The sequence below is a fragment of the Ursus maritimus genome, unplaced genomic scaffold, assembly GCF_017311325.1.
Source record: "Ursus maritimus isolate PB19 unplaced genomic scaffold, ASM1731132v1 scaffold_11, whole genome shotgun sequence".
Classification (NCBI taxonomy): domain Eukaryota; kingdom Metazoa; phylum Chordata; class Mammalia; order Carnivora; family Ursidae; genus Ursus; species Ursus maritimus.
Window position 1 is genome coordinate 34,896,068 of NW_024423453.1, and position 72,089 is coordinate 34,968,156.

The window sequence follows — 72,089 nt, forward strand, 5'->3', positions numbered from 1 at the left end:
GCTGGAAATGGGGATGAAGACCACATATGTGTTTCTTATTATAAATCACAATACCACAATTCTGTAGGGCTAGCCTTTCCCAAAGTGTGCTTCCCAGACCACAGGTCCCACAAAATGCAATGTGAAAAATTTAAAAAGCAGATCCATACCCAATACTTGGAATGTTTTGTTTCAACCTCAGAGATGATGGTAAATGGAATCCTACTCCACTGTGATTTCATTTGGCTCTACAAAGTGTTTTTCTAGCTTGGGGAAAGCATTTGGATTTCTTTTATTTTATTTTTGGAGAATATGAAATATAAGGATGTCCCATACTGTCTTGGATTTCCCCCATGAACGAAAAAATCAAGTGTTAAAATCAAACTTGTTGATTAAAAGATTTATACCATAGTTTGGTCTTCTTAAGGAATCCTGATAGTGACAACATTTAAAATGAGAAAATTTACACTCCGACGTGATAGCCTGAGGCTATTAGAAAATCGAATATATCACTGAAATGTGCCACTTGAAAAAACTACTTTTTTAAAAAAAGTTGCCATTACTAGTGTCATGAAGAAATGCTTTTATCTCATCTCCGATTTCAAAAGCTTGTCTAAACACTTTCACCTTGATAAACAGTTTACTTCTGTGTGGAAAAGAAGCCTTGTACTGACTGCCAGTTTCTTCACAAAGCAGGCTTAAAAGGTAAACATCAGTGACCACAGTTTGAACACATTAACTATGTTCACCAACTATGTTCTGAGATGAAGCAATGGGTAAAGAGACAATTTATCCAACAGGCAAACACTTCCTTGTTGAAAACACGGCTGGTGCCGTGGGTGTCTTTCCAGCCTGTATCACGGCTCACAAAGTAATTTCCAACTACATGAGATATCTCCGCCAGCTAAACTCACCAGTGAGTCCCTGAGCACCTCCCTTCTCTGCATTTCTGCACATTTCCGCCAAGTGTTGATTGATACTCTGCACATCTGTGATTCTTTCCAAATGTAAGCCAAATGTCTGCTAGCAGGCACTCATGATAGACGCTGCCCTTCTGTGCTATATGCCATGAATATTACATGATGTACAATGGCCCTCTTTGATTATGAAATTCCCAGTAGCTAATTTAAGTTTCTTCCCAGGCATGGTAATTACCATTAGCCTTACAGCTGGATTTATAAACTTTTTAGCAACAGTGTGGCATCCTTATTTGTTTTTTGTCTTTGTTTTTGTTTTGTTGGTTTCGGTTTTCGGTGTACAATTTCGGATAATGTTTCTTTAGGTTGGGTCTCTTCACCTTTAAATGACAAAATTTATCAATTTCATATTAGAAAGCATTATTTTGTGCTTGTTCAGGAAAAACTCAATTGGTTTATCAGAAAGGTCACAGTACTTTGAAAGCAATGCAAAAGCTTCTGTGGCTTCTTGCCATTCCTTAACAAAGTTTTGTAACAGACAATGCAATAGAAACTAGAGGCAAATTGATTGCTGGTCTGATAAAATCCAATTTTCACATATGCATCAAGATCCCCTTGTTCTAGCACACACAGTTTCACGTTCGATACTGGCATTGGACTCTTGTTCACCATTACAGGGCTCTGTTATGTTGACGTTATCATTGCAGCACAACTCTTAACACTTAACTACCTTTAAGTACTTGATTTATTTCTGTGAATTGGCCATCATAACATGCAATAAAACATGTAAAATTAACAGATGTAAATAGCACTTCAATGTATAAAATGCAATAGTCAAGGGAAAGGGCACCATGAACGGAATAGTGGCTGGGATGAAAAACTTTTAGGAACATAACGATTATTAAGTATGCAACTAGATTTCCAGAATAAATTAATCTTAACTTTCAAACTTACAAAATGAACAGGAAATTGCTTCCTTGCTCTTTCCTTCTACAGATAGCCGGGGGAACACCAGTGATCCATGGTTTGACTGTGAGCAGCGCTTCCCTGTGGGGTATGATTTTGGGGTGTTGGGATGGCTACCTGCCAAAATAGCTCATCATCCAACTAGCCTGATATCCCAAATCCCCAAGTCATCTGTTGTTCCTCCTACGACTTCAAGATAGACCAAGCGTTTTTTTTTTTTTTTAAAGATGTTGTTTATTTTTGAGAGAGAGAGCAGGAGTCAGGGTGGGGGGAGTGGAGTGCAGAGGGAGAAGTAGACTCCCCGCTGAGCAAGGAGCCCAATGCCGGACTCAATCCCAGGACCCTGAGATCATGACCTGAGCTGAAGGCAGATGCTTAACCAACTGAGCCAGCCAGGTGCCCAGATCAAGTGATTTTTATTAAATATCATGAAGCCTGTAGCATAAAGGTAGGTGATAGACATAGACTATATATATAAAATAGACAGTCTTTACCTTCCGGAACTTATGATTCATATCTTAAATAAGCAAGCACAAATAAATTGCAAGCTATCAACTGTGGTAAGTGCTGAAGCGAAAAGAAGATGAGAGAGAAAAAGAAAGTCGTGGGTGGGGATGGAAAGGTCTAATTGAAATTGATGGGTCAAAGGCAAGTGCTGTGTGAGCTATTCCCTTTGAGATCCTCAAAGACGAATAATCTATGGGTACTTAGGACATGTTCTTTTTTCTAATAACATTTGTGTAATGTAGAAATAACTAAAGACAGTATTTGTTCCTTTGTTCTGTTACCATTATTAGTGTTTACGTTATGGGCCCTGTTCTAGACTCTGGAATATACTTGTGAATGAGACACACAAGAGTTCTGTTCTCATGCAGCTTCTGTTCAGTGTCGAGATGCTTCTCAGAATATGAAAAGAGAAAAATATGACTAAACGCTGGAGTAAGCCATTAAAAAAGCTTATGAAGCATCATTTCGTCAATAACACAAGCTCACCTTGGGGATAAAGAAAAGTACTTGCCCAACAGCACTCCACTGTCATCTGACTGAATGTTTAGATATACGTAAAAAGGAAAGAAAAGTATATATCAGTCAAAACTAGTCATCAGCAACGTAGGAGATAAAACCCTAAAATGGAGCTGGTGTATCAGGTATTATAGATTAAAGACACTAACTCCTAAAATCATCTTACTTCTCTTCTGATTAAAATTTGGCCTCAAGTGGAAATTGGCCTGTAGAGAGAATTATTGACAAGTACATGTTATATTTTTATAACCGATCAATAAATTAGTGTTCTGGTCACACACATTAGTGTCCATGAGCGTGCGTAAAATGAGTCTTTACCTGAGAGATCATAAATCAAGTGTGAGTCTGCCAGGCTGAAGTTTGGCCCTGGATAGAGCAGAGCAGTCAACCACGGGTGGTGCACCCCAGTAACCATGTTGGGGTGACCAGCAGGCTTTCCCCATGAGACTCCTGACTTGAGGGTAACTTCTTTTTCCAATCAGCAATTTGCATTAATCAAACGTCAGGAGATATTTTGGAGGCACTCCATCAATGATCCCCAGGGAGGAAATAATGATTTAAAATGTGAGGTAAGAAATGGTTATTTCAAGGCTCAGAAGAAATCATTTTCAAAGAAATTGGCCGATACTCCTCAAAACTGTCAGAATAGACTAGAAAATGTGGGAGAAATTGGACCCACAACTTTCGAACCTTTCCTTTTATAAGTATAGTTGCCTTCACTGTCAGTAGGAAGACAGGCTAACACAGCCAATGGAGTTCTTTAAATGAAATAAACAGACATTTCTTATTTATTCTAACAAGCTGAAATACTGTATGAGATTTTTTTTTTTTAAATTCAGCAGTTTGGTCTTGTCTCCCTTTTTTGTGAAATTGAAAAGAAACAAAATAAGTACATTTGAATTTCGTGTAAAGGGGACTAAGGATATTTATCATAGACAGTTTAATATTAGTCTTCTGAGACCAAAGCTACTCTTTCCAACTTCAGCAGAAATACACAAACAATTTGATAAATATTGAATTATGCTTCAAGGCAATTCTCATACTTTAATATAATCTGTGTTTTAAAAATTTATTTCCTTCTACTTTGAAATAAAAGTCCATCACCAAATACAATTTAAAAAATACATTGAATTGCTTTTTATCTCGGTTCAGGGAAGAGCCCTTGCTTGCTTTTACACCATCACCTTTAGCAATTTTTCTCCCGAATGAGAGGAAAGGAAGCTTGAATGTTTCCAGGGAAATGTAGTAAAAACCAGGCTGCCTGTAAAGTGACGTGGTCATGTCAGATACATTGCATGTCCTACTGTCAAGTTAAGACAATGTATTCAAAGACATTAAATTAGATTATGGTAACTATTTTGGAAATTTGATGTTTTATTTTATAGAATTTTGTGTAAACTGGAGAATATTTAAACATTTGAAAACATTGATCCAGTTTTTCTACACCTTGCACCTTAGGATAACCTGGTTGGGAGAGGGATAGAGGGTGGGGAGGGTTGACTGTAAAAATATCGATGCCTGGTTCCCACGCCTGAGATCCTGGCTCCCCAGTTGATTATAATCTATTATCAAAGTTAAGAACCACTGTCCTAGACTGTCGTAATGTAACCATTGAACTTCTAGAAGTCCAAAATGCATTTATTTTTAGGTGTATGTTGCCAGATAAAATAGAGGATGCTTAGTTAAGTTTATATTTCAGATAAACAATAAAAACATTTTTAGCATTTGGAATATTGCATTAGACCCTGTATTTTTATTTGCTAAATCTGGTAACCCTAAGTTTTCTTTGCTTAAAACTTCTTTGGAAAAGCTGTTTATCTGCTATTGGGAGTTCTTTAGAAAAGACTTCTCTGGGTCAGATGACAACAACGACAAAACTGGGTAAATGCATTAGATGTTCTCCTGTCCTGGGTTCCTAAATCAGTTCATCTCCTCTCTACACTTTCAGAGCTTCTCTTCCGCTGTGTCCTGCCTCTCATGATACCAGTTCTTTTTGGCTTCCCCAGACACAATTCCAACATGGGTTAGGGGGAACCCCACAGAAAACACTCAGTTCTGACGCTATCTACCTGGAGACAGCATCAGATTCCACAGCTTAAGGGTTTAGTTCTACAGGACCGTGTCCCACGCATGCCCCCCTCCAGATTCCAGTGGCAAGTAAGTCTCAGGCTGGTAATGTGCTTGTGACCCACCGGCTACAGATTGGAGGTTCTGGCAACCTCCCCCCAGGTCCTTTTAATTTGCTAGAGTGGCTCACAGAACTCAGGGAAACACTCAGTTTGCCAGTGTATCAGAAGATAGGATAAAGGATACAAACCAGCCAGATGAGGAGATGCATGGAGCAGAGTATATGGGGAAGGGGCACCGAGCTTCCATGCCTTCTCTCAGCTCCCTAATTCCTCTCCCCACACGCAATCCCCTCCAACTCCTGAAGGTAACCATAATAGTGACTTCTAAAATAATCACTTTTCGTTTTTTTTCCTTTAGTTTCCCCACCCAAGTTTGTATCCATAAACATAATTTGCTCATTTTTGAACTTTAAATGGAATCATGTAGCATAAAGATTTTATGTCTAGATTCTTTCCCTGAATATTTTGTTGTTGTGACTCATTGGCATTCATCCCTGTAGCAGTTTATTTACTTGAAAATATCACTATTTATTCTACTGTTAATGGACTTTTGTTTCTTTCTATTTGAGGGCATAATGCTTCTGTGAACATTCTTTTTTTTTTTTTTTTTGAGATGTATTTATTTCTCTTAGAGCAAGAGCACAAGCGAGAGAAGCCAAGGGAGAGGGAGAGAGAATCTCAAGCAGACTCTATGTGGAGTGCAGAGACCAATGCGGAGGCTCAATCTTGTGAGCCTGAGATCATGACCTGAGCCAAAACCAAGAGCTGGACACTTAACTGACTATGTCACTAAGGTGCCCCTGAGCACTCTAATACATTTCTCCAGGGACATGACTGCAAACATTTCTTTGTGGTATATATCTGGGAGTGCCATTACTGCATCGTAAGACTTGGCATATATACAAGTTCATATTGAAATCATTTTAAACTGTTAGAAATATTGCAAATATGTGGCTCCTGGGTGGCTCAGTCGGTTAAGCTTCCAACTCTTGATTTCAGCTCAGGTCGTGATCTCAGGTTCATGAGATTGAGCCCTGAGTCAAGCTCCTCACTGGGCGTGGAGCCTGCCTAAGATTCTCTCTCTCTCCCTCTCCCTTTGCCCCTTTCCCCTGTTTTCCCCACTCTCAAAAAAAAAAAAAAGAAAAGAAAAGAAAAGAAAAGAAAAGAAAAGAAAAGAAAAGAGTTGCAAAAATGGTACAGAGAGTTCCCATATACCATTCACTAAGATTTCCCTAATTATAACATTTTACATAATCATAGTACTATTATCAAAACCAGGAAATATATAGTACTATAAACTAACCACACACCTTATTTGGATTTTGCCAATTTTCCTACTTTCAACACTTTTATATCCTTATGTTTTAGATGTGCCCCTTATAAAAAGCATATGGTTTGATTTTTAAAAATCCAGTCTCACAATTTATCTTTTAACTTGAATATTTAATCCATTTACATTAAATGTAATTGCTAATAGATAGCAGCTTATCTGTGTAAATCATTATAAACTACCGTTTTATTTTGTGCTTTGCATTTATTTCTTCTGTTTCTTTTTCTCTACATTTGGGTCTTCTTTTGGGTCGACTGGGTCATTTTTATCACTTCAGTTTCCCCCATTGCTTTTTACATAGAAATTGCAATATGAATACTTAACTTATTGAAACCTGAAGTTAATCAATATATTTATCTACAAGGATCTACAACACTTTTAAGTCCATTTACTTCTTGTGCCCAAATAACATTTCATTATTGTAATAAATCTTAAGTCTAAGCTGTTTTTTATTCCACTAAATATTATTTTTGTTTGAAACATACAATACTTGTTCATATGTACTCGTACCATTTGACCCTTCCTCTGCCCTTTATTCCCTTTGCCTACCAGACTCTTCCTTTCAGATCACTTTCCTTCAGTCCAAATTATGTCTTTCGCAATTTCTTTTTTGGGATTTTGCAGCAGTGGTAAACTCTCTATTTTTTGTTTAAAAATATTTACTGGATGTAGGATTTTAGATTAGTAGTGATTTTCTTTCAACATATTAAAGCTGTTTCACTATCTACTGGCTTTCATCATTTGCTATCAACCTAACTGAAGATCTTTTGAATAGAATGTCTTTCTTTTTCTTCTGGCTTCTTTTTAAAAATCTTAAGTTTTTGCTTTCCACCGTGACACTGTGTTTCCAGGTGGAGATTTATTTTGAGCGTTTTGGATACTTCTGGAAAATTCTCAGCCATTATCTATACCACATCTCTTTTTCTCTCCTCTTTAATTGGAACTGTTATTAGATGGGTGGCAGACTTTATTACTCTAAGCCCCATGGTACATAAACTCTTGTTCATACTTACCACCTCTTTGTATCTCTGCATTCAGAATAATTTCTTCTTACCTGTCTTCAAATGCACTAATTATTTTTTCAACTATTTCTTATATGTTGTTAAATCTCCAGTTGAGTGTTTTAATCATGTTTTATTTCTACAAATTCTGTTTAGCTCTCTCACAAATGTGCTAGCTTATATTTTATAGTTTTCTATTCTCTGAAGATATTTTAAGCTTGTTTTTCATTTTTTAAAACATAGTAAGCATAGTAATTGTATTATCTATCCCTGAAAAATTAGCTAAATTCAACGTACATTTTTTGTTTCTGCAGTTTGTTGTTTATGCTGGGTTTTGTTCTTGGTGATTTCCCTGTGGCACTCTGTTACTTTTGACTGTGAGCTGCTTTTTGTTTTCCCTTGGAAAATTATTTTTAAGGATTCCTACAGGCCGAAAGTGAAGATATCTTTGTCTCTGTCTGGTACGTAGAAACACTCTCAGTTCAGAAACAGCTTAAATTCATGGCTTATGGGCTTCAGAACCCCCTTGATGATGTAAATATGGTATGTATTCATCTGGTTAAAACTTCTCAGGGACGGTTTTTATTTCCCATCCCTGCTCTGCTTAGAGCTAAGACAACCTTCCTTGCAGAAGTGGGGCAGGTTAACTTTTGGTTCATCCCTCATCTTTGACGACTGAGGGAATATCCCTTGAGTATCTTGGCTTTATTCAGGAAGGGTTTCCTTTTAGATCTTCACCGTGGGTAAACCCTGGGCTTTGATTTCTATTGTCCATGCTCTGCAAGGCCCCTAAAGTGAAAGTTTGCCTAGTTTAGCAAATGCTCTTAGGGCAAAGCAACTGAAGTGCTCTGCTAACATCTCTGGGGGTCCTTCTCTATTTAGATTTCGGCCTGGGAATTCCTTACTGTCTCATCAGATCTGTGTTGCTTTTAAGAACTCGTTTTTTGTGCTTTTCGTTATTTTAAGTTGTTCTTCCCTCCAGCTGGGAGGGTTGGCCTGAATAATGTAGCCTGCCATATGTTTGGAAAGGTAAGTCTTATTTTATAATTTAAAAAACTATATTCAACCTGTGTTTCTATCCCCTTCCTCATTCTTAATGGATTAGTGTGTGTGTGTGTGTGTGTGTGTGTGTGTGTGTGTGTGTGTGTTTTAATTAGAAATTCCCAGAAATTAGAAATTTCTGTAGTACTTTTTCTCTAATGACACAACTCTTGGTCCACTTATAGTTCTAATAGTTTTTATTTCACAGTTCTTTAATTTCTGTTTTTATCTTTATTTGCTTTCTTACGATTTTTAAAAAAAAAAAATTCTAACTAAAAAAAAAAAAATCTTCCTAACTTACTGAGTTGAATACTTCATTTACTTTTAAGTTTTCTTCTTTAAGTAATGCAAATATTTAAATAATAAATGTGTTTCTGACTTCGACTTTGGATGCATCCCATTAGTTCTATTATTTCACATGCGCTTTTTCTGAAGGGTTGTAATTTTGATTTCCTTTTTACCCTAAGACTTACTTGGAATCATTTCCCTCCTCTGTTTTCAAACAGTTCCTTTTCCCCCCTCTTGTTTGTTTATTTATTATGGATTCTGATTGCATTTTATTATTTTTAGAGAGTGTGACCTCTTTAGTTTCAGATTTTAAAAAAATTTACTGAGTTTTTGTGGCCTAATATGTTTATCAATTTTAACATGTATTTTACAGGCACTTGTCAATAAAAGAACCATATGTGGGGTCTAATATTCAAGATATTCATAAACATAGATATTAATCTTTAAAATTGTAGTCACATGAGGGATTTTTTTCCCCTACTTGGTTTGGCAGGCCATTAATTCAAATGATATAGGGACAAAATAAGAAGGTTTCTTAGGGGTAACATGTTTTAAGCCTCTTCTCTTTTAAATTTGAAGACATTTTCCTTTACATTACTTTAGAATGCTTAATATTTTCACTAACTAATGATACTTGAAAGAGTAAAGCATGTGGTTAGTGTATGTAAAAAGATTATTTTCTCCCCCTCTCAAATTTTTACTTCCTGTACCACTTTCAACACTGAAGACATCAAGTCTATGGTCTTTCTGGGCCTTGTCTCTCTAGTAAGCAACGTCATGACTGTGTTTCTCATTTATGCTTTGGGCTGTCACTGTGTCAATTTTTTTCTAATTAACCATATATAGAGAAAAAAATGGGCAAGAAAGTCTATAAATAGTATTTTGACTTTAGAAAGTCTCTTTCTTTACTTTTTTAAAAATCATTATACTGATAAGATTTATTGTTTTTGGAAAATGGCTCCTCATAGAAATTTTGAAAACAGCACCTGCAATAAAAAGAAACAAAAGAAAGGTGCGTATGATCCCATCACTCCAAGGCAACCACTGTTAACTGGCCTTGCTTGTTTCTATTTTTTCCAGAACTGTTTTTATATAATTGAGATCAATGTTGTATTCTGAATTTTCCACGATATATATTTTCCATGATTAAAAACTACCCATCAGACTTGTTTAAATGCCCTGATTAACATTTCATTATTTACTTAATATCCCTTTAATGTCATAATTTTCAGTATCTCTATATTGATAATGTTTCGATGGATTTCTTTTCTTCTTTTGTTGGACTTGGGTCTTTCAGCTGCATCAGGAGCACCTGAAGGGCCCCATGCCCAGAGTTTCCGATTCAGTCTAGGATGGAGCCAAAGAATTTGCATTTGTAACAACGTCAGGTGATGCTGATTGTCCAGGGATCACATTGTGAGTCGCTGGAAAGCCGCAATTAACAGAATGCATACAGATTTGCTTCAGTAAATTTCTGGAAAACAATGCTTCTTCCTTCCACAGTAAGTTATATCTTTGATGTTGCAGGGGAAAAAATAGTAATACTTATCTTGGTTAGAAAAAAAAATAGTGATGTCTATGAAAAAGTTCTCTAAAATCCGTACTCCCTGGCTTTTGCTACCGCATTTGCACTTACGGTGGAATCTTACTGGAACGCTTACCCATTTGACCCTGGAGCTACATCACTGTACAGCTGGTCTCTTTTTTTCTATCTTTCTTCTTCTTCTTCTTCTTTTTTTTTGCAAGTCACCTGCTCTCATTTAGTTCATTTCCTTTGGTGTTTTCTTTCCTGTGGGAAGCCTCTGACATCTGTCCCACATACTTCTTTATGAATACAAAGGCTCATCTTTTATCTTTTTATTTTTAACTTTTATGAGTCAGTTACTCTTACCCTTTTTATAGTTGTGATCTTTTCATTCCTTATGCTTTAAAAAGATATTCTAGACTGTAATTCCTTGTGGCCACTTTTTTTTTTCAATCTTATTTTTTTAACACCTTTAATTATTTTTTTGTTGACATTTATATTTAGGTCTGAGCCTAATGTCAAATTCTAGCAGCACGAGGCTTCTCACTTCATTGGCACCATCATGTGGTGAAATTGTGTATCACATCGGAAAACCTGCCACATAGAGGAAGACAGGGTACCATTATAGCCCATTTTATAAAGAAAGAGCACTGAAACTGGAGAGTCATAATAAGTTGGGGGATCTGAAACAGTAGTCCTATTACTTTAGTGATGCTCAGCAAAATGAGAGCTAGTAAATACCAATGATGAATTATGTGGACACTGGAGTCAGTTACAAGAGCTCAAACCCTGGCTTTCCTATTCATTATGTTATGAACTTGAGTCTGTTTCCTCATAACTATGGGGATCCCAGTAGTATCTATCTCACAGGAATGTTGACAGCAACAATTTCTATTATGATAATAGCACAATGGCTGTCAAATAGCTCAATAATATCAGTTATGATCGACTGTTAACAAACCATCACATTTGGTTTTTTATGTTCAAATCTAAAATAGAAAGAGTATCAGAAAACTTCTCCTGAGATTTTAGAAAATTATGCCAAAATGGTATAATATTATACCAAAATAGTATAATTATCTTTAGAACGATCAGAAGCAGCATGAAGTTGAAAACTGCAAAAGGTAGATATTGAAAGAACATTTAAATAATAAGGCCTTTTTAGAAAAAAGGAAACTTCTGGTAAGAAAGGTCTTCTGAACTATTCTTACAAAATGAAATTTGAAAATTATCTGGTTAAATTAACCATAATTGACAGCCAAAATAAATAACTATGGGGGGAGGTAAACTAAAATTCTTTCCAAGGGTGGAAAAAACCTTTTAATATTAAACATGATTTATAGTCCCACATCCTTCTGAAGGTCCATTAAAGAGAAATGTATACTTTTATAATCCTTGAAAGAGATACATTTAGGATGAATCCGGATGCTGGAAATTTTTCTATTAGAAAGTGAATTTTAATTATTTCCAGAAAAATAGCATGAAAAGATATTTAAGATCAGTGAGAATAAAGCATGTGCGGTATCCACCCCCCCCAACCCTTTTAAAACCATGCACATCCTTAGATAGAATGGATAGTCTTGCCAGGACCAGAGTCTTACATTCAGTTTCCAAAGTGTAGTTTCCCCAGAGAGTTAGCATCGTTCAATGAATTTTTGTTATGCCATTATGCAAATGTAGTCTACGTTCATTATCTTTCCACTTATTAAATTCATCAAAAGCTGTCCAGGAACAGATTTGCTGTTTTGTCAACTACACCCACAGTCTTGTTCCCAGATTTTTCATCAGTATTTTCAGGCTGTGAGGGAAAGGAAGCAAGGAATGGGAATGATCTCATGAATTTTAAATATGCTGTAACTCTGTCCCAGTGCAAGATTCAAGTATATAACAGCCGTCTACAGTTGCTCGCAGCATACCCCAATCTCAGGGCAGTGCCAACTTAGTACGGTTGGTTAGAATGTGATCGATTGATCAATCAGTCAATTCCTATGTGATTCAACCGGCTGTGGAGAGAAGAAACATGTCCTCAGTATCAACCTGAACTTCTGGGGCCAGCAGTTTAGAAAATCTATGCCTTTGATTACTGAGATTTGGGGATTTTCCAGAAACTTACTATTGACGTCTGTTTTAATTTTATTGTGGCCAGGAAACATATTTTGCATGATTTCAATCCTTACAAATTAATTGAGCCTGTTTTATAGTCCAGAATATGGTCTTTTTTTTTTTTTTTTTGGTCTTTCTTGGTCTATGTTCTGTGCACAGATAGCAGAGAGAGAAAGAGGGAGAGAGAGATCCACCCACACCTATATTCATTTACTTAGGTCTTTCATTTCAGCAATGTTTCAGAGTAGTACAGTTCCTGCATGTCTTTCATTAAATTTATTTCTAGGTATTTATAATGCTATTTTAAATGTTATATTTAAAAATTCATTTTCTAATTGCTGCTTGCTAACATATAGAAATACTGATTTCTGTATACGGAATCTGTTATCCTGAGCTCACTCATTTCAATGATTCATTCTAGCAGATTTTAAAGGTTTTCTACATGGACAGTTATTATCTAAAGACAAGTAATTAATAGTTTTTAAAAATAACTTTCTATGTAGACCCCTGCGAATAGACGGTTTTATTCTTCCTTTCTAATCTTTACACCTTGTATCATTTTATTTTTATCTATTGCAGTATCTAAGACCTCTGAGACAAAGTTGAATAGAAGTGGTGAGAGCAGACATTTCCAACTTTTTCCTAATCCTAGGGTTGAATATTTCACCACCAAGCATGATAGTAGCTATTGGTCTTTCATAGATGCTCTTTATAAAATGAAGTCAATTCTCTCTTATTTCTAGTTTTTTGAATGTTTTCTGCATAAACTGGCAATAAATTGTGTCAAAGCCTTTTTCTAAGTTTATTGAAATGATCATAACATTTTTTCTTTTATTAATATGGTAAGCTACATATGTTTAACTTATTAAATGTTTAGCAAACCAAGCATTCTAGGAAAAACCCCAATTGACCATTGTATTTTATCCTTTATTGCTAGGGTCAATCTGCTGGTATTTTATATAATATTTTTGCATTTATATTCATGAGTGGTTGTTGGTCTGTGAGCTTTTTCTTCTAATGTCTTTGTCAGATATTTCTATCATGGTTATGCTGTTATTATAAAATTAGTGGGATAGTATTCTTTCCTCCTCTGTTTTCTCAAAGAGTTTATATAAGATTGACAGTATGTATTCTTTTAAATGTTGATGAAATTCACCAGTGAAAGCATTTGGGCCTGGAGTTTTCTTTGCAAAGTGTTAATTATGAATTCAAGTTCTGTAATAGATGTACAACTACTACGATTTTCTACTTCTTCTTTAGTCAGTTTTGATTAAGTTTTGTTTTTCAAAGAATTTATTCATTTCTTCTAAGTTATCAAATTTTATTAACCTAAATTTGTGATATTCTCCTTCTATGGTTTTAATTAGAATTTTTCAGCCTCAGTACTATTGATATTTAGGGCCAGAAAATTGCCGTGGGGAACTCTCTGTGCAAGGCTGCATCCCTGGCTTCTAAACACTAGACGCGGTAGCAGCCTCCCTGGCTGCTCTCTAGACATTGTCTCTAGACATTGTCAAATGTTCCTTGGGAGCAAAACACCTCTAGTTGACAACCAGTGTTTTAATGTCTTTAGGATCTTTAGTGATCTTTCATTCCAGATACTGGCCATTTGTCTCTATTTTTAAATTAGCTCTGTTAAGAGATTTGTAGGGTGTACAAAAGCAGGCTCTGCCCCAAATTTGGCCCATGGATCATTTTGCTGACCTAAGGTCTTAGATCATTAATTTTTTTTTTTTAAAGGAATAAAACAGCCATACATATTTCCTCTAAGAATACTTTATCTAGGGGCGCCTGGGTGGGACAGCGGTTAAGCGTCTGCCTTCGGCTCAGGGCGTGATCCCGGCAGTCCGGGATCGAGCCCCACATCAGGCTCTTCTGCTATGAACCTGCTTCTTCCTCTCCCACTCCCCCTGCTTGTGTTCCCTCTTTTGCTGGCTATCTCTTATCTCTGTCGAATAAATAAATAAAATCTTTAAAAAAAAAAAAGAATACTTTATCTGTATCCCATAAATTTTGAAGGCTGTGTTGTGTTGATGAATATTAGCCAAATAATGGCTATGGAGAGTTATTTTTTATCTATGGAGAGAACATATAAGCATTATTGTTATTCCAACAAAACTGCTTACGAATGGACTTTGGGCTTTATGAGAGACAATGAATATTAATATAACTACATAATAAAATTTAGGCACATAAATTAAGTACATTCTCTCAAGTAGTTGATAAATTGATATTAATTTCTACAATCTGGTAACAATAGTCTTTTTGCTCTTCTAGCAAAGAAAAGCCATAGTCTGCAGCACCCAGAACGTTTAGCAGGACAAGAAAATTATAATAATTTTATTGCACCTCATCGAATATTGATTTGCTGCCACCTGCTGGGAGGCAGAAATGAGTTTCCAGGGTCCTTAAAGGGCAAGAGTGATGACCTTACAAGTTGTAAAACTTTGCCTATCCCATAAAATGAGGCATAATATAGGTACCCTTAGGCCTGAAAGAAATCAGTATTTTATTTTTTTTAGAAATCAATAATTTTAGAATAAATAACTGCAGATAAAGAAAATATGACCTAAATATAAAATTGGGAGTGCATTCTTCTCCACCGAAGAGAAATTAGGTGGGATATCTGCATTTACCATGAAATGATGTACAATCAAGTTCCTTACAATGGCGAGCTCCTCATGTACTGATTGTGTATTTGTATAAAGGCATTTAACCTCTTGACTGGGGCTAATGGAGAAACTTAGGAGCTAAGGAACCACTACTGAATGAAGATTAGTAAAAAATAATACTAAATCTAATAACGATGCTTGTGATGGGCAGAATAATAGCCCTACAAACACGTCCATACTGTGATTCCCAGTACCCAGAGCGGAGCCGTGAGCCCAGACAGCAGAACCGAGAACCACAGATTATTCCTTGGCCTTGAAACTTAATGGAGACTGCCTGATTGGATTTTGAAATTGTCTGACTGGTGATTACTTTTTTCCTTCCAGTTGCTACCTTTTTGAATGGGAATGGCTGCAGCTGCCCTCCTGTGCCTCCTCTTCTCTTGCATTTTTGGGAGCAGACATCTTGTTTTCTCATTTCCCAGGTCTATAAATGGAAAGGGATTTTGCCCCAGGATGGATTATACTCAGAGCCTCACCTATACATAATTTACATGAAGTTAGGGAACTTTGAAATTTCGATGAAATGCTGTAGTATGTTGAGAATTTGGGGATTGAGGGGGGGTGAGTAAATTTTGCATGTGATCAGACATGAATCTTTGGGGGTCGGAGGATGGACTTTAGTAAGAATGCCCCTCCCATAGATGTTCACACCCTAATTGCCAGAATCTGTGAATGTTATAAGGATAAAGGGATTTTGCAGACGTGATTAAGGTTAAGAATCTTGATACGGACAGATTATCCTGCATTATCTGGGTGTACCCAGTTTAATCACAGGAGTCCTTAACAGTGGAGGATCTTTGACCAATGTTAATGGCTTTGAAGATAGAAAGGGGCCACAAGCTAAGGAATATAAGTGGCCTCTAGAAGCAGGAAAAGGCAAAGCAACAGAGCCTTCTCTAGAGAGCATTCTGTCCAGAAAGGAATGCAGTCGGCTGATAACTTGATTTTACCCCCAGTGAGACCTGTGTTGGACTTCAGACTTAGAGAATTAAAAGATAATAAATCTGCGTTCTTTTAACCAGTAAGTTTGTGGAGTAGAAAATGAATACAAAAACAGCTAGCAGTTACTAAGTCCTACATATAGTAGCACTACAGCAAGTGCTTCCCAGATGGTAACTCTAGAAAGGAGCTAACACACGTCTGGAAGCATATTACATAATCTGGCCTGGCCTACCTCTGACCTCATTGCCTACGACTGTCCCTCGTTTATTATCATTCATTCACTCTGATCTCCTTGCTATTCTTGAGACATGCCAAGCATGCTGTCCCCCTCTCAGTCCGTACTTTACTTAGATATCCACAATCCACTCCTTCACTTCCTTCAGATCTCTGCTCAAATGTTACCTTCTCAGTTTTTGCCCTCTCTTACCTGGTGTCCCCTAGTTTATTATTCTACATAGCACTTATCATTGGATAGGTATGTGCTTGTAACTCCGTGTTCTTTCTTGTTCCCAAATGTAAACTGTGAGTGAGCAGGGACTTTATTTGTACATTACTGAGGGCAACTTTATCTCTAAAGCCTAACATCCAGCAGTAAAGAAATATTTGTAGGAATAAACGCACATTTTTAAAACTATTAACAGATTACAAGAATTCATTAATATTCTTTAAATTCAAATGCAACATACACAGCATAGAGCAGGGATCAATGGATGATGAACCTGAACACTGCTCTAGTGAACAGGCCTCAGTGTAGATTCAATATCATGCCTTTAAGAATGAGGTCATTTCTCAATTTCCTACAGTCCTTCACCATGGCACACCATTTCTCAAGGTCAGATTATAAGAAAACCAGTATATGAATGAATTTTGTATTTTCCCATAAATAAGCAATACCAGTGTATTTTATTTTTTTAAAGCAATTGCTAGTTTAAAAAAAAAAAGGAAAAGCTAGTAACTGCTAGCTACAATTTCTTCCCCAATTTTCAATTTTTAAAAATTTCAAATCTATAGAAGAGTTGAAAGAACATTCATATACTCTTCACCTAGAACCATAATTAACACAGTGCTGTTTTCTCTTTACATACATACTTTTTTTGTGCCTGGACAATTTGAAAGAAGTTCCCAGACAGTAATTATGATCTCCCCTAAAGACTTGAACACGTACCGACTAAAAACAAAAGCATTCTGGTAATAAGCACAATTTATCATACCTGAGAAATTTAAGTCAACAATATATCTAAGTTTACTTCCATGTTCAAATTTCCTCAATTGTCCACAAAATTCTTCTAAAACTTAAAAAAAAAAATCCACAATCCTATCCACGTCAGTTGCCCTAACTGCAGACCGTCCTTTTTTTTGGTACTTCTTCTGTGCTTTGACCTTACACTGAAAAGCACAAATAAATCACATTGTGAATTTATCGGAGTGTTCCTCACAGATTCAGACTAAGTGTTTTTGGCAAGAATGCTACACAGATGTACTTGCAATAACCTCACAGCAACAGGTGTGTGTTTTTCCAGTACCGATGCTGGAAATTTTTTCCATGAAGCATCTATTAACGTTCCGCAAAGGACTAATGTTCCATAGAACAGTTTAGGAAACACCTGGATTGAAAAAAAAAAGTTAAATGAACTAAAGTGTTTAACAGTTTGTAGAATAAAAACCAGGTATGGATTAAAAATCATTTTTAAATTAACAAACGTCCTCATTTCCTTAGGTAATGCAAACAGAGCTTTCATAAAATTTAACACCAAAAAAATAAAAAACAAAACCATTGTAGAGATGATTAACCCCGAACTTAAAGAAATGAAGTAACCGCTACCAAGTTTTTATCCTTACTGTATTTACTGTGTTCAGGAGCTGAGATTTGAAACCAGATCTGCTTCCATGTTTTCCACTAGGCCCTCTACTTCACTTAAGACATGTTTAGGGGCGCCTGGGTAGCGCAGTCGTTAAGTGTCTGCCTTCGGCTCAGGGCGTGATCCCGGCTCCTCCGCTGGGAGCCTGCTTCTTCCTCTTCCACTCCCCCTGCTTGTGTTCCCTCTCTCGCTGGCTATCTCTCTGTCAAATAAATAAATAAAATCTTTAAAAAAAAGAAAAGAAAAAAAAAAGACTTATGTTTAGTTAAGAAATTACAATTGGGGTAGAAGTGGTGGTCTTTTAGTCTGAAGAATAAAGCCAGTAATGAAAACCAAGAGTTCATTTTTTTTTATTGTTCTGTGTCCATCAAGAATGAACCCATACCAAGTACCTGAGAAGGGTCTAACCCCTCACAAATGCATGCAAGTATGCATATCATATGGGGGGTGCGCGGATTGCGGCCTTGGCTCCAGATATTAACTATAATATAGCCCCCAGTTATGACCATTTCTATTTGCCATAATTTGCTCCTTGCTATTTATTGCCTATTGCTGCTGTCTTTATTACACTACACCATACATTCGGGGGACTTCAGTTTTCCCTAAAAATCCTAGAACTCAGGTAAAACTCACGTTTTACTACTAATTCTATAAATCCAACAGGTTTTCAAAAAATTAGTTACCATTCCGGCCCCGCAGTGAGGTAGCAAATATTAAGCATGTTCGTTTTCATCTCCATTTCAACCGGGAGCCCAAACCCCTAAGTGACTTTACGAGGGCAGTCGCGGGTCCTTACTTTTGGCACAAGTTAAAATGTTACTACGAATGGTAACTTTCAAGAGAAAAAAACCTGTGCCAAGGCTTAAACACCTGAGCTCTACTTCGGCGGAGCATTTATTCCAATCGGCTGGAAATTGCTTTGCGGAGTTTTGGTGCCTCCTGCAGCTGCCAGTTTGTCAAACGTCCCACGTCTCGCCCTCTACCCCACACTTGCAGCTTCTGGGATCAGAAGAAAGGGGTGTGCACTTGGGGATCGCGCTCCGGCTCCGTCTCCCGGACTTCTCACCACGCCAAGGCCGGGAGGCTATGAATGTTACCCTCGAGCTCTGGCGGGGTACAACCGAATACGGACCTGGAGAAGAGCTACCCGAAAGCCGTAAACAACCTTCTCCCGCTTCACTTCCCGGCAGCTTTCCGGCACCCCGCCGACTTCCCTCCCCGACGCAGGCCCGCAGGCCTTCACGCACACGCGTCCCCCACACGCGCCGGAATTCCGCGACCACGTCCGCCGGGGCCCTAGCCCCGCCCCGCGCCTCCGACAGGTCCCCGGTCTCCCGAGGGCTTCTCGCTCCCGGCAGTGGGCCCTGCGCCTGCGCGCCGCGGCCAGCGCGGGGCGGGGCGGGGCGAACCCTGTCCGGCGGAAGGGGCGGGGCGGGGCGGGGCGCCACTTCCCTGGCGACCGGGCGGGTGAGTGTGGGGTGGAGGTTGCGCGCGCCGTCCGGAGCCGGGGATGGGCTCCCGCCTCGGGATGCCGGGGAAGAGGGTCCCACCCCGGCGTCGGGGGCGCCCCCTGGAGGATTTGGGGTGGGGGAAGGAAAGGAGAGTATTATTGAACTGGGTGATACTGGGAATGAGGGATATGTGCTGACAGGCAGGCGTCGGCAAAATGGGTTTAGAGGGAAGTTTCGTCGTTTTTTTCCTTAAAAAGGAAATGCTCTGTAAGCAGTGTTTTAACATTTACATCATTTTAGGCAGGTTGTGAGCTTACTTACTGTTGTGCCACAGTAAGGTTTTGGTAAAGTTGCTGGTCCCTTGCTGCTGCCAAACCTGGCGAATGGTTAACCAGAGAATGGATCTGAGGAAGACACGATAGTCCATTGTAGCTAGGTACTTCCCAAGAGTGAAATTAGAACTCCTCTTTTATGGAATAAAATCCAGGATATAAAAGTAGGGTTCAAACTAAAAGTCACAAAGAGTATCTAGGCTTTGTCAAATACTCGAGAGGCGTGGGCTAAGTCCTTTCCAGCAGACGTCCTGTATTCAAGTCATTTATATTTCTCATTAGCAAATGAAAGACCACCTAAGCAAAAATGGCATAAAATTACTTATTTTATTACCTTTCTTAAGAGCTGTGCCCTAATACATACACTCTGGAAAACAAAGATTACTAAAGCTTTTCCAAGTTAGTAGAAAACCAAGTGTCCCGAAGGCCTGTGCAGATTCTTAATCATTTTGGGGTCATCTGCAATGTCCAAAATACTCTTTTATCGGTAAACACTTAACGTTTTGTGTTCAAAGTAATAAGAATTTTAAAAAGGGAATAACTCAGTTATTTTAAGGGCTATATTCTATTAGAGCCAAAACAAACATGAAAAGTTATATAACCATAAGAAATGTAAATCTCAACTTAAGGTATTTGAAGCTGTCAAGAAAACCTGTATTTGGCATGGAAAGGGCTGGTGAGTGCTTGAAACATCTGCGCCTTCGCTGACTGTTGCCATGTGGGCATGTGGGTCCTTCATATGCAGATCATACACTGGGCTCCCTAAGACCAGTTTGGATTTGAAACTCAGTGGTAGCAGTGGGAATGAATGAAAGTGTTTAACAGTGATGAAATTTAGAAAAATAGAGATTTCCTAAACAGATTGAAACCTAAAAGTGGAAATTGAGAAATCTGAGTCTTAACTGAAAAAGTGATAAAAGGTAAAGTGGATAGAGAACCTTAGACTATCAATATCCCCTGCATGAGTTCAAGATGTATTGGTGTTACTCTTACATAACAATGACCTATTTAAAGGTTGCTTGTATAAAAAGTCATTCTGCTGTACCAAAATTTCCTGAGATTATTGGAAAAGGATAAGGTAAACCCCTCTGTGGGGCATGTGGGAGATGGCAAACAGATTAATGGCATCTGACAACTTATCTTCAAATCAAAAATGATTAGCATTGAGAAATGGAAACACATGGTGTAACACTGCACTGCGTGTATGAACCTGCTGTGCTGCAGGCACTGACCTAATGTATTGATTTTGGAAATCCTATGTGCTTTTTCTTGCCAGAGTAGTTATTGAAATTGAGAATATTCATTGGATCAATTTCAAGACAAAATTATCTTGACTGGCTGCTGCTGAGCAAATTTTTAATGAAGGAAAACATCCATATATTGAAGTAAGACTTTAAAAAGAAAGTCCTTAAGATAAATATATATTTACTGTAAAATCTAGAAAAACGTGTGTTTCAAACATTGATTAGTTGAATAATCCCCATAATGGAGTTATTGACCCATACACAACTGTTGTATATGTTAATTTATTCTGTGAGCAATAAACTGTGCTGTGGGTACAAAGATAACTCATAGTCTAGGCAGGACTAACAACTTAAAACAATGTGACCAGCATTATAATAGAGGGATGTGACCTGTACATGATGACAAGAGAGGAGTGACAATAGAAAGGGCATGGAAAGGGGGAGTGGAGTACTGTTTCTGGAGGAGAGACTTGAGTTGATTCTTGAAGGCTGAAGAGGAATTTGTGAGATGATTAAAGAAAGAAGGACAATTTTTATTCATCTCATTTATTTAGGGAATATTTTTTGCTTGCATTATAAGTGGACGTACTTTCATCTAGTAAAGCTCTTGTTACTGAGTTTTGATTCCTTACAAACTTATCTTTCTGTTTAGGAACATTAGTTAGATGCCAAAGTTGCCTTGATTCAAAACAGGGAACGTAGAAGGTAGAAGGTTTTTAGTAAAGATTCTCAGATCACACAGATTAAGGATGTTACTCAAACTTTCCTTTCTAGTATATTAGATCAACATAAAGAATTCCCTCATGAACCTTAAAAAAATTTAACAGGTTACCATATGCCTGACACTGTGCTGGATTCTGAGAAAGCTAAGACTAAGACATTGTCTCTTCTCTGGGAAGATCATTGGCTGGGCTGAGGGGTGAGAATTGGTGGAGCAAGATCTGTAAATAGATACATGAGAAAACAAGTGAATAAAAGGCTGTGGAGCTTTGCAGATGGAACAGTTGACTGCCTGGGAAAGGGGGGGAATATGTGTCCTAGAAGAGGTAATATTTGAACTGAGTAGGACTTCTTCAGGCAAAAAAGTAGAAGATAAGCGTTCTAGACACCTAATTTTTATTATAGACTTTTTCTTTAAAGCTATCATGCTCAAAATGGTTACTAGCCCATCTGTATCACATTATTTCAGAGTACTATGGAACTTCATATCTTACCGTGATGATTCTGACAGAATGTGCATAGAAGCATAGCTAAAACATAATTACCACTTTTTTCACCTTGTACAGAATTCTTTTTTGCTAGGTTTTAAAGTATATATGCTAATTTTATGTTTAATTTAGAAATTGACATAAATACATATTGAATGCAATGCTGATGGTCATAGTAACTGTTTAAATTAAGGACTCATCAAGTTTGAGTCTTACATTATGAAGAAGTCTCAATGCAGAAAGAAGGAAGTTACAGATTAGATACAAAGGTAAAAATTAAATCATGAGTAGTTATTACACATTTCTTACTAAGAGTATACATATTCTGTTTTATCTTTAAAAAAGATTTTTTTACCATAGCAACTGTATTAGTTTTCTTTTGCTGCTATAACAAATAACCACAAACTTAATGCCTTAAAACAACACAAAGTTATCATCTTACAGTTCTGTAGGTCAGAAGTTTGACATGGGTTTTGCTGGGCTTAAATTAAGGCACGGGTAGCCCTTTATTCCATCCTAGAGGTTCAGTAAGGGTGGGCTGAGTCCTCCTCACATGACATCATTTTGCTCTTCCCCTCTCTCTTTCTCTAAAGGACTTTGGTGTTATATTGGGTCCACCTGGATAATCCAGGATAATTATTTTATCTTAAGGCCAGCTGATTAGCAGCCTTAATTCTGTCTGCAAATTTAATTTCCCTTTGCCATTTAACGTAACATAGTCACAGGTTTCTTGCATTAAGACATGGACATCTTGGGCGGGGGGCATTATTCTGCCTACAACAGAAAAATATGATTAGCCATAAAACAGCATATAAGTGCTGGAATACCATTTATCTATAGACACAGTTAACATATGTATTTCTGTGTGTGTGTGTGTAAAATTTTATGAAAAATGGTATAACGCCTCTTTATCTCCAGCCACTCTTGTGCTAATCTCATTTGGTCTCATGGATTTAAGTAACACCTAAATACTTAATGATTCTCAAATTTAGAGGTAAGTTCTGACCTCTCCCTTATACTGTAATGCAACTGCCCACTCAGGATCCCACCTGGATATTTGGTACACATCTCAAACTTAATGTATCGGAACTGGAACATGCCTGATCTTACCTGAAACTTGACCTCCTGAGTCTTCCCCAGCTCATTAAAGGGCACCTCCATCTTTACCGTGATTCAGGGTAAAACCTGTGCTGAATCCTTGACTGCTCCCTTCTCTTCCATCCCACATCTCATTTATTAGCAGGTCCTTTAGAATTCATCCAGAACCTGATTTAACACTATCCCTACATGGTCCACGTCCTCATCAGTTCTCATGTGCACTATTGCAATAATCTCTTAGCTGGTCTTCCCATTTCTGTTCTTGCATCCCCATCAGATCCTTTTAGAACAGAAGTAAAGTCAGGTTCTCCTTTGTCCTACTGCTTCCCTTCTCATTCAAAGTCAAAGTTCTTCCAGTCATATCTATGGCCGTATATCTGACCCCCTCTTGGCCTTCACTCTTACACTTTCCCTCTTGCTTATTCACGTCTAGCCACACTGGCCTCCTTATTTATACATCTATAGTCTGTCTTCCCTTACTAGAATGTTAGCTTTATGAGGGCAAGAACTTTGTTCTGTTTTGATCATTGTTGTATCACCAGTGCTAGACTATTGCATGACATATGGTAAATGGTCAAATATTTGTAGAATGAATGCTTTATAATCTGTTTCTCTCTCTTTCTCTCTCAACATATTACTTTGCTCCTTTTTGATCATAGCTTTGTTGGGTAACAAGAAGTAGTCATGGTAAGATTTGTAACTTAAAGGGCATGTTTTAGATAGTTAGAAGTTTTTCTTAGACTATATAGACAGCATCTCTCCTGGATAGGACGAGGTTTGGTAGTAAGAATGTTCTGTATCATCAGCATTTCCTCTTTCTCTGTTTTTTGGCTCTTCCCAATGCCGTCCCTATCACTGTACACATTTTTTTTTTTATTTTAAAAGGTTTATTTGTTTCTTTTAGAGAGAGGGGAGGGACAGAGAGCATCTCAAGCAGACTCCCCACTGAGCTTGATATCATGACCCATGAGATCATGACCTCAGTGGAAACCAAGAGTCAGATGCCTAACCTACTGAGCCAGCCAGGCGCCCCTCTGCATACTTTTTGAAAATGCTTTTTACTTGCTTTGGGAGGGGCACGGTTACTAATATCTCTTTACCTTTTAGCCAAAGGACTTCTCCTTGATCCTAAAGTAATTTACTAAGAAAAAATGCCATAGAGAGTCAAAAGACCTGGGTTTGGGTCCTGGCCCTCCCATTGGTATGACATTAGTCACCTAACTAACTCTTGCTTCCCTTCCCTTGTTAAATGAGAATAAATAATAATTAATAATAATAAATGTGATCATAGAATTATCTGGGAGAGTAAAGTGAGATGAAGTATTTGAAAATGGTTTATAAACTCTTGATTGACAAGCAGATGGGAAATGAAATAGGTTCAGCTCAGCAGCCTTTTTTGGTTTGTTTTTTCAATAATTGCCACGTGCCAGCCTCCATCGTGAGCTTTGAGGGTTCTAATGTGGACAACGGGGTCTTGAATCTGACTTCTCTTTCCTTAATGCCTTGTCTAAGTCCAGGTCCTCATCATCTCTTTTGGGTCTTTTCTAGGGTTTCCTAAACTGGCCTTTGCGTTAGCAGGGTCTGATTCCTCTTGAGTTCTCACCACTGCTCCTGGTGTTATCTCCCTAAAAACCCAAGTTGATTATGTCCTTAATCTCTGTAAAGATCTCTGTCATTTCTCCACTGCCAACAAGGAGCGTCAGGTTTATCCTGGTCCAGCTTCATAACTAGTTGTAACTAGTTCCATGTATACACCAGGTTTCTGTCTCACTGAATTGCTCAACCTTTGATACAGCAGGGAAGAGACCAAGCTCCAGCTGTGACTCTGTACATTTAAATCCTCAGCCTGGAAGGCCTGCCTTCTCCAGTCGTTGTTGTTGTTTTTAATCCTTTCAGACCCAGCCCTGACATTGACCCCTCCATGACTTGAACCTTCTACTCCCCAAGGAGAGTTAGTTTCTATAATTTTGTCTGTTCCCACAGCACTTTGTGGTTTTTTTGGACATGCTGTTTATTATTCCGTGGGCTTTTGAAGTGCTGGGATTATGTCATTTAGGGTAATATAATGAGACAGTCGGTCCACCTAAGAAGGTGTAGTGGATTGAATGGTGGCCTTCAAAAAGATACACCCATGTCCTAATCCCTGGAACTTGTGAATGTGACTTGTATTTGGAAAAAGGGGTTTTTGCAGATGACAGATGCCATTAAGTTACAGATCTTCTTTTTTTTCTTTTTTAAGAGACACAGTGTGTGAGCGGTTGGGGGGGGGGCAGGGTCGGAAGGGGAGGGAGAATCTTAAGCAGGCTTCACGTCCAGGGTGGAGCCTGACTTGCGGCTCCATCTCCCGACCCTGAGATCATGACCTGAGCTGAAACCAAGAGTCAGATGCTTAACCGACTGAGCCGCCCAGGCGCCCCTGAGTTAAAGATCTGGAGATGAGATCATCTTGGATTATCTGAGTGGATCCAGTTCAGTGACAGATCGCCACACAGAGGAGAGACACCAGGAAAAGAGAGCATGTGAAGCCAGAGGCAGAGACTGAAGCTGGGCAGCCGGGAGCCATGGAGCCGCAGGAGCCCCCAGGAGTGAGGAGGGACAGGGAAGAGTCTTCCCTCAGAGCCTTCAGAGGGAGAGCAGGCCTGCCGACGCTGGCATTTCTGCCTTCCAGCCTCCAGAACAGCGAGGGAATAAATTTGTTGTTTCAAGCCACCCAGTTAGTGGTAATTTGTCACAGCAGCCCTAGGAAACGGATACAGAAGGTCATAGTAGCATGACTGGAACACAGTAAAATGTCATTGTCATCACCAACAGTAACACTGTCATCACTGTTATTCTTAAACCTAGCATGGCACCTGAAGAGCAGGATACGCTCAGAAAATAGTGCGTGGTTGAGTAGAAACGCGGTGCTTCCCGGGAGCTTCCAGTCTGTCGTAGCGGCAGTGGCGTTGTCGAGAAGGTGCTTAAAGAGAGCTGCCAAAGTAGAGCCCCTCTGAACTGTGTTGTTTTAAATGTCTTTTTGTCTGCTTGTGGGAAGGGTGGTGGTGGATGTTTTAAATTGTCTTTTTAGAACCATTTTTACGTGGTTTTCCGTAAGTTGTCTTTCAGAATAAGACTCATTTTGTCAAAATAGACGTCATTATGCCCCCCCTGTCCATAACGCCCAAAAATAGAAAAATGATGAGCAGTTATAGTTCTAAAAATAAAAAACTTAAAATATGTCTTCTTTTTCCTATTAGAATGTTATTTAGTAAAATTAATTTCATGCTGGTTGGCCTTGAAATACAATTTAGAGAAGTACTTTGGAGCAATAAGATAATTTATTTCATGCTGCTATGAGGTCGTTGAAAACCAAAATTTTCAAATAATCATAAACCCAAATTTGGTAGGCCGTATGTATCATTTGTACGTAAATTTTAGTTTGCCACCTAGGTCTATGACCTAATTTTTACTAATGTTTTATAAATTGGTATAATAATAATGAAAGCTAAAGATTATTGAGCTCTTACTGTATGCTAGGCACTGTTCCAGGCTTTTTACATGAGGCTGTTGACATGAATTAACCGAATTCATTCTCACAGCAATCCTGTTCTCTTTACCTGTTCTCTTGACCCAGGAGGATGCTGAGGCCCAGAGTGGCCAATATCACGATAGCTGACGCGGCAGAGACTCAAAGTGGCCGTGGCTCAGAACCTCTGTTCTTTCCTGACTCTCCATGTACCTTGCCAGCTTTCATTGCTGAATACAGTTCGAAATGGAGAGTATCAGTAAATCTAAGTGAAGCATCCTCGTCTAATTCCGTAGTAGTTCAGACTTCAGTGTGCTTACTTACCCTCAGAGATGCTGATGTGTGGGGCTGGGAATATGCATTTTTAGTAAGCACTAGGCGGTTTGGGTCCTGCTTGGAAATACACTGATCCAGTTAGCATACAAACCTCACAGTTCATTTCACATGAAGGCCCGGGGTGGTGCTGGTGGTGGTGATGGTGTGCTTATGTTAGGCCATTCTTTGCATATATCTATGTTCCCGGGTGAGCCCATTGAATACATACACTTATCTAAACTTATGCCTCAAGTGCCTACACTACTAATCACATTTTTTTTTGATAGAGAAAGAATAAAAGGCATCAGAGGAAATTTTTTTTAACCTTTTTAATGAGCCTCAAAATAGGGTCTATTTGATCCGAGGAAATTATAAGCTGTAGACAGAAGAAAATAAGCATGACATAAAATTTCTGCCCTAACAGGGGTTTTTTTGTGTGTATTTATTTTTTGTTTAGAAGAAACTTTTAATGTACATTCTATTTTACAGTAGAGCAATAATCCATCATTTGGGCTACTCTGAATATTAACTGTAGGCAAAGGGGGGGAATCTTCTTTCTTAGGTTTGGTAAGAAACTTTCACGCAGTTTTCCTGCCAAGAAGCCTGATTATGTGTGTTTTAGAATATAGGGAAAACACTAAGCTTGCAGTTTTACTAACTTCAGTATCTTAATTGTATATTGAACTGGCAAAAATACTTTTTTCTTTCTTCTAGGGAGTCACAAATCACATTGAGCCAAAAAACATCCAGTGTTTTCTGCAGTTACAAACAAAATGAATATTCCCATGCTACTGCAACATTCTCACCAGCATTTCCTAAAAGGCCTTTTAAGAACACCTTTCCGTCGTTACCACTTCATCTTTCACTCAAGTACTCATCTCGGATCGGGAATCCCTTGTGCTCGACCATTCAATTCTCTTGGACTCCATTGTACAAAATGGATGCTGCTGTCAAATGGTTTAAAGAGAAAGTTATGTGTACAAACAACCTTAAAGGAACACTCAGAAGAACTTTCTGATAAAGAACAGAGATTTGTGGATAAAATTTATAGTGGTTTAATCCAAGGGCACAGGGCCTGCTTAGCAGAGGCCATAACTCTTGTAGAATCCACCCACAAGAGGAAAAAAGAGTTAGCCCAGGTGCTTCTTCAGAAAGTATTAGTCTACCACAGAGAACAAGAACAAATAAATAAAGGAAAACCACTAGCATTTCGAGTGGGTCAGTCTTTTTTTTTTTCCTTTCAGTCTATTCAGTAAATATTTTTCTAAATTTTCTCTGTTTTAAAATAAGTCTAAATAGTTTGTAATCTAATGGGAATTCTTTTTTTCTTTTCAGAATTTTGGGCTGGATTTTAAATGCCCCCCCCCTTTTTTTTGCAGATATTGGTCTTGTTATGTTGGGGGGAAAAAGTGTTGTGGTCATTTGAACTAAGGCTCTGTATTTTAAGAGAATAATATAAGATTTCTATTTTGGCAAGAATCTGTGGCTTCCAGAAAAGGATATGCATATGAAGAACTAGCCCTTCTGCTTGATAGTCTGAAGTGAATGCCTTATTTTTGTATTTATATCAAAGATAATTATCCTTATCACATTTCAAAATTCTACTTCTTAGGAATTTCATTAGTCTTTCTGGGGCAAGTCTCCCTTCTTTCAGGTACTTTTTGTTAGAGTTTCTGGGAGTTGCTTGGCTCTAAGCACAGCCATCTCAATACCAAAATGTGTTTTAAAGCAGAGACCATATTCATTTGCTATCTATTTCTTGAATAAATTGAACAATAGGAATTGTTCAATTTCTTTTTTTTTTTAAGATTTTATTTATTTATTTGACAGAGAGAGACTGCCAGAGAGAGAGGGAACACAAGCAGGGGGAGTGGGAGACGAAGAAGCAGGCTTCCAGCAGAGGAGCCTGATATGGGGCTCGATCCCAGAATGCCGGGATCACGCCCTGAGCCAAAGGCAGACGCTTAACGACTGAGCCACCCAGGCGCCCCGAAAGTATTCAGTATCTTGAATAATTGACTAGGTTCTGTAATTGAAAATAAGCTTGTTATATTTTTTTAATTGTGCATTTTTAAACAATTTAGATATGTTTGGGTGGAGTGAGAGCTTTTCATGACAGCAAAGTAGATGATTCTAACCAACTTTCCCACTAAAAAGAACTTGAAATGATGGACAAATGATGCAGAAATTTTGTGAGGATTGAGTAAATTCACTGGCATTGTATTAGACTTATATCTCAGTTTATTGATGGTATGGGATTAAAACCTTCTAATGTTATAGTAACAGGGTATGAATCTTTAAAGATTATTTCAAAAAGAGTTTACCAACCGATATTGGTACTGGTCTGCATTGTTCACACATCCTATTCTGGCCTTTACTGAAGGAGCTCTCATTCTGAGAGTACTGCATTGACTGTTAATAATCTTTATGTATTGTAGACAGACAAGATGGCAGACTCCCAGAGAGAAATTCCAGTTATGACAGTGTTTCCTTATTACACCCAAAGGATGTTTGAAGAGAAAACATCCCAGAAATATACGGAGTTAACCAGCAACTCACACTCACTAATAACTCACAAATTTTCATTGCTATTCTGGTTCTTTCAGCTTGGTCTTACTTAGCCAGATAAACCTGTGTCTTTATTGTAGCTGTTTTATTGCCATCATAACTACAAGTAACAAATGTTTTTTCAGCACCCATATAGATGTTTAAGACAGAGACCTGCCCCGAAAGTTACAGTAAGGAGCCAAGCATTCCGTATGACCAATGCATATTTTTTGATGTAATTACAATTAAATGCTTAAGTTTTACATACTTTATGCCTTGTGCTGTTTTAAATATTGCAAATATCAGCTCATCTAGTTGTTACAACAACCTGAAGAGATCGGTGCTATCATGGGCATTTTATTGCAGAGTATACTCGGGTACAGAATGGTTAAGTAACTTCACCGGGATTGCACAGCTCGTAAGAAGCAGAGCTAGAACCAGAACCAGCCACCTGGCTCCAGAGCATGTGCTCTTACCTGCCATGCTCTGTGAACTCTCCAAGCAGGGGGATTTTCTGCCTTTCTTAAGACAAACTAATTTTTTCAGGATTCAATTTAAATTATATATTTTGAGTTCCGGGTAAAATGAGAAAAATTATCTTTCATAAATAGAAAATTATTTTCTCAGTCACTGGGAATTTCTAGAGTAGTGAGTTGTCTTTCCAATGGGAAGACCAAGTGTCCAGCATTGGAGTAGGTGGAGTGATTACTGATCATGATGAGAGGTGGGCAGATGTGGAAATCCAGCACATTAACAACATAGGCAATGAAGTCTGTCCAGAAAGATCTATATTATAGTAAAAAGGCAGATCATATTTTGTAAGTTTACGAAGTGAATTCGGAGAACATACAGAACTCAGAATTGTTTTCCTATATCCCTACACTCAGGAACTAGATAAATAAATCGTTTTTCATTTACTTTAGGAAAAATTAAAATATATTAATGATGGTTTTAATACATTAAGAGAAATAGAAGGTAATCTAATATTTGAATAGAACTCATCATAGTGCTGATCTCATTTCTTTCATTAAATTAGAAGGTCTCTTTCTACTGTAGGATTGTCTGGGCCCCCTGGTGCTGGAAAATCAACCTTTATAGAGTATTTTGGAAAAATGCTTACTGAGAGAGGGCACAAATTATCTGTGCTAGCTGTGGACCCTTCTTCTTGTACCAGCGGTGGTGAGTATTGCTGATTTTTTTTTTAATTGCAGAGCAGGGGTCGTAGGGCTCTCTTATAATTTAATGGGAATCTGCACAGTCCAGTGACTTCTAACCTCTCACTGAGTTTGATGTCCCTGGAAGAAGGGAGTTTGGGGGGCAAGGTGGAGATTGAGGGAGGTAGCTTGGGGCCTTGGGCTCCTTAGTTTGTGGGTAGCCCAGGAGGAGCATGGGTACTTAGAAAACTAGGAAAATGGGTGCCAGAAGCTGAAGAAAATCAAAAGCAGATTTCTGCTTTTTGTCTGTCACAGCTGACACTAGGCCCTCTTCCCTCCTGTTGTTTTTTTCCTGGCTGTGTCAGCCCCTACGCAGTTCAGAAAATGGGTCCATCTCCTCATTCGCTGCTTCTTATTGTTGTAAATCTCTTAAGCTTAAAAGAAAATCTTATTCCTCTTTAGAACTTGTCACCTGTTCATAGTACATGTTCAGTGAAACAGAAGGCTCTTAGAGGGACCATGTAATATATGGCTGTTCCCCCTACAGCCCTTAGTGTGGTGTGTCACATCTCGGGCTCAGCAACTACTTACTGGTTTGAGGGCACACGGTGACTCCAAGTTTAATTTGCAGCTCATGAGAGAGAAAATGAATAAACTTCGTTTCCCCAATGAGTTATTTAAGGAGAACATAAAGCATACCATATAAATACTCAGTAAAGTTTTTTCTTCCCTTACCCCTCTCACGTTACAGTCATGCATTTAACGAGTATTTGAATGTCTGCTATAGGCGAGGCATTGTACAAGGAAGGCACTGCGTCTTGTAATGGTGACTGAGACACAGTCCTCTTGGCCTTATGGAGCTTTATGTCTAATGAGGGAAACAGACATGTAAGCACAGGCCATTACAATGTAATGTGTGTTGTGAGGGGAAAATACAGGGCACTTTGTGGAAGTGTTTGGTTTGCATACTGTGAGTTTCATGCTAAAAAAAATAGAGATGATATAATCATATTTCAAGGGCTTTAGGTCAATAGAGAGGTGGACAATTCCTATTACCACCCGTTGAGAATTTTAGCTGAGAACAGGCACAGTTTTTGATTCACAATAATAAAAATATTAACCATAAAATAAAATTATACTCACAAGCTTCAAGATTAAAGCCAGGTCAATGTATTATTTACATTCTAAGAACTTTCTTTGTTAAAAGTAAGGACTTGAACAAAGAATTTTTTTATAGTGGCTCTCATTTTCATACAGGTGAGAAGAATTTTTTTCTCTTACCTTCGTAATATTCTAGAATACTTGCAATAGCAAAAGAATGAGATAGTAATGGCAGATACAGTGACAAGATAGCCTGATTAAAGTTGCAAAGCCATGTGGTTCTTAATTCTTAAACTAAAAACAAAGGCCCCTTCCTCAGGTAAAAAAAAAATTATATATATGTATATATGCTTTGAAAGAAAAAAATACGTGTGGATTAACAGGACACTGTAAGTGTCCATTTCTACTTTATTATTGCTACAGTACCATACATTTGAAAAACAGCATGATGCGAAAGTTAAGAAGCATTACTTTTTCGGCCTATAGTCGGTCCTTGTGCTTCGGATTCACAGACCCCCTGCAGTAGCTTGGAGACCTCTCTAAGGATCTACAGCGGACAGTTTGGGGCTCACTGGCTAGGACAGTGAGATGGGAGAGTGATTTCATAATGTTTAGTTCAGTGTGTGAAGATCTATAGGATAATAATTTAAAGTACAGCTTTGGCAGATTGTTGACTTACACAGAGATGATGTCATGCCGAAAATTACTTTAGAAAAAAGTTTTGTGTGCAGTAAATAAGGTAGTTGGGATACGTGGTAGGTGTCTGCTCTAGAATTAGAACCTATAAGAACTCTAAACTGGAATCATGAGGGAAAAGATCATATCTTTACGGAACTTCTCAATGTTTAGCATCAACTTTATGTGGAAAAGTGTGCTCTTAGGCAGAGGGAAAATTAAAATTCGGATTAGAATAGTACTACACCTTCAAATGTTGTTATATGGCTAAAGGAAAGTTAAAGTTTGAGGTAATTTCAATAGTTCCAGGGCTTTTAGTCTTCTAGAATTTGCAAGTAGTGATATTTGCCAAACTACTGCAGTAAGCCCTGGAACATCACTAGTTCTATTCCGTAGGTATTAAATTAAATGACAGGGTGCTCGGGTGGCTCAGTCAGTTAAGTGTCTACCTTCTGCTCAGGTCATGATCTTGGGGTCCTGGGATCCAGCCCTGCGTTGGGCTCCCTGCTCAACAGGGGAGTCTGCTTCTCCCTCTGCCCCTCCCCCCTGCTCATGTTCTTTCTCTCAAATGAATAAATAAGATCTTTTTAAAAAATTTATTAATTGCCTACTGTGAATAAGCACTCATTATAGAATATGTAAGACATGGTTCCATGGGCAAGGAACTTCTTTTTTTTTTTTTTTAAAGATTTTATTTATTTATTTGACAGAGAGAGAGGCAGTGAGAGAGGGAACACAAGCCGGGGCAGAGGGAGAGGGAGAAGCAGGCTTCCCGCTGAGCAGGGAGCCTGATGCCGGCTCAATTCCAGAACGCTGGGATCATGACCTGGGCAAAGGCAGATCCTTAACGACTGAGCCACCCAGGCGCCCCAGGAACTTCTCTTAAAGCAGAGTTTCTCAACCTTGGCTCATATGACACTCTTTGTTCTGGGCAGCTTCCTGACATTGAAGGATGCTTAGCAGTGTCCTTGGCCTCTACCCACCAGATGCCAGTAGCATCCTACCCCCAGTTGTGACAAGGAAAAATCTCTCTAGATATTGGCAGATTTCCTCTGGGGGCAAACTCATCCCCAGCGGAAAACCATAAAGACAACAATGTTAAGATGACGGTAAAGAAACCATCCTGGCTGGCATGGAAGATTCATTTGGGGACTAGTGGAAGCTGAAATTGGACAGGTAAGGTAGGGCTACATTCTGAGGGCCTTTAGTGCTAGGCTGAAGAATCTGGATTTGAACCTCTAGTCAGTGGAAAGCCATTATACATTTTGAGGGGCTTGAAATGTTAAAAGGATCAATTTGGCATCATACACACTGTGTCGCACTAGAGCTCAATCATATGAAATAATTTTGAGATTTGGGCAGAAATGTCGTAAAGCACTTCACTTGGGAATTAGCTGATTGATAATTGGCCCTTATAGGTGTTTCATGATTAGAAAATGTAACTCTGTGTTTTAGGGTCACTCTTAGGTGACAAAACCCGAATGATAGAGTTATCAAGAGATATGAATGCGTACATCAGGCCATCTCCTACCAGCGGTACTTTAGGAGGTGTGACAAGGACCACAAATGAAGCTATTCTGTTGTGTGAAGGAGGGGGATATGACATCATTCTTGTTGAAACCGTAGGTGAGTGTGATTTTCTATTTCATAACAATAAAGTACGATTGTAACGAATGCTAAATGAAGATGAGTGACAACTAGTATCATTTTGTTCATTCAGTATATGTTTACTAAAGGTATAATTAAATACAAGATATCTCGGGTTCTATAGGAGATATGAAAATACAGGCTCTAATCCTGACCTTTAAAGAAAAGCCATGTATCTGGAGAACTGTTATACAGGAGTGGTATGTTGTAAATGCCAGAGGAGAACTGTAAGCATTGGAAACAACACATTAACTTAACACCTGTTGTGTGTAAGCACATTTCACATGTCTGTAATACTCGCTAAGAAAATTCATGTAGTTGGGTACCTCTTTAATACAGGGCCATATTTTATTTAATCTTTATATCCCTAGTACATAGTTATACACAATGAAAATACTGAAACAGAAACCCCAAGAAATTCACAGGCTTGCGGCAAGACAATCTACTGTTACTGAGTGATAAATGTTTGTGACACAACCTGACTGAGGTTTGAGGGATCAGGGAAGACTTCCAGGAGGAGGTGACAGTTGAGCTCGGTGTTGAAGGAGGAATTGGAGTTAAATAAAGAGAGTGAGAGGATATGGCCCATTTACAGAACCGCGGTTTGCTCAGGATACTTAGCGCATAGAGTTTGGGGACGCATGGGGGGAAGAGAGATGGGGCTGGAGACCAGAAACGCCACCATGGAGTTGGATGGAGGAAGAGTTGCCTGTGTGGTAGTAGGAGAATCAAGGGAGAAGAGGACTGTAAAAACCAAGTGCATTGGCTGTAAGGTGCATTTGACTGCTTGTCCCAGAGACTCGAAATAACTGTGACTCAAACAGAAAGTGGTTTATTTATTTGTAAACAGAAGCCCAGAGGCAGGCAGTCCCGAGCAGGCCTGGTGGTTCCACAGTGCCCTCAGTGTCCCAGGCTTCTGTGTCCGCTCTCCATTCTTAGTACTTAGTTTCCATCCCCAGGGTTGCTCTTGGTTAAAAGACGGCTGTTGAAGCTCTAACCATCACATCCACATTCCAGGCAGGAGGAGGAGGGAAGAGGGAGGGTAAGGAAGGAGGGGAGTGGGGTAAGCAGAAGAGGTGTACCTCCTGGCTGGATTAGCCCTCTTTAAAGAATTTTCCTGGAAACCCCATCTGGTGAATTTTGCTTTCCTCATTAATCATCTCTGGCGGAAATTGGGTCTGGTGACTGTGGGCTTTCACCTGGTACATCAGTGCTCCTAACAACACTGGGGTAAGGAAAGGGGGAAGAGTAAATATGGAATGGACACCCCACCGAAGGACAGAATCTTGAGAGGAGTTTCAGTGGAGCGTGTGATATGGAAGTCAGATTTAAGTGGATTGAAATTAATGTGAAGTAATGAAGTGAAGACAAATGAGCATACATTGATTTTTTTCCTAGACATTTAGCTATAAAGAGAAAGTGAGACATATGGTGACAATTGGAGGAGGTTGTGAGTTTTTGTCTTATTTTTTCCTTGGTTTTTCTAGTTTTCAGATGAGAAAGACATGAGCACAATTCTATGAGGTGCTGAAGGACGGGAGCCGGTAGACTAAGGAGAGGTCAAACGTGAGGCAGAGCGAGGGCCCGGAGGAAGTGGGAGGGAGAGAGAGGCGAATCCTCAGCAGTACTTCTTACGCTGCGGCTGGAGAGGAGGCGGTGAGCAGGGCTGGTGTTCGGACCTGCTCACCTGTGGAGGGGGCGAGGGAGACGCCGAGGGAGCCCTCGCCTTTATTTCCCTGCCGAGTAGGCGCCATGGGCATCATCCTGAGGGAGATGACGGCACAGTGAATGTTTGTAGTAGCCCCTGCGAGGAATGGGAAGTAGCTGACTGAGCGTGCTTGGGGACATTGCTTTAACCGGGCGGTGCGGGGCGGGCAGCGGATGGGAGACACCATGACCCTGCGGTGGTGCCTGTTCCTGCGGCATTTCTCCAGTGTGCTTACAGAAGAGGGAACACGGATCGTCGGACTGCTGCCTGGGTGGGGGGTTGCAGGGCTCGTAGGAGGCTGACAAGGCCGGAAAGCTGAAAGTCTTGACAGGCGTGGCCTAGGGTTAGAACCCCACACTGTTCAAGCTGCTCACTGATGAAAGGGAAGCCAAGAAAGAGCTGCGAGGGGGAGGAGAGAATGGACGTCTCCATTTAGCCAACACGAAGGCTACTGGGAACAAGCGAGGGAGAGAGGCGGGGAGGGTCACAGGTGTGCTCGTAGGCACGGCAGTGCATTTAATAGGTTCTTCAGAGGTGGGGTGTTTCCAGTGGGACCAGCTTGCTCGTGTGATTATGGGTGCGAGTGGAGGAAATGGAGGTCAAGGTGGTTGAGAAGGTCTAATCACTATGAGTATTTTAGTGTACAGTCGTGCTTTCCAATTTCAGGTGTGGGCCAGGCGGAGTTTGCCGTTGCGGATATGGTCGACATGTTGGTTTTACTGCTGCCACCAGCAGGAGGAGATGAATTGCAGGTGAGTATGTTGACTTTTGTGTATACACAAGGTATACATCTCTGAAAGTACAAATTTCCAGTGTTTCTGCAAATTAAGTTGCTATTAATGTAGGTAAAAGAAATGGCATTCGGGGGCACCCGGGTGGCTCAGTCAGGAAAGCATCTGCCTTCAGCTCAGGTCATGATCTCAGGGTCCTGGGATCGAGCCCCACATTGGGCTCCTGCTCAGTGGGGAGCCTGCTTCTCCCTCTCACTCTGCTCCTCCCTCCACTAGTATGCACTCTCTCTCTCTCTCAAATAAATAAATAAAATCTGGAAAAAAAAAAAAGAAATAGCACTGATATTGGCTAAAATACCTGAGTCAAAGGCACATTGTCTGTTTTTTCCCAACTTATAGTAGTAGTATTTATGACCTTGAGCTAATCATACAACTTAGATTTTTCCATCTGCCACATGGGAGTGAACAGAGTTCATGGACATCTCCGGCCAAGAGAGACCACTGTGGTGTGGTGGTTTGTAGTACCAAGATTGGGGCATTTTTAGCTATCAGGTTATTTTTCCTCAAATGCAAATTGGAAAAAAAAATATAAACCTTAAGAAAAACTTCAAAGATTTTGTTTCTGGAAATGCAGATGTTCGCGATAGGTGTTTTTTCTCTTTCAGTACTTAATGGTGAGTGGTTTTGCATCCGGCAGCATTAGCTCGTGAGACGCAGAATCCATCCTGAGACAGCCGGAATTGCGTCCCGCCACTCATTCACGCTGTGCCTTGATGATGTACTTCCTCTAACTGTGAATGCGTCTTCTCATGCTAGTCTCTAAATTTGGAAGAGATCTTATAGATGACTTCCATAATCCCAACAGCTGGTGCTTTGTGAATAATTTCTGCTGAGTAATTGCGGTTCCTGGTACCCAGGGCTGGGAGGATGCAGAGGAAACGTCAATGAAGCGTGTTGACTCTCCAGGTCTTAGCATTGACTGGTGTCCCGGTTTTTGCTATAATTGAATGAAGTATTTCTGATGCATCGCTGTCTTTTTCACATCAGGGTATCAAAAGAGGTATAATTGAGGTGGCAGACCTGGTGGCTGTAACGAAATCTGACGGAGACTTGATCGTGCCAGCTCGAAAGATGCAGGCAGAGTATGTGAGCGCACTGAAGTTACTCCGCAAACGCTCACAAGTCTGGAGACCAAAGGTCAGCTTGCGCTCTGTTCTGCATTTCTCACCCTGAGTGGCCGCGCATTAGGAGAGAGGATGCGAGTCCCAAGCTAGACATATAATCAATCTTTGCTTGGATGTGAGATCACAATTTTAAAAATTATGACAAAGGCAGAGTGGGTAGTCATGATTTTAAATATAATCCTTCAACCACGAGATGTCAAAAACTAGATGCGAGAGGATAGATTCGATTGCTTAATGCTTGACTAGAGCCATTTGGAAGTGATAGCAAATCCATTCTGAAAGGAACCTTTCTTAAGATTATGGCGCAATTAGTGATTTGATTCTCTATTTTAGAGTTTGAGTAGGAGAGAAGAAACTTTTGATGTGATCACTTCCTTTCCCATTATGCTTGTTGGGTGCTATTTTCAGTAAGGAGAAAAAAAGCCACGTTCTGTAATAAATGGTACGCTGATATTGATGTGGGCAGCTTTCTGTGCAAGAGGACAGTCTGATATTAAAGAGTAAGTTGTAATCACTCGAATGAGAGCAGCGATGACCTCCGTTACCACCCGCTCCCTGGCTCCTGCAGTCACATTGTCTACACTGGGAGTGGGGCCGTCTGGTCCATGCAGGTACCCTGGGTGTTCGGCTCTTGGCACTTGCTGGATCAGGGAAGTTTGACACAGGGAATGGGACTTTTCTCAACGTAGTTTCATTTCCTAGCACTCAGGCCTCAGGGAAACCAGCATTACCCTTCTCATCCTCGTGACCCTCTCACAGCTCATCCGCTCTGCCGCTGGAGACCATCTGAGCAATCCTAAGTCAAAATAAACCTCTGGGCTAAAACTTTTGACCTGCTATCAGTGTCTTGTTTCTGCACGTAGTTAGTAATCGTAGTGATTGACTCTAGTCTGTTTCTGGGTATAGTTTACTTCAACACAGTGATAAAATGTCTCCGTTTTCACTTCCCTGTTTTCATAGACTGTAAGGCTTCGTTGGCAAATGTCAGAGTCCTTATGAAGATGTTTCCTATGATTTTAAGTAAAACGGTTTTGGTTCTTCCCTTTTCAATAGGTAGTTCGTATCTCCGCCAGAAGCGGAGAGGGCATCACTGAAATGTGGGATAAAATGAAAGAGTTCCGGGACCTCATGCTCGCCAGTGGGGAGCTGACGGCCAAGCGGCAGAGGCAGCTGAAGGTTTGGATGTGGAATCTCATTCAGGAAGGCGTGTTAGAACATTTCAGAACCCATCCCACCATCCAGGAACAGATTCCTGTTCTGGAAAAAAAGGTTCTCAGTGGGGCCCTGTCGCCAGGACTAGCAGCAGATGTGTTGTTGAAAACTTTTAAAAGCAGAGACTAAGGAAATGTATCCTATACAATGACTTTATATATAATTTCATAAAGTATTTTAATATTAAAAATCACTTGAATCCTTATATTTTCAGTAATTCTTTTGTGGTGCCCTTGGCCTCGTTTGTGAACCGTGCTTGAGAAGTCGAAGAATGTTAGATATGACTGGCAAAGGTCAGGCCCTTGGTGGTATTTATAAGGTACCTGTTACATGTTACTGATTTCCACTTCTTTCAGTTCTTACATCCTGGCCTGGTAGCTGGCAGGATAGTTCCTTCTCATCAGTCACAAGCAGAGAAAGCTGAAGAGAACAGAAAAAGCTCACGTACCTTGAAATGTTTTCTGTGATTCTGTATGCTCTGAGTTTCCAGAGAAAATGTAAGCAAGAGGGGCCACATTTCTGAATTCTTACTGCAGGCCAGAATCATACACAATGGGTTTCTAAGAGCTGAAAATCACGACTGATATTTAGTGTGGCAGACAATGCTAGGAATTTCTGAAATGGCCATGTACGTAACAAAACAAGTGGCATGGGCAGTGATGTGAATACAGTTAGTCTACTTGTCTAGACTTGTGGACCCTCCCCCCCACCCCGTGATAGGTAGGAGAGCCCAAAGGGAACTGGGGGAAATCAGCTGCAAATAGTGTGGCCCATTAATCCCCAAGAGTTGGAGTACACCCTCAAAAGACCCAAGTGAGGTCACCATGATTCAAAGGTTCTTCAGTTTGAATATTATCAACGCCTTTTGCCTCTCCTCCTCCTTGGTCATTTGACTTCATATTAGCATCTTAAAGATCTACCTTACTCCCGAAGAGGAGGAACAAGTTTTGTTCTCCAGAGGAAGCAGGTCACAAGGGTTGGGCTCTGGGGTTGAACTGTGTGGGTTTAAACTTTAAACATAGATCAGTCAAGTCCCTCGTTAGCTGTTTAAGTTTGGACAAATAACCTACCTCTAAGTTTCACTTTCTTCCCTGCTAAAAGGGAATTGACGCGTTAACTTTGTGGGGTTGGTGAGGAGAAATGAGATAACTCAGGAGAATCATTTTGCTACCGTGATGGTGCGTACAAAATACTCAGAGGCTGCTGGCTATTATTAGTGTTACTTCCAAACACCTGAAGCTGTACAAGTCTTATATGTACGCTGAATGTTCTCTCATGGTCTTGTTACTACCATCATGCTCTTGCGGTATTTTATGATTGTCTTTAAATACCTGCTGTAGTTAATTCTTTGAATATAATTTATACTGTTTGATGGTAGTTATAAGTATGTACATTTGAATGAAATTATTTCTAACCATAAAATTTCTTCATTGCACAAAATTTCTTCCCAGAAATTTCAAACCTATACTATTCTGAATCCTTTAGAATATTTTACACAGTACGTCAGTTTTCCCTGTTACCCTCCTATCTGGAAGTAAATTACTTGAGTATTATTTTAGCAAACATTCCATAACTTTATTTTTAATTTTAATTATTTATTTGACAGAGAGCGAGCACAAGCTTGAGAGCAGCAAAGGGAGAGGGAGAAGCAGGCTTCCTGCTGCAAGGCTCGATCCCAGGACCCTGGGATCATGACCTGAGCTGAAGGCACACGTTTAACTGACTGAGCCACCCAGGTGCCCCCCTAACTTTTTTTTTTTTAAAGGATTTGTGTTAGTGGCATACCTACATCTTATATGAGGACTAGGAGAAACCAAAAGATTATCCAGTCAATTCACCTACTTTCAGAAAGGACAACCATTAAACCGGATGAAAAACTGTTTTTGGAATCTTCCAGAGAAAGAATTTCATAATTTCCCTTAGTAAACTACTACAAGGAATGGCAAACCTGTCATTCATGGCGCCGCGTACGTAGCGTTGAAGCATGTGCACGCAGCATTATGAAGAAGGTGGCAGAAGGGTGGCTTTTGTTAGCCCTCCACTTAGCTATACATTTCTTCTCGGTTTGAGTTTTAAATGTTATAGTCGTAAAAAGCATTAGAAACCCCCCCCCTTGTCCTCTTTACGTTGTTATTGTACCACTGGCTCTAATGTAGAGACCAATTTCCAAGATATCATTTACCTTTATTTCTGTCATTTGCTAAACTGGAAGCTGTATAGTAGACTAAAATGTTTGTGGCCTTAAAAAGAAAAACACGCTCCCTTTGGTTAAGCTTGACAACGCCATCCTTCCGTGCCACCTGTGATTCCGCCACGCTACACCCTTGACCTGGACAAAATCATAGGTGTTGACTTGGGTGTATGTAGTCAGATTTCAGCTGTTCTAACTAGCCACATGATTTGGGGCAGGATTTTTTCTCTTTTTTTATGCATCTGTTTCCTTATATTTAAAATTCGGGTAAGAATAGCTACTTTACAGGGCTGTCGGAATAATTAAACGAGAGGCTGTATGGAAAAATGCCAACACCCAGTAATTGGTGGGTATTGGGAATAGTATACATGGCTACTCGCAGCAGCTCGTTGTTCTATGAAACAGACTAGCGTCAGTTTAATTTGAGTTTGGCCAAACTGCTTAATCTCCCTGTGTCCCAGTTTCCTCGTTACTAAATGGGGTTGACAATGGCATCCACCCAGAGTTGTTGAAAGGACTATTTTAGTTAATAGACACACCATACCTGGACGTAGTAAGTGCTAAATAAATATTTAAATAGTAAAATATTTAATGTCTTAGGGTTGTTTTAAGGATTAAGTGAGTTAGTTTCCCCCTATCTTAAAAGAATAATTCTTTTCTGAAAAAAACCCTCCTTGGTTGATTTTGTCTTTGTCAAAAGCATAATTACCATTAATTTCTGTAGGTAGGTAAAAAGGTGCTCTGTTCTAAACAGAGCTCCAAAATTGACAGACATTTTGCTAAAACAGTACCAAACTTCATTAAATTGACTACAATTACTTGTACAGTTAGAGCTGCAGTTAACATTACCTATCACAAGACAACCTAGCAAGGAATTCTGTCTTTATAATCACTCCCTAATGTGGCTGTTTACTTCCTGCCCTGAGCACGTGTCGCTCTGGTAGCTCCTGTGTACACTGAAGACAAAAGCTAACAAACAACTGCATGTGATACTCAGTCTTTATGCAGTTTAACCGGTAATATGGAAAAGAAAAAAGAGCAAGAGGAAAAATCTGGGGCGCCTGGGTGGCGCAGTCGTTAAGCGTCTGCCTTCAGCTCAGGGCGTGATCCCGGCATTCTGGGATCGAGCCCCGCATCAGGCTTCTCTGCTGGGAGCCTGCTTCTTCTTCTCCCACTCCCCCTGCTTGTGTTCCCTCTCTCGCTGTCTGTCTGTCTGTCTCTCAAATGAATAAATAAAATCTTTTTAAAAAAAGAGAAAAAAAAGAAAAATCAATGAAAACAATTGTAACGTTACACTCACCCAGTAGATTGCCATTGTGGAAATCATGACACTATGGCTAAAGATTAGTAAAGTACAAGGACTTTGAGAAGTGAAGCAGCGTGTATGACTTCTACATTTTTGCAGATGGTGGCCCTCAGCTGCTCCTGAAGCCCGAGAATCCCATGTGGGACTTCATAAACATAATGCTTCCTAAGCCAGACTGCAGGTAACTCCTCGGGCAGTCGAGCCCTCATCCTCTGAGGGGGACATCTAGGGCACCACTACAACTCATGTCGAGTGTTGGAACGGTGGCTGGGACCGGTACTTGCTAAATGTTAGCATCCCGTTACTCAGGTAAAACCAGGGAAAGGCTAAGCAAGGCAAAATTTTCCCTGAAAAAGAACAAAAAGAGACTTTAACCTGTTTTTCTTTCCTTCCACTATAATTTATGGACTTTCTTTTAACCCACTTGACATGCATGCTTGGTGACCATTCCTTCTCCATGAGGTTCATATACGTTCACCTTTTTGGTTATTAGCGGTAGGTTGGATGACAAAATACTAGAGTAGCACAAAAGCAGTTATAAAATACTGAATTTTTTTTCAGAAAAAAATTTATATTGTGAAATGTAGATGATGCTAATATGAGTCAAAGTATATTAATATTTACCTGAAAATTTGATGCATAAAGGGTAACCTTGGGGCAATTTACAATTTTTTTCTAAGATTTTATTGATTTGGGGCACCTGGGTGGCTAAGTCGTTAAGTGTCTGCCTTCGGCTCAGGGCGTGATCCCAGTCCTGGGATTGAGCCTTGCATCAGGCTCCCTGCTCCGCTGGAGCCTGCTTCTTCCTCTCCCACTCCCCCTGCTTGTGTTCCCTCTCTCACTGGCTGTCTCTCTCTGTCAAATAAATAAAATCTTTAAAAAAAAAAAGATTTTATTGATTTATTTGCCAGAGAGAGAGGGGGAGAGAGCACAAGCAGGGGGAGTGGCAGGCAGAGGGAGCAGAAGGCTCCCCGCTGAGCAAGGAGCCTGATGTGGGACTGGATCCCAGGACCCTGGGATCTTGACCTGAGCCAAAGGCAGATGCCCAACCGACTAAGCCACCCAGGCGCCCAGGGCAATTCACTTTGCTTAGCCACCTCAGCTTCTTGATGGGAGTGAGTTGAGGGCACATGGAAGTCAGTGAACTATTTTACTCACAGCAAGGCTTAGTGCTTAATCTCAATTAATGTTGTTTTCAACTAACACAGAGGAAATCAAGTGACCTCATCCTCAAAGCTTTGTAACATTTGCCTAGCCAATCGTGAGGTGTGGTTAGGAGTCCATAGAGAGATAGCTTAGGATGACAATAAAGCCATTTCTCGGGCTCATACTTAAATGCCAAATCTTGTTACTTACAGAACCCAACTATTGCGAAGATTAACTCCCTTCTCTTATGAATAAAATCATATTAGGTTTTATACTCAAATTTTGCTGACTTGAGATTCCATCATATCATGCAGGATCTCAGTCCCCTGAGAAGTCCTCTTCTCACGTATTTTTGGAAGTCCCAGGGGTTCCTCACTGATCTACAAACAAGCTCATGCCCTTGGGGGCAGCGTGCTCCTCCCAGGCTTCTGTTGGGCTTCCACTATTTTAGTTGCTGCTGTGCCGGTAGGAGAAGGCCGCCTTGCTTAGATGTTCCCCAGTTGTGATACTCTTAAGTTTCCAAAATAGACCTGTGTTTCCAGAGACTAGGATCCTTGCCTCTCCTCCTAGAGGCTGCTCCTGGGGGCTGGGGTCGGGACGAATTGCCATACCATTTCTCATTGTACTTAGCTCTCCTGTCTCCTCCCCCGGGACTTAGGCACATACTCTCTGCAGACAGTTTCCCCCTCACAAGTTCCCTTTTCAAAATGTCTATCAACTCCTGCAAAAACTCCTGAGTAGTTGGCAGTCTCTCCTTTCCTGGCAGATCAAGCTTAGGTTGAGTCGTGATCTTCCAGCTTCACACATATATGATTGCTAATTCTGTCAACAACCCCTCCAGAGAGGTGTTATTACCCCCATTTTATAGAAAAAGAAATTGAGCAATAAGAATATTAAGAAATTTATCTGGATTTATTGTTCCTAATGTGACATATACATTCGGTTATAAAAATACTATTTTCCAAGTTGCTTAAGGCACTTTACGAACTTCATTTCATACTTCCTGTAAGATAGTTTCCTGACAGGTATTACCTTCATTTAGGATACCTCTGTAGTATAGGGTGGATTTGTACATTAATCCAGATGGTAAGATCATGCTCAGTGTTTGATCTTTAAGGCCTTTCTTCTGTAACCTACTATCTTAGATTTTGCTCTTTTGGAAACTGGTGCCTCAAGGTATTTTTTCCAGTAGACTTTTCTGCTAATGTTTGAAGATAATTTTTTAGACATTAAAAACCAAACCAAAAGAAAACTTAATATCAGCTTTTATATTAGCCAGGATTCTTAGCCAGAAATAAGAGAAACCTACTAGTTTGGGCAAAAAGAGTTATTTATTGGCTCATCCAATCGTACATGGAGAAGGGTAGGGCTTCAGTAAGCTATTCAGGGACATAAATGGTGCTATGATTCTCCATGTCTCGTCTCTTCTTTTCTTCCCCTCTGCATATTGACCCCCTTCTCCTAGCTTCCAGCTATGGGCAACCGGCAGCACTTGGGTTCAGGGGAAGAACTTCCCTTCTCTGCACAGATCCAACTCTGAAAATCCCAGGGAAGCACTCAGACTCACCTGCCTGAAAGATCATAGGTTCATCTCCATGGCAAAGGTTGCTGGGCAGACCAAAAACATGTCTACTACAGATGCTCTATTTTTTTTAAATTATTTTTTAAAGATTTTATTTGAGAGAGAGAGTGCATGCATGAGCTGGGGGAGGGGCAGAGGGAGAGAGAGAATCTCAAGCAGACTCTGCACTGAGCAGGAAGCCCAACTCAGGGCTTGATCCCACGACCCCAAGATCATAACCTGAGCCGAAACCAAGAGTCAGAAGCTTAACCGACTGAGCCGCCCAGGTGCCCCTACTACAGATGCTTCAATCTGTTTTGTCTGTTTTGGACTAAGGTGAGGTATAAATAAATGTTATAGATGTGTTATATTAAAAGATGTAATTTTTGTGAAAATAATTAATTACTAACCCAATTGTTGGTAATCTATCACCAGAACACACAAGTGTCGTTCATGTAGTCAGCTGCCACTTACATTCAAGCTCGTGGCTGTACCACTCTTACTTATTGAAAATATCTTTCCCTAATCCAGCTTTACAAGTAGAGTATTCCCCACCCCCACCACTAGGTTATTTTGCCCTTCCTTATAGTGAAGACACATCTGAAAACAAGAAAGGATTAGTACCCTAAAGAGGAATGGTGTTAAAAAGTGAAGTATCTTTTAGGTATTCTTTCCCTTTTATGTCTAACTGATTAATAGGAATTTTAGAGCTCTTTTAGCATAAGTACTCCTTTATAACGTTGGAGAAGCTGCAGCTCATGGCGGCCATAAATTTTGGGCAGGGGTCTTTTGATTGCATGGTTCACCTACACAAGACGACTCAGGAGAAGATCGATTTATTTTAAATATGGAGATCTCACAAAAATCCAAGACAGGAATCAAAGTTTAGCCTTCGGGAAAGGAGGCAACGACGAGGACTTAAATTTTAAACTCTGACATGTAAATGACTTGGAAGTCTTCGCTGTCATCCTTAGAACTTAGAAAAGGCTGGTCGGACTGAAAATTCATTACTTTTCTTGGACCTATAGAGAGACCAGCACCCGGAAATCTGGAGATACGGGTACATCCAGAGTCACAGCCAGAGGCTGCTTACCCGGAGCAGAGGCTGTGCGGGCCATAAACTGGTAGGAGCGCTTCGTGCTTACTCTGAAGAACTGCTGAAGTCTGAGTGTGAACCAAGGGGGGAGAAACTCCGGGGGCTGCAGGCTTCTGGGGGCCCACACACTTTCATGGACTCTACCTGAAGGAATTGTGTTGTCACAGTGAAGACCCAAGAAAAATCCCTCATGGCTCTGGCAGGAGGAAGGGAAGAGTAGTTGTGCATAGTACACCCAGGATCTTCTCCGTAAGTTCTACTCTCCAGGGGAAAAGACTTTGATGGGGTCTCATCCCAGCTAGGATGAGGACATTCCTCCCAACCCCTAGGGTTCATTTTTGTTCTGTTCTGTTTCTCCTCATCTAATGTGGGGAGGGGAACATAGACAGCAGGGGTCAGGTCTTCAAGAGAGTAGATTGGAAACCCTGTAGCCAGTGGATGGGGTAGGGAGTGGGGGTAGGGGAAGGTACACTGCAGGAGAAATACTTGTAAACGTCACAGCCCAAGGACCCTCCCCCCCCACATACACACACATTATTGTCATGCCATCAAGGCTTTGGTACAATAACAATGAATTACAGTTGAAAGAGTTGCAAGATACAGACTGAGGAGGAGAACCTAGGGAAGCTCAAAGTCAAGAGGGGAGGCAAAAACAAGGACACTAGCGGCATCTGTAGCCTCTGGCTCCTACGGCTACAGCAAACATGAAATACATCCCAACACTTAGCCAGATTAACATACATCCTCAGTAAAGGCCTGTTTACCTCAGTTCCTGTTATTCAATACAACATGACGTATTTCAACAATTGCAAGACATGCCAAAAGGCAAGAAAAAAGTTTGTAGAGACAAAGCAGTCATCAGAATCAGACTCAGATATGCACAGATGTTGGAATTATCAAACAGAATTTAAGATAACTATGGTAATAAAGGCTCTAAGGAAAAAATAGACAACAGATAAGAACAGATGGGTAATGTAAGCAGAGAAATGGAAACTCTGTGAAAGTATCAAAAGGATATGCTAGAAAAAACAATACTTTAGCAGAAATGAAGAATGCCTTTAATGGGCTCCTCAGCAGACTCAACATGGCCAAGAAAAAAAGATCAGTAAGTTTAAAAACAGGCCGTGAGCAACTTTCCAAACTGAAATGCAAGATAAAAAGGATGAAAAAACCCATAACATTCAAGAACCTATTTCAAAGGATACAATATACAAGCCACTGGGATACAAGAAGGAGAAGAGAGAGAAGATATGTTTCAAGTACTAATACCTGAGAACTGTCCAAAGTTAATGGCGGACACCAAACCACAGATTCAGGAAGCTCAGAGAGCACTGGACAGGTTAAATGCCAAAAACGAAAAGAAAATCCCACATATTGGTGTATTGTATTGAAACAGCAGAGGACCAAGGACAAAAAGAACGAAGGCAACATGAGCTAGAAAGTCTCAGGCCCTTCTGCCTCTGTCTTTTTTCTGTACCATTACTTTTCCATAACTGTTGTCTCACACAGACTATCGAGGCCCTTTCTATTCCAGTTTTATCCATTTTATAGCTCTAGTTCCCATGTTAACACTTCATAGTTTCTTGGTTCCCAGTCTCAAATTCCTCATAGAAATGCGATTGTCATCTTTCGGAGTCAACAGAGGTCAGTGAGGGAAACCTGGGGGCGGGTTTCCCAGAATCAGTTGTCCACCTCAACCTGTGTTTCGGGGGGGAGGGGGGTGGTGGAATAAAGTATAAATACAGTTCCTTTTTCGGCAAGAACAGTTTGTAAGGCATGGTTTCTTGGGGTTTTGGGGTGGGCCGGGCAGCGATGTCTACTTCTGCCACAGAACAGGTTATGTGTATAACTTGGGTGGAGAATGGGTTTCAGAGGGGTGAGGTGACTTGCTTAAGTAGCCTGTATGACTCAGACTCAAACCTACCTCATCTCTTTACTCAGTGATCTATTATATGGATTAGATTCAAGCTGTTAAGAAAAATATATTGCCTGTTGACCATAATCTTTTAAATTATTCCTGCTCGTCCTTAGTAATCCGTTTACTTAATTCTAGAAATGTCATTATTTACCAGAGGTCTCCTACACATACTACATCTTTATGTAGAATAAGAATTTTAGAAATCACACCACTTCTTTTTAAAACCAGTGATATTGATGGTTCTGGAGACTTTCTTGCCTGACTAGTTTTAGTCACTTGGGGCTCTTGGAATAATAAAGGAAATAGGGACTATTTTGCTCAGTGAATCTCAGAACACTCTGTTGTCCATATAGTATGCGTCCCATCCCGCCATTGTTAGAGTTTGGACTTGCCACCGAAAAAGACATGTTAAAGTGCTCATCCCCAGGGTCTCAGAACGCGATCCTATTTGGAAGTCAGGTTGCTGCAGGTGTGATTAGCTACGATGAGGTCATGTTAGAGTTGGATGGGCCTCAATCCAATATGACTGATGTCCTTATAAGAGGACAGTCGTGCGAAGACAAAGACGCACAGGGGGAACACTGCGATGGCGGAGGCAGAGGCTGGTGCCATGCGGCTGCTCGGCCCTGTGCGCCGAAGAGGCCGGGAAACCAGCAGACGCTGGGGAGAGGGGAGGGAAGATTCTCCGGGTGCTTCAGATGGAAGCTGGGCCCTGCTGACACCTTGACTTCAGACTTCCAGCCTCCAGGACCGTTCCTGTTGTTTCAAGCCACCCGGTCTGGGGTGCTTTGTTAGGGCGGCCCGAGGAAACTGATACAATTGTCAACCGCTGTCTCAGCCGAACTCAAAAAGGGAAACTTCTATGACGATTTTTATTACACTCCTCCCACCCCAGATAATATGTTCTTTGACCTCCCAGTTCTGCTTCCCTTCAGTACCTCGAAAACCCATAAAACAAAATGCGAAGGTAACTTGCTTCTGTTGGTATCCCACGATTTCTGTCATCCCTTGGCAATGAACTCAGTATTGGCTTTGATTATCCCAAAGGACCTAAATGTCTCAAGTCTGGGAGGCTGGGTCCTTTAAGAGGGATTCCGGGAAGGACAGAGGCATTCTAAGGCGATTAGCCTCGTGAGCAGCAGGAAAGCCATCTGAAACGTATGGCCAGTCCGGCTCCTCTGTCTTGGGGAGATAATGTCTGTGGGGAGGGGGTAGAGTATACGGAGAGTGTCCTGCCCTTATAAAACTCCCTACGCTTCTCCAGCATCAAGTCCTATCATGTGGCATTGGCAATACCAATTTTTAGCTCAAAATAATTTAGCCGTAATAATTTGCTGAGAAATCGTAATAGGCATTTGTATCTCTAAGCAACAAAAATTACTTCACTGCACATGGTTTACCTACTTTCCAACATTTCTTTCTTTCTTTTTATTATAGTTTTTATTTAAATTCCAGTTAGTTAACATACAGTGTAAGTAGTTTCAGGTGTACGATACAGTGGTTCAACACCTCCGTACATCACCGAGTGCTGTGCCATCCTTATTCCCCATCATCTATTTCACCCATCCCCCCGCCACCTCCCAACTTGCCAGTATTTAGAAGGTGTACCCATCTAAATTTGTATGAGGTTTACGCCGCCTTTCTACATAGTTCCCTACTGAAATCACTCTTGATCAGCGAACGGACCCCAACCAGGGTGACAGGAAGAATGCCATAGGTTAGGGTATATGATTGTATCTGTAAGGAATAAACCAATATGGCACGAAAAAATAAATGGTGTTGTTCAGGGGCCCAAGTGGGTGCACAGTAAATATTTACTGAATGACTAGATGAATGAACATATTCTGAGTTAATCTCGTACGTAGCCACAGAGACAGAGAGACAAAGCCACATGTTCGACAGCCCCTGCAAAGAACGGGCAGGAATCAGATCAAAGGGCAGGAATATACTGAATTAATCCAGTTATCCAGCATACCCTAAAACTGCATCTGTCAGGATACCCACATTTCTGTAGGACTAAATACCGTTGTATGTCTCTTAGCTCAAAGCATTTCTCAGCATAACCCCGGAGATGCAGAAACAGGCATGTAAATACCTGTGCACATTACAAATCTGCCATCCTGCAGATTAAGGGTCCAAAGGAGGTGGGGTGGACTATTAATCTTGATCGTTCTAGGGTAGTCGGGTCTCAGGTCTTGTGTACATTCCTTCCTGCATGTCTCTAAACCTGCGGACCCCAAATCAGCACGTAGTGAGATTTAGTGACAGAGAAAAGGAAGTAGAACTTGGATTCATATTTGACTAAGTCAACAACATAAGCAAATAAACTCCCCTTGTTGAACAGGGAGGGAAGAAGGTCTGTCAGTTAAATCTTAAGAGGATTTCTCTTCCGGTCTTTGCTCACCAACATGCTTATATTAACCGATCATTTTAGTAACTTTATTTTGTACTTACCCCCATACCTGTCATGACCTTCCAGGTAGGATTCAGGTTTTTCTTTTTTTTTTTTCTTAAAGCTGTGAGTTCATCTACCTATTATTTGTCTCCAAGCATTTGGGAACTAGAATCCACTAAGATGAATTTCTTTTTAACAGAGAATATTTTAGAATCCCAGTTAGGAAATGTACATGGCTGATATCTTCCTAAATGCTCTCTTCTTAGCTTGGAATATTTCTGAGGCTGTGAGGGCTTTACATATTAATATTTTTTTAAGATTTTATTTATTTGTTTATTTAGAGAGATAGCGAGTGGGTGGGGGGGTTTGGTGGGGGACGGCAGGAGGAGCTGAGGGAGAGAGACAAGCAGACTTTGCGCTGAGCAAGGAGCCCGTCGCAGGGCTCAGTCCCACGGGCCTGAGATCATGACCTGAGTCAAAACCAAGAGTCAGGGGCGCCTGGGTGGCACAGCGGTTAAGCGTCTGCCTTCGGCTCAGGGCGTGATCCCGGCGTTCTGGGATCGAGCCCCACATCAGGGAGTCACCCAGGTGCCCCATTGCATGTTAATATTTAATTGACAAGATTTGATGTATAGTTTTTTTTTTTTATTTATTTATTTGACAGAGAGAGACAGCCAGCGAGAGAGGGAACACAAGCAGGGGGAGTGCGAGAAGAAGAAGCAGGCTCCCAGCAGAAGAGCCTGACATGGGGCTCGATCCCAGAACGCTGGGATCACGCCCTGAGCTGAAGGCAGGCGCTTAACAACTGCGCCACCCAGGCACCCCTGATGTATAGTTATTAAACTTGACTTCAGAATCTTCAAGGTATTTAAATAATGTGTGTAACAGGAGGCCATCCACTTCCTTCGTTATAAACAAGTCTATGATCTCAGCTTGGAGACATAAGGCAGTTCATTTTTAAAAAGTGAAGACTATGCTTTTTGGGTCTTTCTTTTCAGGGTACATTTATTGGGTCATTGATCAGAAGCTTCTTTGAATACGAAAGTCAGTAATATACAGGTTGTTGTGGATGCTTTTGGACGGGACTCATGAGGAGGGAAGCAGTCAGCAAGTGTGGGACCAGACAATGGGCGAGAAGGGGGCACTGGGGAGAGGTAGGTCGATGACAACAGTGAGGGGAGTAAAGCCCATTAGAGATGCGGTTCCGAGTAGTCTAAAATAGTCTCGACAGGTCTCAGCCCGCCTGAGTTCCAGGGCAGGTTCTGCCACTTCCTCGCAGTGTGACGGTGACAGTGGCAAACTTTCCATGGATCGGTTTCCTCATCTGTAAAGTGGAGATAAGCCTGTTCCTTCCTCATAGTATTGTTGTGCGGATTAAATAAAGGATTGTGTGTAAAGGGCGGAGAGAAGGGTCTAGAACATCGTATTTGCTTCTTTGGTCGCCAGTTATTATGATTACATACATGAGACTCTCCTAAGACTCAGGTCACGTGAGCAAGAAGAGAAGTTTGAAATGCCTTTGGGATATTCTTCCTAATGACTTTTGATTATCCTGATAATGTGTTCTATTTAAGACTAAGAGCGTTGTCCAAGCAGAATTATGCAGTGAAGTCTTAATTTTGTAGGATTGGAAAGATGGGCCAGTTCAGCTTGTGTCTTCTTCCCCCACACGCTCCTTCAACGAGCTGAAGAAACCAGCTATCATGATATGGTATTGATCCCAGGAGGGACCACTGAGATATCAAAAAAGCCTTGACCATTTTTTATGGCTCATTGTTTGGTTCCAATTATCATGAGTCTTTTTGTTGGTTGGTTGGTTGGTCAGTGTGGGCTTACTCCGTAGATTACCTCTTTACGAGTGCCTATGTATAGACAGGGTTCCTTGGAATTCAAGGAAGTTCCGTCATTAATTCAAGTTTCATCACTTTAGGGTCTACTCTGTAACTGCTCCTTTCCCGTTTCTATTTTCTCACCCATTTTTCTACCCCCCTCCACGCACACCCTTGAAAGAGCTGTAGGTCTTACTCTTTCCCCTCCCTGTGATTACTGGACCCAGAACTAGAAGAAGAGAAAGTTTAAGAAACATCATATTTGATTGAATTGACTCCAATCTCTTTGCTCTGGAGTTGTTTATTTCTTTGTTTGTTTTAAAGGCTGGGACTCTAGAGAGAAGCGGAAAAGAAAAATCATTGTACACCTGAAAGAGATTCTTTGCAAGATTTGGAGGTTGATTATCTATGGATGTATTCCATTTGTTTTAGTTTTCATAAAATAACATCTGGGCTCTGATTATGAGTTACATACATGCATTTTTAGACGTTTAGACAATAAAGAAAGCAATGTAGAATATAAAAATCACATGTAATCCTCCCACTCAGCTATAATAAATATTAACATTTTTATATATAGTCCCCTAAGCCTTTTCTTATAAATACATATACACACCTACAAACTTTTTATTAAACAAAACTGGGTTCACAGTACGTATACATTGTTTGCAATCAGTTTCAGTTTTCAACCAGTAAACATAACCAAAAATAAATTTCAGGAAAGACAAGACAAAAGAGCATTCCTTTTAGGCTTCTCCTCGCTAATTTTATCAATTTTATTTTCCTGTTCCTTTGCACTTTACTCTTGTCTTATTTCCATCTAGTCCTGTTGCAACTGGTTTCCTGTGTCTTTTAGATCATGTTTTTGATGAGTAAGTTAATAAAAATTTCCAAATCACAGAACTGATAAGTATGAAGAAAGTATTCCGAGATCAAGGACTGAGAATTAATATTATTATAACTGACAGACTCAAGCCGTTATTAACTAGAACACATTATGCATGCTCATTCAGCTGTTGGCTACACTTACCCAAATATCAGAATTTGGCGGCTGGTGGGGGGAGACAGATTTTTGCTGAGATGAAAGCTTCAGCTTCATATGGGATCTTTTTCTCAAGGGAGTTCTGCTTTTCCTGGCCTTTATACTACTTGTTTTCCTCCTGGCTCCATCTTGGAACGGCGTCAGTGCGTTTCTGCCTCCGCAGAACACAGCTGACATAGCTAGTCTGTGGTGATAGACGTGGGAATAGCGCCTCCGGGTGTGTGCGCCTGCGCAGGCGTCGCTGTTTTGACTGGAAAGGGACAAGACGTACATGGATGTACACATATGTATTTCTGTGTACCTGCCCGTTTGATGCTACATCTCAATTAAAAAAGAAAAATACTGCCTTGATCCACCCGCTTGTGAGGCTGTCTGTGGTTTAGCCTGGAGATCTAGTCAAGATTTAGTAAATTCCAGAGACTACAGACCAGCCATTGTCTTAGCTATGGAGACCACTAGCCTTTTCAGTTCCCGGACTGTTGCATAGAACGGCAATACCCAGAGATGCTCTCCCCGCACAAAAGGAGTTGTGTGGTCAGATAAGTTTAGGAAGTACCTCACTATGCAGGCCTCTTTGAAAGATTCATAATGCACATTGAAATATCAAAGGCTCCAAGTCCTCTAGCAAAGAAGCACGTTTATTCCAACTTATCCTAAACTTATTTAACCACGAAACTCTTTTAATTAATATCTATTAATACCTCATTAGAATAATCAGCTTATGTTTGGAAACCTGGTCAAGGCCTACCCACCTGCCAGTGCGCCACCTGCTGGTTTTATTGGGTATGAGGTCACTCACTCAGGAAGCGTCTGTTTTCACTACGTCTCACACACAATCTAGAGTTATTGTCCTAGGGCTGTTGATTAGCTTTTTCTTCCCATTGAAACCAGGGAACGAACAGCATAGCTTGCCATAATTCAGTTCCAGAGGAGGTTTTTAGGGGGTTCATACTCTCAACTTGGAAGTCAGACCATACAAATCAGCACTGAGTATCAATGTCCAAGAGGAGCGAAGCGTCTGATCAAATGAGAACAAAAAATAAGTGCGAAGTCCTTTAGAATTCTAGGATTTTACAGATCAAATACTTATGATAATAAATTCAGTTAGTCTGTTCTGTTTATTCTCTAATTTGAAGTCCAACTTATTTTTAACAGACTGTTCAACATCTAATAGGCCGATGAACTAAGCTATAATTCCACCCAAACCCAATATGAGACATTTTCACTTAAATTGTGAAGTTTCACTACGCTTGGTTCTTTTTTAAAAAAATTTTTTTTTGAGAGAGAGAGAAAATGTGTGCACGTGTGTGAGTGGAGGAGGGGTGGAAGGGGGGAGAGAGAGAGAGAGAATCTTAAGCAGACTCTACACAGAGCACAGAGCCCGATGTGGGGCTCCATCTCATGACCTTGAGATCATGACCTGAGGCGAATTCAAGAGTCAGGCACTTAATGACTGAGCCACCCAGGCGCCCCTCACTACTCTTGATTCTTGAGGTTATAGTTGTTAAAGTGATATCATAATTGACTTGGGGAGAAGAAATAAAAATAATATAAAGGACAGGAATGTGATGATAAAGTACACTTATGCCATAATTTATTTTTTAAGAGCTTATTTTATCACATATTTGTTTATAGACTGCCGCACAACCTACGAAGAAGATTTTAAAATGTTTTCTACAAATAATCTTTCACAATCTGTTCATATATGTTCCTGTCTCAAAGTAATATATATTGCTAGCAGAGATTTCTCTAAAACCACGATTTTTGCTAGAATGGCTAACGGCTGAAGCATATGCACGGTTATTACCTGACACTGGGTGGGTTGGAGGAAGCTGGGCAGCTGGGTTTTCGGGCTCCTCCTTCCCTCTGCATCTCCATCTTCTCTGATCTGGATTTCTCTAAGGAGCCCCAATCCCATGGAAAAAAGCAGCTGGGTCTGAAACCTCTGCCTAACTCTTCTAGGGCAAAGGTGCTTATGTTCCGAATGGCAAAGTTCTAACAAAAAAACTCCTAATTTTAAATACTACCAGTTATTTACAAATAATTTTATTCTCAAAGAAACACGGCCCGCGGTGTGGCAGCCTCACTGTAAGGCACTGTTCGAATTCAGCCCCTGGAGCAGTATTCCCAGTATTCAGAGATCGGGTGCATCGGAATCACACAGCAATGTTTGTTTGCTGATTCCCGGGCTTTTCCTCAGACCTACGTCGTCTGCAAAGGCAGGACTGCGGTCTCTGCATGGTTCCGGGCCTGTGGGTGCTGACCCCAGCTCCTATGGAGAGGGTTGTTTTCCTGATGATGCTGGATCCACTGGCAGTGTTGCCAGCGTGAGATCCGGGTGAGGCGTGACATGCGCGTTTGTGATGAGTTCCCCAGGTCACGTGCATGAGCCCCGAAGGTGGAGAACTGCTCCAGGAGCTGATAAAAGGACGAATGTTGAAAGATCTGCTTTGATCTGTCAGTGACTTGTTTGTTATTGTGGAGAAGGACAAGCAAACAAATGACACAGATTTCGAGTGAGGGATGGAGGAAATCATGTGAATGGAGGTTTGAATGCTATCACCCCTCAGCCTAAAAAAGGCTCACAGTGGTATTTCAATGACCTTAATTCTGAACCCTGGCTGTCTTTAGAATTCTCCAGGAGTCAGCTTTTAAAATATACCAGTGCCTGGGCCCTACTCCAGACCAGTTAAATCAGAGCCTGTGGGGGTGGCATGGGGGTGTGGGTGAGGTCTGAGCGTCTGCTGATTTGAACGCCTCCCGGGATGACTTTCGTGCTCAGCCAACTCAAGCACCGTGGCTCTAGGACATATGAGAAGCTGTTTGAGTCACCTGCTCTTGCTGACATCACAAGCGGCTCGTTTTGCTTCCAGACCCTTAGTGCCCAATCTTTAGAAGAATGAATGCCTGGCACTGTTGTTTTATCTCAGAAGAGTCCAACCATCATTAGGATTCACTGTTTTATTTATGAAAGCAGTTGCCACCTGCTTTCTCGCCGTCGTTTGTAGCCGTATGTTGCTCAGAGCAAAGGCCAGAAACTTACATACCTTACACATTTTCTAGTTATAATTTGGGGGGTGGGGGTGAGGGTGGGGGCTAGTATTTGCGGAATTCTGTGATCTGTTGCTTGGCAACTTCAAGGGAGTTAAGCTTCTGCCTTCTGTGAGAGTCAGAATTACAAAGTTTGGTGAGCCCCGTCAATTATCTCTTGTGACCAAAAGGAAACTAATTGTCCATCATTCAGAGGGCTTGACAAGTCGGCATCCAGAGCAGGCCATCCGGAGCTATGTCACACTTCTTCTACTTGACTCCACAAATCGTTCTGCCCTTTAGCCCTCTGACCTCTCAGGAGTTCGATCTGATCAGACGCAAGGCTGGAGCATCTTGGCAGAAGGAAACGAGATGGTCAGACTCTTCTGTAACAACATACACGGGCAGTTACAGGAAAAAACAACTGGATGAGTCCACCAGCAGCCGATTTTCTTTTAAAGCAGGACAGCATCAGCCTGAGTGTAACCAGTAAGATTTCTTTGTAATTTGCACCTGGATATGTCACTATAAATAGACAAGAATGCTCTTAGGAGGAAGAGGGCATTGTAGACCCTGAGAGACTTCATAGACTTTAACTCTGTACATTTTCCTGTGTAAATGTCAGCGGGAAGAAGAGCTAAATGTCAGTTACCAGCTGAAATTGTGATTGTATTCTTTTAGTCCTAAAATTATATGTAACTACGTACTCTTGAAAAGATAAAAATGTGAGTATTTGATTGAATTGTAGGTATTCTGTATTCTCCGCTTGGCAAAGAGGTGCTCCCGAGAATTTCTCTTTGTTTCTGGTCTAGTTTTTCCACTTTCAGAAGTTGCAAAATTCCCTCAGAGCAGGGAGAAAGTGGACTAAATCCTCTCATTCCCCACCTTGTATTGTCTCCCAATAAAGGCAAGTGGTGAGGGCCTGAAAGACATTTTCTGAGTGTTCACTTTAAGCTAAGTCTTATGCTAGGCCCACAGAAAAAAATAATTTGTTTAATATGGTCACTGAAACTATAGAAATAAGTAGTCGCAAAGGAAGGAGATTTTATCAGTGTCTGTGGTGGGGGAAGGGGTATTGTGTTTCTGGAAAGATCTCAGTAAAGCAGGTTTCCTCTGAGCTGGCTTAGGTGGGGAAAGGAAAAGCACAGTGCGTGGATGAGAGAATATGCACAAAGCAAAGAAGTGTTTAATCCCAAGAATTATCAGAACACCACAAATAGCTCAGTGAAAGCGTTAAGTAGAAATGTGGAAAAATATGAGGACTTGTTATGAAATATGTCCCTCTGGATAGTAACTGTCTAATATCTTGTCCAAATTCTGGAAATTTATTAGAAAATCAATTGGATTTTTGGCTCCAACTTGAGATGTGAGTAATAACTCAAATAATGCCCCAATAATTATTAATTATATTGCCTTCCAGGTCTTTCCAAATCATCAAAACAGTGCTTAAAGCTGAAATGTCTCAGAATGACTTTTCTATTGGATGCCTTGTCTAATTTATTCCAACAAACTGTAGTCTCTGCATTTTTAATGGCTCTCAAGGATGTTGACATTTCAATTAATTTTGGAAATCCCTTTGCTAATTCTGTGCATTTTGTGGTACTTTTGGCCAATTAGGGGGAATCTTTAAGCACTGCCAAGGTCCTGTCTGAAAATAGTGTTAGAAATCTGGTATCCAAACAGATCCACTCACCAGAGTAGAAAAGAAAATACTGAATCACTCAAAAAGTGCAGAAATATGGCGTCTGGTGAAAATGTCCAGAACTTTGAATTTGTGTCCTATTCAGACTGTGATTGTTACACGCATCCTTCCAACAAATGCCCCCTGTGACACTGCAAACCACAGGAGACCCCGAGCTTGCGAGGTCTGTCTGTTTTTTGGGACCTGAGAAATGTAAATATAATCCTGGCACGACTACAGCTTACTCTGTTACAGGTTGAATAAATGAAGATGAAGGGCACATTTAGCTCATTTTGAAAACACTGATTATTTCTAAATTTGCTTTTGTTTTTAATCTTTGTCTTGGTTAATTTTAGCCCCAAGGCAAATGCCTTAAGTTCTGAGAGTAAACTGTTTGATTAAAATTTTGTAAGGCTATAGGGGCGCCTGGGTGGCACAGTCGTTGAGCATCTGCCTTCGGCTCAGGGCGTGATCCCAGTGTTCTGGGATCGAGCCCCACATCAGGCTCCTCCGCTATGAGCCTGCTTCTTCCTCTCCCACTCCCCCTGCTTGTGTTCCCTCTCTCACTGGCTGTCTCTCTCTGTGTCAAATAAATAAATAAAATCTTTAAAAAAATTTTTTTTTGTAAGGCTATAAGCAGACATTTTTACACTGCTATAAAATCAAAATGGTCCAAGGGGGATTATTGAATAAAAGATAAAATGACTATTTAAAATGTGTTAAGTCGGGAAAACATTAAGGTATATAAAACACAATACTTTTTTTTTTTTAAAGATTTTATTTATTTATTTGACAGAGACAGAGACAGCCAGCGAGAGAGGGAACACAAGCAGGAGGAGTGGGAGAGGAAGAAGCGGGCTCATAGCAGATGAGCCTGATGTGGGGCTCGATCCCATAACACCGGGATCACGCCCTGAGCCGAAGGCAGACGCTTAACCGCTGTGCCACCCAGGCGCCCCAATACCTTTTATTCACCTTATCTAGTCACCACATACATTGAATACCCATATAGTGCAAGAGAGAAGAAATTTGGCAGAAGTCTTAATCATTTGGTTCTGAGTCAGTTTTAACAGCAAATATGTAAAATTCATCAACATGCAAAAAGAAAGATCCTGAACTGGGAGAATGGAGATTAGTGTGCCACAGAACGTGGACTGTCAGTATCAATTCCATTTATCTGCCAAAGGTAAAATAATAGCTCCATTTTGAATCTGAAACTAATGTGACATTGTATGTCAACTGTACCTCAATCAAAAAAAGAAAAAAAAAAGAGTTGCACTTTGGAATTCCTAAGACAGGGGTACGGCTCAGTATAAAGTTTTAAGTCTCGATGCTTTTGTTTATTTATTAAATTATTCATTCATTCAGTCAGTCAGTCATTCATCATATATTTATTACGATCTTACTGTACGGAAGGCCTTTTAAGATCAGTGCTGGGGCTACATCAGTGATCGAAGCATATGTACGGCCCTCGTGTTCATGGAGCCTCTAGTCTGGTGAGCGAAACACCAGAGAAACAAGCCATTTGTGTTTGAAGGAAACAAATAGGGAACTTCATTAAAAAACAAAGAGGGTCTGCGGTTTCTTACAAAACTAGACAAGTCTTACTAGTGATCTAGCAGCATGTCCCTAGATACCTACCTGATTGGCAAACTTACGTCCACACAAAAACCCGTGCATGAATGTTAACAAAGCTTTATTCATACTTGCCCCAAAGCGGAAGGAAACAAAATGTCCTTCAATAGGTGAATAAGTAAAAAAAATGGTGCCACATCCATAGGGTGGAATATTATTCAGCAATAAAAGGGAATGAGGTATTAAGCCGCAAAAGACATGGATGGATTTTTTTTTTTTTAAGTAGGCTACATGCCCAGTGTGGGGGGCCAACTCATGACCCTGAGATCAAGAGTCGATGTTCCATTGACTGAGCTGGCCAGGACCACCACCACCCCCCAATTTCTTTTTTTAAGTAAAGACACGGATGACTCTTAGCTCCACAGCCCTAACTGAAAGAGCTGTTCTGACAGTCAGCCACATATTGCGTATTCAACTATGTGATATTTTGGAAAAGCAAAACTACGACCGTAAATGGATCAGTGGGTGACAGGGGATTGGAGAGGGCTAAGTAGGTGAAGAAGAAGGATTTTTTAGGTCATTGAACTTATTCTGTATGATACAGTGATGGTGAATATAAGACATTAAGTTTTTGTGAAAACCCATAGCACTTTACAGAACAAAGGGTAAAATTTCATATATATAAATTTAAAGACATTATTTAAGAGGTGAGAGGGTTCCCAGGATGGCGCATAAAATGTGACAAAGGAATAGAAATGTCTAGGACAGATGCAGGATCAGCTCACCGAAGGAGGTGTGGGAATAAAGTGCTGATCTTAGTAACTTCAGAAATGAGTGCAGATTGTAGGACTAAAGGCGGGGGGACACCACAGGACCACGGACTCAGGCTGCTAAAGTGGATTCCCAGAGGAGGCAGGTAACAATTCTGAAACCACTGTACGTATATTGGAATGGAGCAATTAAGTACATGGATGGTGGATGATGGGGGCCAGGTTGTTGTTGGAGTGGGAGGTTAATGATAAAGGGAAGAGGTGAGAATGATCCATCGGTAATGGATTAGAATTGAATACATCAGTATGAATTCATGCGTAGCTTAATATAAATATAGATAGTTATGTAAAGAAACATTTACTGGTTTGTGTGTATACACGGATTGGTATGCACACATGCACTTCCCTACTCTTTGGAAGAAAGCCCCTGTGTGCGGCCCATATCAGCACGGGACATCAGCTGAGAGGGTCCAGAAGCGATACTTTGTGACAGCAAGCACACCGAGTACCCGGGCTTCAGTTTCCAGGACTAGTCTCCAGTGACGGAACCAGAGCTTCTTGGAGAAATGTTGATTCTCAGACAGGAGCAGGAGACATACAAGATGAGTTTGGAGTATCTTATAGTGCCGGAAAGTAAGAAAGTGTCCAACAAAACAAAACAAATAAAAAAAAAAACACAATGATGGAGCCATCTGAAAGAGCTCCCAATGACTGAAGCTGGAAAATTTGAGCAACAAAATAAAGTGGTATTGGGTTATAGCCCAAAGTATAAAGTAACCTCAAGTCCATACTGTTATACATGAATGACTGAATAAATTCATTAATGAAGGAAAAGAACACGTCTCCCATGCCAAACATTTTCATAATTTAAGTATTGACATTGTACTCAAAGAGGTGGGGCATAACTCACTACCACTTACATGTGACCTGTGCGTAGTGATTTTCTTCCATTGAATATAGAAAGTGAAAAGTGGGAAAACCTGACAAATACCACTTCAAGCCAGCTGATCAAGGTTAACTAATATCAACGATGATAAGCTACACTTATAGTCTTTACCCTTGGTGTGGGAATAGTATTTTACCCCTGTGGTTTTCTTCCTCACAATACATTCATCTCATCATGAGAAAAACATCAGGTAACTCCCAATAGAGGGACATTCTCCAAACACCTGACCAGTAATCCTCAACATTGTCCAGGTCATCAAAACAAGGAAAGTCTGGGAAACTGTCACTACTAGGACAAGCCTAAGAAGACATGATGACTAAATGTAATGTCATATCCTGCATGGGCTCCTGGAACAGTAAAAGGACATTAGGGAAAATACTGAGGACATCTGAATAAGTATGGACTCTAGTTAATAATGTGTCAATATTGGTTCATTAATTGTTACAGAGAAACCATTCTAACGTAAGATGTTAATAATAGGGGTAATTGGGTTGTAGAGTATGTGAGAACTCTCTGTACTATCCTCACAATAATTCTGTTATCTAAAAGCGTTTTCAAATTAAATCCTTATTTAAAAAAGGTAACACTGGAGGAGCTAACAGGAGAAATAAGCAAATCCACAATCATAATTGAACATTTTAACCCACTTCTCTCAATTACTGGTGGAATAAGCAAATAATCAGCAAGAACACACCAAATGTGAACATGATTAAGACATTTGTCCTGGGCGACGTATCTAGAGTAGTGAACCCACCAACTGAAGAATATACATTCTTCTCTCTTTTTTTTAAGATTTTAAAAAATTTATTCATTTGACAGAGAGAGAGAGAGGCAGGCAGGCAGGAGGAGAGGGAGAAGCAGACTCCCTGCTGAGCAGGAAGCCCGATGTGCGACTCAATCCCAGGAGCCTGGGATCATGACCTGAGCTGAAGGCAGACGCTTAACCGACTGAGCCACCCAGGTGCCCCAAGAATATACATTCTTTTCAAGACCATGTGGAACATTTTCAAAGACTGACCATCAAGTTTCCAAGGATTCCAATCATAGAGAGTATGTTCTCTAACCAGTGTTAGGGAGCTAGAAATAGATGACAAAAAGAAAACTAGAAAATGTCTAAGTATTTAGAAATTAAACAATACATTCCTTATAACCCATGGGTTAAAATCATGATGAAAATTAGAAAATATTTTGAATTGAACGATAAAATATGATATATAAAAAATGTGAAGGCAATACTCAAAAGGTGAAAACAACCCAAATGTCGATCAAAAAATAAATGGATGAACATAAGGTGGTACAGATATACAATGGAATATTATTCAGCCTTAAAAAAGGAATGAAATTCTGACACATGCTACGACTTGGACGAATCCTGAAAACATTACGCTAAGTGAAAGAAGCCAGACACGAAAGGACAAATATTGTATGATTCTACTTATATGAGGGACCTAGAATAAGAAAATTCATAGGGGGGCGCCTGGGTGGCACGGCGGTTAGGCGTCTGCCTTCGGCTCAGGGCGTGATCCTGGCATTGTGGGATCGAGCCCCACATCAGGCTCCTCCGCTGTGAGCCTGCTTCTTCCTCTCCCACTCCCCCTGCTTGTGTTCCCTCTCTCGCTGGCTGTCTCTATCTCTGTCGAATAAATAAATTTAAAAAAAAAAAAAAAGAAAAAAAAAGAAAATTCATAGGGACAGAAAGTAGAATAGCTGTTAGAATAGAAAGTAGAGGGGCGCCTGGGTAGCGCAGTCGTTAAAGCGTCTGCCTTCGGCTCAGGGCGTGATCCTGGCGTACCGGGATCGAGTCCCACATCGGGCTCCTCCGCTGGGAGCCTGCTTCTTCCTCTCCCACTCCCCCTGCTGTGTTCCCTCTCTCTCTGGCTGTCTCTCTGTCACATAAATAAATAAAATCTTTAAAAAAAAAAAAAAAAAAAGAAAGTAGAATAGACTTAAGGGGAGGGGGAAATGTGGAATTATTATTTAATGGGCACAGAGCTTGTTTGAGATAATGGCAAAGTTCTGGAGATGGCGAGTAGTAATGGTTGCACAACACTGTGAATGTACTTACTGCCACGGATCTGTACACTTCCAAATGGCTAAGCGGCGCCTGGGTGGCTCAGTCAGTTCAGTGTCTGACTCTTGATTTCAGCTCAGGTCTTGATCTCAGGGTTGTGAGTTCAAGCCCTGCGTTGGGCTCCATGCTGGGCATGGAGCCTACTTAAAAATAAATTAATTAATTTTTAAAAATGGCTAAAATGGTTATGTTATGTACATTTTATAAAAATAGGAACAGCAGCAGGAATAATAACTTGTGAAGGACAGGATTTCCGGAAGGCAGAGGGAGGACATATATATATCCATTCCTCTGTAAAAGCAGAAAACCCTGGAAAAACTGTCAACATCCACTTTTTCAGAGCTCAGAATAGCTGCAGGTGTGCACTAACGTGAAGAGTGTGTTTTCCAGGAAAACTGCAGAACTTTGGTAAGCACATCAGGGTTTGTGGCACTGAAACTCTCCCATCGGTAGTTCTTGAGAGCAATGGTTCCTACACCTGTCTGATCACGCAAATGATCAGTTTTGCTAAAAATAAGAATTCTTAAGCCACTCCCCTTAGAAATGCTGATTATGAGGCACCCGTGAATCTGTATGTTTAACATATGCTCCACATGATTCTTATGATCAGAAAACACCAGGAAGCGCCACTTTGTAAGAGGGTGAAAAATCCGTTCTAGCAGCATGGCCACCCGAGGCCAAACTTGCGTCAGGGGCTTTGAGTACTCACTCTTGCAGGAGACACTGGCTGTTGTGGGGGTTTAACCTCTACTCTCCTTCACACCCTAGGGTAGTGCTTGCTTCCCTAGCTCAGCCTTGGACTCCTACGAGGCCTCATTGTTGTTCAGGAGGAATACAAGCCCCTGAAAGCTATGGTAACTCCGACTGGGCCTGTAGAATAGTCCCGAAGTATTCGGAAAGCAGTGATTTTCCTTTCTGACTTGGTGCTGATGGAGACAAACCCCTTTATGAAGCAGCAGCAGCACACTGGACCATGCTTCTGGAGTGAAGAGGCACGGGGCCAGGCCTTCCCAGAACCCACAAGACACACAGGGAGCATTAGTGTGTCACAGCAGCCACATAAAACTAATACGGGGGGAACAGAGAGGAGAAATGCTTTTATAATGAAGGGATGTAGAGATTTGATAATAAAGGAGAGGATAACAATACAAAATTGTCACAAATGTTTAAATTAAAGCAGGAAACAGAAAAGAAAATTAGTGCTTACAAGTAACAGTTCAAAAATGATTTTTTTTAAATGCCACTTAATTTGCTAAAGTATGCTGAATTTCTGGGAATAGATGTAATCAAAGATGTGCAAGATCTCCACACAGAAAACTATAAAACATTACTGAGAGAAAATAAAGACGATCTAAGTAAATGGAGAGATAAACCATGTTCTTGGATTGAAAGATTGAAAATTGTAAAAATATTAGTTCTCTGCAAATTGAACTATAGATTCAGTGCAATTCCAATAGGTGTTTTTGTGGAACTTGACGAGATGATTCAAGGCCAGGAAATAGCCGGGACACTCTCAAAAGAGAACAAGGTTAGAGGGATTGCTCTACTGATAACAAAACTTACGACAGAGTCTCAGTAATTAAAGCAAGATGGTATTATGGCACAAGGATGGACAAAGAGATGGACAGAACAAGGAGCCCAGAAACAGACCTGTGTATATATGGACTCTTATTTATGAAAAAGGGGTCAGGGCAGTAGAGAAAATCCATGTTTTCAATTCTGGGTAGATTACTATCAGATGACTTAATGATCTAAGTATGAAAGGCAAAAAAATAAAACCATTAGATGACAGAGAATTTCTTGATCTTGAGGTCGGCAAAGATTTCTTAAACAGAACACGGAAAGCACTGAGCACAAAGAAGAAGTTAGATAAATTGAACTACCTTAAAATTAAGAAGTCCTGGTAACAAAATACACCATTAAAGGTATGAAAAGGTGAGACACAAGGAGGATGAAGATATTTTCAACTCAGGGACTGACAAAGGGCTTGTAACTATGATAGAGTATGAAGAGTTCCCACAAACAAGTAGGGAAAAAACAACCCATTAGAAAAATGGGAAAGAGATTTCAAAAAATGAAAATCACAAACCAAGATATCCAAGTGATGAATAAATGTTTAAAAAGGTACTTAACTGCATAAATACTCAGGAAATACAAATTAAAGCCACAAAAGTTTACTCATGTAGATAACCCTCCAGAAAGATTAAAATTAAAAAGACCACCAACGCTAAGTGCTGGTGAGGATATAGAACAGTGAGATCTCTCATATACAGCTGATGGGAATGGACACTGATAAAATTCTTCAGAAAACCAGTTTGGTCTTGGGGTACCTGGGATGGCTCAGTCTGTTAAGCATCCAACTCTCCAACTGTTGATCTCAGCTCAGGCCTTGATCTCCAGGTTGTGAGTTCAAGCTCCTCATTGGGCTCTACACTGGATGTGGAGCCTACTTAAAAAAAAGAAAGAAAAAGGAAACCAGTTCGGTCTTATCATATAAAGTTGATGCCATGGATACCCTAAAACTTAGCAATTCCACTTCTAAGTGTATACAGAGCTGAAATGCATTTCACACGTGCACCAAGAGACACATATGTGCAAGTATGTTTATAGCAGCATGTTTCATAATAGTAAAAAAGCTAAAAGGCCAAAGGTAGAATTAGTACTGTTCACCTAGAGCAGAATGGGGACAGACAGTGGTATATTCATCCAATGTCGTTGAATAGGAACTGTGGTTACGCCCAGTAATGTCACAAACAATGATGGGTACTGTGAGCAGTACAGATCGTATAATTCCATTTCTACATGTTTTTTTACAAAAATAGCCCAAATCATAGTGTTTGGGTATGTCTGCTTAGGTGATAAAAAGTATAAAGAGAAGAAAGATTGCTAGAGAAGTCAGTAAACTGGTCCACTGCCTACTTAAATCGGACCACCTGCCCTAAACCTTTTGAAAATTAATTACTGGGATTGGGCTCAGAAATGTGCATTTTAAAATTAATACCCCCCATTGACTCATCTGCCGTTGTAGGCTGGGAGAAGAAAGCAGCACAGTGGGCTAGCAGCCCTTGTCTCAGGGATGATTAGGGCTAGTTTGTTGGCTGAATGCATGTCCAGGATCATTTGGGGACTCCACAGGCTGACATCAATTCTACTCTCCCCCTACGTCACACACACAGTTCCAGATCCTTGGAGCTTGGAGATCCTCCATCCCCCTAATTAGAGGCCAAAAACAATGTGCTGCACACTAGAAACTGAGGACCGTCCATTCCATACAAAATAACTGCTTCCCACCAAGACTCTGCTTGCCTTAAAAGAGTATCATATCTGGATTCGGGGAAACTGAGATAGAGATGTGTTTTGAAGGATAGACACAGCATCTATAAGTTCCTGAATTACTCCTCTGCTATTCAGTTCTACACTTTCCTGGGAAATCAACACACTTGCTGTGATATTTCCTGTTCCATTCGTAGCACTTTGCTTATTCTGAAAACAACTCCCTGGAGAAAGACCCACAAATCCTGTTAAAACAATTATGAACTTAATGTTTGAGCTTATCATGTATAAAAGCTGAACATTTTACCCTTTTATGACAAAACAGAACAAACAAATCACTAAGGACAATGAGAAAGTCCAACTCGGGTTGATTTAATGGGAGTTCGGGGTTATGGTTGGGAGCGTGGAAAGAGGAGAGGAGAAGAAGCAAAAGTTTACAAAGTCAAATGAGAAGATGAGTGAAAATCCCTCTAAGTCCATAGATTTTGGCTTATAGACCCATGAACTCATAACTTGTTTCTTCCATTTGCTTCAGGATATCGTCACCAAGTTCTGCCTGCAGTCCCACGGTCTGCAGGCCTGGCTCCCGAGGCACGACAGACACGAAGGGTAAGTGCAACAGTGAGTTGTGAGCACAGCCTTTTTGCCAGGGTTGCTGTCTTTGTAACTTTCAGACTGTAGTCCATTCATTTCCATTTGCCTACTAAAGGCAAGGTGTCTTTAGCAAGAAGACGAGTGTGTTGCCTTCTGGATTTGTCACTCTTGAATATGAGTTATTCCAGGGCCAAAACGTCCTCCTCCATATTAGTCCCAGAATGTTACTTCTGCCAGAGTTTGGGGCTTTAGGTTCCATCATCCCCTGGGGCGCCAGAGTCCTTTGCTTCCATCGGGATGAAGGGTAGGGAAGGCACACCTGCTTTCTTACCACTTCAGCCTGGAAATGACACGTGGCTCTCATGCTCACATTCCAGTGGCACAAGTAGCCACAGGCTCCACCTAGATTCCAGAGAGCTCACAAGTGGGTTCCTGGGCTGGGCAGCCACCTCTGGTAACAACTGCGTACTAGGGAAGGGAGCAACTGGTCATCCACCACACGTGCTCATTTTGAAGAAGAAACACAATGGATTTTTCCCATATAACTTCCACCTCTCAGGGTTCCATCTTCCAGAGTTTAATAAGACTCATGACTGAAATCTCAAATTAGGACGTTTTAGCACTTTATATTCTGGTCATTTGTTTTGCTGTTGTATTTAATGGTTTAACATGCATGCATGTGTTGTGGGGGAGGAGGGTGGACGGTAAAAAGAAGTATCCTGCAGCCTTATGGGGTTTTCCTAAATAATGGAGATAAAAGTTTTTAATGGCTGCCTGGGACAATCACTCTTCTACTGGCTTTCCTAATAAAATCTGGCTTTACCGGAATAGTACATCTGAGGTGGGTTTTCTGTGTTCTTCTACAATTTGTTGAGGCAAGAGGACAGGGCAGCTAACCATTCGTGCTATTGTTAAAATCAGGAAAGACTTTCTTTCTCCGCTTTGCAGTAATGAACATAAAATTAAAACACACTGCATAGCTGGGAGACACGTCTGAGCTAGGGCGCGGGGAATTAAACAGCCTGATCACGTCCTTCACAGTAAGTTAAGGTGACAGTGCATCTGATCTGAGTGGCACAGAGTCCTGTCCTATTGCATTTATACTGCTATCTGTGCCCTTCAGAATGCTGATTAACCATGCTAATCGCCGGTGGCCCGTGAGTGCCGGGAGCTGAGCAGTCCCGGAGCTGGATGGGTGGAAGTTCTAGAAGGGTGATAACATGAGCAGCAAAAGCAATCCTTTTCTACATGATAGGTATTACTGTATTTTCCTACCTCCTCTGCTATTGTTATGGTATAGTACTGGTAGGAGGAAAGGTAGAGACGACATCAGTGCATATTCATGGTGATGACTTCTTTTTTTTTTTAAGATTTTATTCATTTATTTGAGAGAGAGAGAGAGAGAGGTAGCAAGAGAGAGCAGAGCAGGCAGGAGGGGCAGAGAGAGAAACAGGCTCCCCGCTTAGCAGGGAGCCCAACACGGGGCTCCATCCCAGGCCCCTGGGATCATGATCTGAGCTGAAGGCAGCCGCTTCACTGACTGAGCCACCCAGGTGCCCCCATGATGAGTTCTTCTTACGGGACTTGGCCCCTGTTGCCTTTTCCACTCTCCTCCGACGGTCATTTTAACTTCCCTGATGACTACTCTCTCCCTTAAGAGGTGACCATCAAGGTAGAATTACTTAATTTGGCCAAGTAGTAACTTCTTGTTATAACTTCTTGTGCTTCTTTTCAATTTCCATGCTTAATTTTTGGATTATCAAGTGTAACTGTGCTAGAAGCCCCTAACGGTGGGAGTTAAAGCATGAAGTCAAGTGAACACAGGTCTGTTGATTGTCTCTTTGCAGATATAGATCCCTTCGTAGATATGCAAATCAGATGGGCTGTTCTTAAGTGTGATTTATGATCATCGTAGGAAATGCGTTCTCAAATTCGTTTTCACAGCTGCCTTCCAAAGTGCTCCTTCAGTCTTATTTGTTCCACCTGCACTAATGTGGTCTTCCTTTTCCATTGCTATTCGTTTTCTTTCCGAGGGTCTGATTCGGTTGTGGCTTTCCCTCCTATGTATGGTCCATCACATGCTCGTCCCTCATGTTCAAAGAACAACAAAGCGAGAGCTACTTACAGATAAAATCTTTTCTTTTTATTGAAGTAAAATTGGTATATAATTGGTATATAAGTTTCAGGTGTACAACATTATAATTCGGTATTTGTATATACTGCAAAGTGATCACCGGCATATGTCTAGTTATCTCCTATCACCATAGTTGAGCGCCTTTATTCGTTTGCCCATCTCCACTTCCCTTCCCCTCTCGTAACCACCAATCTATTCTCTGTATCTATGAGTTTGTTTTTGTTTTGCTTCGTCTGTTTTGTCCTTTACATTCCACACAGAAGTGAAATCCTATGGTATTTGTTTTTCTCCCTCTGACTTATTTCACTTAGCATCCCTATTGTCACAAATGGCAAGATTTCACTGTCTTTTATGGCTGAGTAGTATCCACTATGTAAATACCGCATCTTCTTTATCCATTCAGTGGATAATCAATCCATGGCTATTTAGGTGGTTTCCATATCTTGGCTATTATAAATAATGCTGCAAAGGACATAGGTGTGCATTTATCTTTTCAAATTTGTGTTTTCATTATTCTTCAGATAAATACCCAGAAGTGGAAGAGCTGGATCATATGGTAGTTCTATTTTTAATTTTTTGAAGAATACCCATACAGGTTTCCATAGTGGCTGCACCAATTTACATTCCCACTAACAGTGCACAAGTGTTCCCTTTTCTCTACATCCTTGCCAACACTTGTTATTCTTGTCTTTTTGATGATGACCATTCTAACAGGTGTGAGGTGCTCTCTCACTGTGGTTTTGATGCGTTTCCCTGATGGCTGATGTTGAGCATCTTTTCATGTACATGTTCGTTATCTGTATGTCTTCTTTGGAAAATGTCTATTCAGATCCTCTGCCCATTTTTAAAAAATATTTTATTTATTTACTTGTCAGAGAGAGAGAGAGAGAGACAGAGAGGATAAGCAGGGGGAGCGGCAGAGGGAGAGGGAGAAGCAGGCTCCCTGCTGAGCAAAGAGCCCAGTGCGGAACTTGATCCCAGGACTCTGGGATCATGACCTGAGCAGAAGGCAGATGCTTAACCGACTGAGCCACCCAGGTGTCCCTGTCCATTTTTTAATTGGGTTGTTTGGGTTTGTTGTTGTTGTTGTTAAGTTGCGTGAGTTATTTAGATATTTTGATATTAATCCCTTATCGGATATATCATTTGCAAATATCTTCTCCCACTCAGTGGGCTGCCTTTTGTTCGGCTTCCTTCACTGTGCAGAAGCTTTTTACGTTTGATGTGGTCCCATTTGTTTATTTTTGCTTTTGCTTCTCTTGCCTTTGGAATCAGATCCAAAAAGCATCACTAGGACCAATATCAAGAAACTTGTCACCTATGTTTTCACCTAAGAGATTTATGGCTTCGGGTTTTACACTCAAGTCTTTAACCCATTTGTGTATGGTGTAAGAGAGTGGTGTAGTTGTATTCTGTTGTGCGTGGTTGTCCAGTTGTCCCAACAACATTTATTGAAGAGACTCTCCTTTTCCCTCTTGGCTTCTTTGTTATAAACTGATCATCTATCTATGTGGGTTTATTTCTGGGCTCAACAAATAAAGATCAAGCATTATAAAACTGCAGTACAACAAACAGAAATTGTTAAACCATTCAACTTTCTCTCCATTTACACTCTAAGGCAGACACTAGCAATTTTTTTTTTTTAATTAAAGCTTCTCTCCAGCAGAAGCAATTTATTCTGTGGTGGAATACAGAATACAAGGCAGTCCTCACATCCCTCTAGGATGTGCTCAAGTTACCCTTGCAAAAGGGACACTGGCCTCTTTGATTCTTGCAGGAGACGTAATATATACTAGGGAAGAGGTTTTATATAATACGACCACATCAAAGCCCAGATGTCACAACATGCGTGAGATCTCCTTGGGATATTCCCTGACCACAGATAACAAATTCCAAGTCCCCGAGGCAGCTCTCTGGAATGGGAACTGTTTGTATGGTATATAGCCTCTTATGAGGATGACAGTGTTTAGGAGAACATTAATATTTTAAGAGGGCACCATGAAGATAGTTTGTTGTGTTGGTCCAAGAGTATTTGTGTCCATGTGTAACATCCTTCTTTTTTACCTATTATTTTACTCCCACATTCATTCTGAGAAGCCTTCTCCAAACCTTGGAAGACTTCTGAAGGCAGTAAGAACTCACCAGACTATCCTATAAGTCATGTCTTCATACATGGAGAGCTTAAAACATAAACAGGATGATATCACTTCTCTGTTTCCTTTTACACTTGCAATAAGACTCCAGTCCCTTACCCAAACCTGTAAGGTCTTGCATGAATGTGACCCAGCCTATCTTTCCCGTCTCATTGCATGGCTCCTCCCTTTTGCTCACCTGCTGTTCCAGTTACATTGGCTTCTTTTAGTAACTTGAAAATGCTAAGCCACTCCCTACCTCAGGGCCTTTGCACATACGTTCCCTTTGATGGTATGCAATTATCCTAGCTCTGCTGAGCTGCATTCTTCAGGGAAGAATTTAAATGTCACCTCTTCAGAGGGGTCTTCCCAGCCTACCATATTTAAAGTAAGTTCTTCATCTTGGCGCCTTGCTTGCTTTCTATGTACTACTGTATTAGTTTACTTATTTTTTCTTTCCTTTTCTAGAACATAAGCTTCATGAGCGCAGAGACTTCTCTGTTTGTTTGCCT

General features: G+C 40.5%; 1 protein-coding gene across 1 annotated transcript; it reads left to right on the forward strand.

Moving 5' to 3' along the window:
* Positions 1 to 19,204: 19,204 nt before the first annotated feature.
* MMAA (metabolism of cobalamin associated A) lies at positions 19,205 to 39,092 on the forward strand. The gene is made up of 7 exons (XM_040626344.1): positions 19,205 to 19,242; positions 27,643 to 28,146; positions 30,532 to 30,654; positions 33,861 to 34,031; positions 36,427 to 36,512; positions 37,539 to 37,688; positions 38,729 to 39,092. The coding sequence occupies exons 2-7, from the start codon at positions 27,702 to 27,704 to the stop codon at positions 39,014 to 39,016; spliced, it is 1,263 nt and encodes a 420-aa protein (XP_040482278.1). The 5' UTR covers positions 19,205 to 19,242; positions 27,643 to 27,701; the 3' UTR covers positions 39,017 to 39,092.
* Positions 39,093 to 72,089: the final 32,997 nt, after the last annotated feature.

Coding starts and splice junctions, on each gene's coding strand:
- MMAA (XM_040626344.1), top strand. CDS start 27,702: ATGAATATTCCCATGCTACTGCAACATTCTCACCAGCATTTCCTAAAA. Junction 34,032..36,426: donor CATTCTTGTTGAAACCGTAG/GTGAGTGTGATT, acceptor TTCCAATTTCAG/GTGTGGGCCAGGCGGAGTTT. Junction 36,513..37,538: donor CAGGAGGAGATGAATTGCAG/GTGAGTATGTTG, acceptor TTTTCACATCAG/GGTATCAAAAGAGGTATAAT.